This window comes from Pelobates fuscus, chromosome 2, assembly GCF_036172605.1.
Source record: "Pelobates fuscus isolate aPelFus1 chromosome 2, aPelFus1.pri, whole genome shotgun sequence".
NCBI lineage: Eukaryota > Metazoa > Chordata > Amphibia > Anura > Pelobatidae > Pelobates > Pelobates fuscus.
In genome coordinates this window covers 359634888-359706976 of record NC_086318.1, presented here as the reverse complement: position 1 = coordinate 359706976, position 72089 = coordinate 359634888, and the positions used below count along the sequence as shown (strand labels likewise).

At 40.3% G+C, this 72089-nt stretch overlaps 1 protein-coding gene across 1 annotated transcript; it reads left to right on the top strand.

Moving 5' to 3' along the window:
* The first annotated feature begins 12360 nt into the window (after positions 1 to 12360).
* LOC134585890 (MAL-like protein) lies at positions 12361 to 43613 on the top strand. The gene is made up of 4 exons (XM_063441372.1): positions 12361 to 12567; positions 36474 to 36644; positions 42317 to 42466; positions 43005 to 43613. Exons 1-4 carry the CDS (start codon positions 12460 to 12462, stop codon positions 43065 to 43067), a joined length of 492 nt encoding a protein of 163 aa, XP_063297442.1. The 5' UTR covers positions 12361 to 12459; the 3' UTR covers positions 43068 to 43613.
* The last annotated feature ends 28476 nt before the right edge of the window (positions 43614 to 72089 follow it).

The window sequence follows — 72089 nt, the reverse complement described above, 5'->3', positions numbered from 1 at the left end:
AGTGGGTGTGCATGTCCTATCAAGGCCCCTGCCCACCGCTTCCAGCTAGTAAGCAAGAAGTTGGTGTTGGGAAGGCCAGGCGAAGCTGATTTCTTTGGTGCATTTGAGGACCACAGGTTTTTGCATATCGTGTCAGGGTTAATGCATGCATCTTCCAAAGAAAGCCATACTGGAGATTTTGGGCGTGTCAGAACCTCCAGACCTTGAGCTAATACGGATGCTTTATAATAAGTTTTAATGTCTGGGATTCCCAGTCCCCCCTTTGTCGGTGGAAGCCATGTGAGTCTGCGTGGGATTCTGGGAGGTTTTTGCTTCCAGATGTATGAGTTGAACACGGATTGGAATTTTTTGAGAAGGGTATCTGGTAGGGCAATAGAGATTGTTCAAAACAGGTATAGGACGTGTGGGAGGGCCATCATTTTAACTGTCTGAACCCGTCCCAACCATGAAATTTCTAGAGGCTGCCACTTCTCCAATTGAGTCTGCAATTTGTGCATTAGGGGTAGGTGATTATCCTTAGTTAATTTAGAATAGGAAGCTGTCAGATTGACCCCCAGGTATTTTAGTGATGTTTTCCTCCAGTCAAAGGGGTAGCTAACCTTCAATTTTTGTACTGTCGTGTTATGTAGGTTGATTGGAAGCACCTGTGTTTTGTTGACGTTGTTCTTATAATAGGATACCTGGCCATATTGACTTAGTAAATTTATCAGAGACGGGATTGATTTGTCTGGGTGTGTGAGGAATAATATGACATCGTCCGCGAATAGGGCTAGTTTTTGCGTGCCAGCCGGTGTATTTAGACCTATTATTCCTGTATGGTCGTTGATGCTGTGAATCAATGGCTCTAGGCAAAGGATGAAAAGTATAGGGGACAGTGGGCACCCCTGCCTTGTTCCATTGCTTATTTTGAAAGGTTCCGAGAGGAATCCTGTATTAAATATTTTGGCAGTAGGAGCTTGGTACAGTGCCATGATTGCCCCCAAAAATGAATGTGAAAATCCCATCTTCAGCAGGGTAGCCTCTAGGTAGTCCCAGTTTAGACGATCGAACGCCTTTTCGGCATCAAGCCCCAGAAGCACACCCCGCTGGAGTGAGGAATTTGCCCAGCTGACCCAGTTCATGCAGTGTCTGGTATTATCTCCCGCTTGTCTTCCTGGGACAAACCCGTCTTGTTCAGCCGAGATTAAGTGTGTGAGGAGGGGTTTTATATGGGATGCTAGGAGTTTGGCGAATAACTTGACATCAGCATTAAGCAGTGATATAGGCCTTAAATTTTCAAATTTTGAAGGTGGTTTGCCCGGTTTGGGGAGCGTTATCACATGGGCTTCTAGCATTTCTTTCGGCATAATCCCAGTTGCTTTGATGGTGTTAAACAATTTAGTGAGGAAGGGGGTCAGGATGCTTATTAGTTTTAAGTAGTAGTAATTTGAGAATCCGTCTGGCCCAGGGGCCTTATGTTTCGGAAGGGAAAGTATGGCCTTGGATACTTCTTCTTCTGTGAATGGGCTATCTAATGATTCTTTCTGTGTGTGTGAGAGATGCGGAAGTACTATATTGTCAAGAAATTGTTTTATAGAGTCATGCGATGGTTGGGGCGTCGAGGGATCGTCTTTTAAGTTGTATCATTTTGTATAGTAGGTGGCTAGCGTATTTACTATGTCTGTAGGGTTATAGATTTTTATGTTTTGTGGAGAGTCTATATATGGGATTTTAGACTGCAGTCTTTGGGCCTTCAGTCTACCTGCCAGTAGCTTGCCAGCCTTATTGCCCTGTGTGTAGTATGTCAGCCGCAAGGCCCTCATTCTTCTCTCTACAACCTGTAGCGAGAGTGCGTTCAGGTCTTTTTGTGTGCGGGCAATGAGTTTTGTTATTTTAGTGGATGGGTTAGCTTTATTTCGCTCCTCTAGGACAGTGAGTTCACGGGTTAGGCGAGCTTTTTCTTCGTTGTGTTTCTTTTTTTGCGGGACCCTAATTGGATTAGTACCCCCCTGATTACCGACTTATGTGCGGCCCATTGGGATTGTATTGTAACGTCTTCCGTTGCGTTTTCTTTAAAGTAATCAGTCGCAGACTGAAGGATTTTTTGGAATGTCACCTCGTCATCTAGTAGTTCCTCATTTAGTCTCCATTTCCCCCTCCCTCTCGCTGGGTATAAGCTGTTGAAAGTAGCCGTGATTGGTGCGTGGTCTGACCAAGTCCATAGACCTATTTCAGCTTCAGCTAAGTTCGTAAGGGTGAGTTTGTCTACCATGATCATGTCGATGCGAGAGTACGTGGAGTGTGTCGGTGAGAAGTACGTATAGTCTCTACCCGATGGGAATTTATTTCGCCAAGTGTCATATAAATCTAGTTCAAATGCTAAAGAGGTCAGTGAATTACTATGCCCACACGCGACAGCAGTGGGATTTTTGTGCGTTTCGCGTTTGATATCCAAACTGGGGTCTAGACTGCAGTTAAAGTCCCCCCCAATGAGAATGTGGCCTTGTTTTAACGTGTCTATTTTCCTGAGCGCTTTCCGGAGAAAGCGTGTTTGCCCATCATTCGGAGCGTAAAGTGATGCTATGGTCATAATGATGCCATTTAGTTTGCCCACCAGAATGAGAAGTCGCCCTGCAGTGTCGGCATATTGCGAGTCAAGCTGAAATATCCAATCCGAGTGGAAAAGTATTGAGACCCCTTTTGTTTTGGTTTGGGAGTAGGCGTGATATGCTTGGGGATATTTCTTGGAGGTTATCTTTGGGGGATTTTGGGTGCACAGGTGGGTCTCCTTTAAACAGACTACTGCCGCTCGGGATTTGTGCATGTCTCTAATAGCTAGACTCCGTTTATGTGGACTATTCAGTCCTTTGACGTTCAGGGATAAGACTTTAAATGTAGATTGTTCCATAATTAGTTTTGTATTTGTGACTGTGTGAAGGCGATCTGTGGTTTCCTCTTTTGACGGGATCCTGTGTCATTACTGTTATGGTACATGGATCAGGTCTATGTGTCTGATGTCTAGGTTTAATGTGCATCCAGCGTTTGGGAGTCAGTGACGTGAAATGTCGTGGGTGGAGTAAGGGGAGAGGGAAGGGGGATAACTGGGGATCCCACAAAACTTGGGATGTTAACGAACTTTCTCTGCGTCGAGCAGAGTGTACTGCTGAGACAATAGTGAGGCTCATTCTCACTCTAGCTCGGGACGTGAGGTGTGGAGTAGTCCCCACCCGTATATGGCCCTTTTCTACGTTTTATTTCCCTATCAGCCTGATAGGCGGGTAAGTGCTTCCCCTATATCTCGTGCCAGAGATAATAGCGTGATTTACCAAGTGCTAGGGCATAGACTGTGAATATTTCCTGTTTCAATACTCCTCTCGGATACTTGTCGTGCCTCTCGGGCACCTTGGCCTTGTCTTAATGCTGTGGAATTAGGGGGGATGCTTCTCCTCGGTGATTCGCCTTGGGAGGCGTCAACCGACTGAGTGTTCCTTACATACGTGATACCTAAAATACATCTAAGATATATATATATATTTTTTTTATTATTATTATTATTATTTTTTATTTTTTTTATGGTTTTTTTTTTTTTGCTATCTGCTCATCTGTAGGTAAAGCTGTCACATGGTATTTGGGGACTAAGTGGGAGGTGGGTCTGCTTATGACCGTGGTAACAGGTTGGGGAATGAGAGGGATCGTGGTGCAGCCTGTCTTTTCTGGCCTGTTCCCAGGATCTCTACTTTTCACCTCTTATGCAAATTGGTTTGTGGGTGTCGCTCTAGTCTCGCGTCAGTTCTGGGGACTAGTATACTAGCGGAGGACCCTCCCAAGGTCCCCTTTCTAAGGCTGGTCGCCCCACCTCACATCCCCAACAGATTTTCCCCCCTGTAGGAGCAATCTCACTCTAAGTAACCCCTATTCCAGCTCTTACCTACACAATAAAATAAACAATAAACATGTAACATAAATTTAGCTAACAGTATATAGTTTACGCCGGATCGGACTGTGTGAGGACCCCGGCCCGCGGCCCAGCGAGGCCCCTGTAATATCAGTCGGACATTCCGAGCACAGTTCGATTTAGCCCCTCCAGTGATCTAGGCGCTGCGTGGTGCGTGGGATATCCCCTTTTGAAAGCGGCCATGCGCTAATAACTTATTAGGGCTGATAGGGCCTGTCTCCGGCAGCCCATCCATGCTGACCTCATAGCCCGAAGACACCCCACACAGTCCCCCCAGCATTACTCTTATGGTATCATTACTTCAACTACATAGTCTTAACATTCCCAACTTACTAGCATCCCTACTCCTCTTTGTAATACGTAAAACATTAATAATACAGAGATTGTAATGTTATTATATTATGATACTCATGTGATTTGTCATTAGGCGTTCCCGGGTATGCCACAGACTAGTCCCGTGAGGTGGGCTCTTTGGTGGCCCCTGCCATCCTCCACTCCGGTTGCAGTTTCATCGGGGATGAGCGAGCAGGAAAGGCCTGGCCTTGAGCGTGATGTAGGCCCCATTCCTTCAGTTTCGCCAACCCCACCTCTGGTTCCAAAATCTGCACCGTCTTCCCCCGGTGCCAAATCAGCAGCTTTGTTGGGTAACCCCATCGATATGAGATGTTGTTATTTCTCAGGGTTTTGGTGACATCCACGAATTCCCTCCTTCTAGCCATCGTAGCTGCGGATAGATCCGCGTAGATCTGGATGTGTCGGTAGGTATCTGGGAGACTGGTGAGTTTCCTCGCCGCCGTGAGCAATTGTTCCTTGGAGCTGTAGTAATGAAATCGGGCTATGGTGTCCTTGGGCGTATCAGCAGTAAAACGTGCCGGCCGCGGTAGCCTGTGAATCCGATCCAGTTCCCATGCGGAGTCTTCTAAGTTCGGGACCAGAGTCTTACAGAGAGACTTAATGTATGTAGGGAGTTCTTCCGTGCTAATGGAGTCGCTGATTCCTCTGAAGCGGAGATTGTTGCGGCGCGAACGATCTTCTATATCCGCCAGCTTATGTTTTTGTGCTGTTTGGTCCTCTTCAAGCCTCTGCAGCTTGTGAACCACATCATTATGAGCCATACATAATTCTTCCGTCTTGGTTTCCAGGTGGCTGGTACGACCGCCTAGCTCCCCTATTTCCTTTTTCAGTTCGTTAGTGAGCTGACGAAAATCTGATCGTAGGGACGTTTTCAGGTCTTGGAGCATAGTGTGTAGACTTTTATTTGTGACCGGAACATCTTCTGGTACCTGTGGTTCACTGTCCGGGTCGCATTCCGGTGAAGGAGGCATATCCACATGGCCGTCGCCATCTTGGAATGGTTTTACACGGTCCTTTTTACTCTGGCGGACCGGGTCGGTAAGTTTAGTTTGCTTAGATGGTGCCATGGAAAGGTTATGAGATCTTCCTCCCGATTTCTGCCGTGATTTACGGGAAAAATACAGCTCAATTGTCGCTATTGGGCCTGGTGGGTTGCGGAGCTCTTACAGCATGCGACTGTTCCCTTCGGCGGTTGGCCACGCCCCCTATATATTTGTTTTAATTAATATTATTTTATTATTTATTTTTTTTTTATTATTATTATTAATATTTATTTTTTTTTGTCCTCCCTCCCTGCTTGATACATGGCAGGGAGGGGGGCTCTCACTCCCTGGTGGTCCAGTGGCATTGGCAGTTCAGTGGGGGGGGGGGCTGTCAGAGAGCACTTACCTCAGCTGCAGCTCCTGTCAGCTCCCTTCTCCTCCGCGCCGGTCCGTGCAGCTCCTCTGTCAGCTCACAGTGTAAGTCTCGCGAGAGCCGCACTATGACCCCGCGGCTCTCACGAGACTTACACTGGGAGCTGACCGAGGTGCTGAACGGACCGGCGCGGAGGAGAAGGGAGCTGACAGGAGCTGCAGGAGAGGTAAGCGCTCGCTGCCAGCCCCCAGTCTGTATTATGGCAATGTAAATTGCCATAATACAGACACTGACTCGAGTATAAGCCGAGTTGGGGTTTTTCAGCACAAAAAATGTGCTGAAAAACTTGGCTTATACTCGAGTATATACGGTATTTACTTTTGATAAGTTGCACATGTATTGTGCTGTGAAGTGTGTATACTTTGTTATCAATAAATTCTTACTATTTTTTACCCTTGTTTCTATATTCCTTTTTTACCCCTATTTTATATTGCCAATATAGTGATTGTGGCGCCCTGTGCTTTCTGTTTTTTGGTACTTTTAAATGTTAAGGGAAAGAGGAGAAATTTGGAGACAGAGACACTGTCGCTCCATACAATGACTGATAGATGTTGACATGTTCAGGAGGGTATGTTATTCTATTTAAAATGAAATTTGCAAGCATATATTTTAATCTTATAAACTCTGCTATTAATTATTGTGGGTATAATGGACTAGGCAAAGCCAGGTATAGCATTGCTAATGTAGAGGAGAAAGCGAAACAGTGTTTCATCAATCCACTTCTGTGTATGTTCAGTCTATGCTGAATGCCAGGAGGAAAGGATTCAATTTCGGAAGGGAGCATTGATGGAGGTACCTGGTTACCCCTGGTGGAACAAGCTGGACAAGAAACATAGTACACAATGCCTGCTAGGTATGCTTTGGGAAGTCAGGTTAGTAAAACGCTTTAGAATTGAATGTTGATGAGACATGAAGTAAGTAATACATGCTGGACTCTGGATATAAATTCTCAGGCATCAAAAGTATCTACAAGAAACATACCACAGTGCAAAAATGAAAAACTGAGCTCAATCACTAAAAATATAGACATAAGAAATAAAATAAAATGTTGCTAGGTTATATGTACAAAAAGATAAATCTGGTGCCGTGCAGCAGGTCCTCGTTCAGGACTAAAACTTCTCCCAGCTCTGTCCCAAGCAGGCTGCAGCAGAATCCTCGGGCTCTCAATGGAGTAGACACCTGAGTGAGGTAGATGCTCAAATGTTTCACGTCTGTCCAGCTTGAAGGTGAGGCTTTGCATCGCGCATAAATGCATTCTTCCTAACTTTCAGGCTTCACTTCACACATTAAGATCCAAGCAATACTAAGTCTCTCACTTTTTCATCTCCCTGCAACTTTCAGGTACTGTCTTCAGCTTGGAAGATACGCTACCTCATTTATTCTTACTTTGTTATCATAAATATTATTTATTACTACAGCATTGTTACTCCTTATATGTGGTTTAGCACTGTAATTTTCTGTTCGTGCAGTTTTTAAAAATTATTTTAATATGTTTTATTCCACCAATAGTTCATTCTCTTTAAAACCAGTAGCTGTAACTCTGCCTTAACTTATTTTAATCATCACTTCCAAATTGTTCCTGCTATTTCTTTAAAATCCCCATTATATCATTTAGATTGTAAGCTCATGGGCTATCTTACTAAGCACTTTGTATAAAACAGCTTTAATGCATTTTACTCCTACATAGAGCCAGCTGCAAAGGACTCATTTTTACAGATGTGAAATATAGAGGACCGAGGATAAGCAATTATCGATTTTAGGAAGGGAGGAACCATTATGTGGCTATTACATAGAGGTATTCCCACAGGATCTGTTCTTCATGTTTAGACTGACCGTTCTGCTACATTATTACTCTCACTTAGTGATACATTGTTCTTCTTATTGCTATTAACATTGTATATGTCCATGTCTCCTTGTGTATCACTTTATTTTGGACTACCTTTATTATTCTAAAAGGGGGATCGAGGTTATATAATTAACAGCTCTATCGGGCTCCTACTTTTATTAATTGTCTTGGAAGTGGAAGTGCTGCTTTACAATAAACAGTACGTCACTCGAGATTACATTCTTAAAAGAGAAGAACACTATGGCTAACAATCTGCAGGCTAAAACCTCCCCAGTATAGATTTATTTTATTCCTTGGGTAGAGTTGGTTGCTTTATGGATCTATGCTACAATTGACCCATATCCTCAAGAAGACTACACTCTATGTCCGCACTGTGATATACAAGACTACATGTATTACAGGGATTTTCTGAAATTATGCAGAATTATGTTTTCTCTCCCTTTCCTCCTCATTAGCCCTTTAACCATTTCATTTTTTTAATAGGTGTTTCACACTTATGTTGTCCCTATTTCTGTTTTTTGTTTTTGCAATAAAGTCGTGCTATTTATAATTTATTACGTTAAAAGGGACCTCTTTGTGTTCTATGTACCTTTGTGTACTTAGAGACACCTCTAAACTTTATTTGTATTTAGGTTGTGGGTTACCCCCCATTCGAGGTCCTTTAAGCACACCACTCGGTACATCTGTGAATGTACTTAGGATTCTATTGTATGTTCTGCCCTAATTCCACAGTGTGTGGAATTGTTGTCACTTTTAAATTCCTGTTATAAATTAAAGACAGACATTGAAAGAGATACATATTTTAGATCTCTCTGAGAGTGACAATCAACACGTATTAACATTAGCATTAGTTGAACATGAGTCTATTCCCTCAATTACTTCATTGAAACCTAATGAAGGTTGGCTACCTCGGGCATGCCGAGAGGCGGAATAGCGCAAAAACAAACGGAGGCCTACCTACAATGGCGGACGAGACATGTGCCGACGACTCGACCGACGAGAAGCAAGATGTCCTAACACGACTCAACCATCACTTCAAGGCATTCTGGAGGAAGCTGGAGGGTAGGCTGGGTAAAACCTGCCCAACCTGGGCCCCCCACTTCCTCGAAGCAACCATCACCTAGCGACTCCCTTCAAGCGCCCTGGCACTTACACCAGTACCCAGCACCCAAGACCATCCAAGCAGGGCACCAACACAAACAAGCCTGCCCAAACCACCCCTACTGCACTGCACAACGATCTGGCAGAGTCCGACCCCACGTAGCCCAAACCACCCAGGCAGAAGGCTCACACATCACAACGCCACCCACAGGCACGAAGAAGACCCAAGGGATCTGCTCCAGTCTGTGGACCGAGCTGTGGGCACAGTTCAGAGCACACATCACCACTCCTGTTTACAGGGCCATCACGCTGGAGAGGGCAAGAGGAAGAGCCCCACACGGAGATGCAGGGTGCAGCTAATCAACTCCAACCACACTCATGGGCTCACCGCATCATATCGAGGCTCCAACACACGAACCCCCAACTGAGCCTATCGGGACGCATAGACTCCCTAAGCCTCACCTCGCTTCTGAGACCAGGGCCGGCCCACTGCAGCCTGCAGGGGCATCGGCTGATGGCGGCTGAATGCCTCACTGCAGCTCTGCCATCCACACTGCAAGTCCCCTAACACTAGAGGTCACCGACATGCCATTGCCGAACTTACTCAGCCTTATCTCGGTACTGCTCCTGTTTGACTGTTTAATTTTGTCCTTTACTTTATTCCTTTAGCATGCCTTCTACTAGCTGACTTTCTTGCCCAATATGTTGGACACAATTACCTTGACCTGTTACAGTGTGACATTCAAACAAAAATGTTAAGCAGTTGATCACCTTGTACTCACCTTGCATGCTCAAGATAATATAGCCTCACAAGTAGCACACTAAGGCTTGAGTTAACCTGTACTAACCTGTCTACAACTCTTTAATGTAAAGTTTACTCTTGCTAAAATGCGTCCACTAAACGGCAGCAACTTAGAGCACAGCAGTAACACATCACTAAAATTCAGCCTGTCATGGCTCAGCTTGTATTACTCTAAAACAGGGAAATGATAAGCCAGGACGTACTTATGTGAATGCTGATGTTTACCAATATTCAGATTGATAACAGTATATTACCATCAATATGATCTAGCAACTTATTTTCAAGCTTACTAGCATTGATCTTCTGACATATATTCAACATTCGCTTATGTTATACCGTTGTTATGTTGAACCACTAACTACTTATAATGTGCAAGTCTTACTCAAGCCACACTCTTGTTATACTATGTTTCCATAAATCGCGTTTGAGAATGCTGTTGTGGCAATTCAAGCACTGCTGTATCTATCTGCACAACAAAAATAAAGAATATAAAAAAACAAAAACAAACAAACAAAAAAAAAACATTATGTCCAAGTGAACATGGATCATCTTAAAAATACATAGGGTTACAGATGTATCACAGAATCCTTTTTGAAATTCTTAAATGAACGTTTGAAAAAGGGTCTGGATCAAAATGTTATCTTTTTGGGAGAGTACAAATGTATACTGACTTATAAACCAAACCAAAGTCATGTTCATTGCCTTCAAAAAATTCAAAAGCACGGCCATAAAATCCTCGCTTTCATATTGGGCAATGACTCTCAGACTGAGAATTGCAGTATCCTCACTGATAAGATACTGCGAACATAGTCCTTTCTAGTCCTATATATATATCCTAGACACAGGCAGTGCAATTAAAATGTTTTCTCAAATTATATGCACTCCCACATTTCATCTTGCCAGTATAGATGTTGTGATGGCCCAGTACATCAATATACCCCATCAGGCAAGTTTGAATTCCATATAACAAGTTAATCAATATTCACCTGAACACAGCGAATTTATCATTTTACTTTTGGAATGTGTGTTAGAACATAATAACTTTTTTTGTTTGATGGTAGAGTTTATTCACAAATTAAGGGCAATGCTATGGGAACATGCTGTGCCCCTAGCTATGCTAGTCATTTTTGACTTGGTGGGAAATTCATTCCATTTATTGCTCTTCAATTTTTTTCAGCTTTTTCAGTTAGTTTCTGGAACAGGTATATAGATGATGTGTTTCACTTTGGGACAATGACCAACAAACTATTTTTGATTGGGTCGGGCAACTTAATCTGAATGACATTGGCCTTAAACTAACCTGTGTTATTGATGCAAAGGAACTTGTATTTTTAGATCTGGTGATAACCACAGATGAAAGCCTTACACTCTTAACCAAGCTGTTTCGTGAAATGTGATCGATCTCATGGCCAATCACTAAAGAAGGCGGGCTGTTTAGAGCTTTGTTTGAGGAAACATAAGTCAGCACTTCTGATGATTTCAGTGTAAGTGCATGTGTTTTTTGCATTTTCATATATTGTCCCAGAGGGCATATATTGTCCCAGAGGGCTAATAATTAAGTAGGAATACTATATACTTGTTTAAACAAGTATATAGTATTCCTACTAGAATACTCTATATTGGCCAGGGCTAGTGCAGTAAACAGAATATTTGGAACACTGCTTTATAGCCCCTGATTGTCTAGGGCCGTTTTGGTGCTTTATACCCCTCACAGTTATTATCAAATCTGAGCTTGACCCCCTATTGGTGAAGTGTGGGTATTACATAATGTGCACTCTATTTTGGGCAACTTATCAACTAGACTGCAGCATATTAGGTGCTTTGCTGCAGTCTTATAATGCCCTTCCTCACATCTCTCATTACTATCTAATTTGAGTATCACTCCCTAGTGGTGAAGTGAGGGTTTACACCTGTGCATATACTTTGGGCTCAACATATTTGTTTTTTGCTGTAGTCCTGTAACGAGTAGGACCCTTAGTGACTCAAATGGGGAGTTACACATAGGGATAAGTATTCACACATATATAAATTAAATATTTTCTGATACTTTCAATGAGGAGTCTTCCGCACAATTGAATAATATTGGATATTACTCAGGTGGCTACTATTGCGCTTTTCAGAAAATTGAATTAAAGTAATTACTTTTCATTCATCTTTTTGGTATTTCTACTTTTTTCGTAATATATTGTTAGGTAGGATATGTGTTAGCTGCATGTGTAGGCTTTGTATTAATTTGAAGCTATCATAATATTTGTTTAGCTTCTCATTGTTACTGAGAACATCACATAAAGGTAAATGTTCCTTTGTTTCCATCTCAAAAGAACAAAGAGAATTGAGAATCATTCAGGTATCTTCCCTTTTTGCCTATAATACATGTTCACTTTTAAGAATCAATGGCACCATGGGCCTTCATATCAATTTGTTCTTAAAGAACCATATTCCAAAACTAAATTGGCCACTAATTTAATGGTGTTAGGGCTGTAGAGAGCTTATAAAATTCAATTATCAAGGCATTTTATGTTGCATAAGATCTTTAATGAATTCAAATTATGGCAAATTGCAACATTGGTACATAAAGTGTTAAAAACTTGCCAACATGTTAAAAAAAACAAAAAACGTAATTAAACAGTGAGTATCATCACTTTGTAAATAAAAAAGCTACCTAATACAAACATTTGGGATATGAAGCAGCCTTTTCTCAAAGGATCAGTTCATGAATATTTGCGTAAGGGAATAGTCAGTCACTAGAATATCATTTCAAAGTGCGTGTGTTTCATAATCATCAATAGCCTGACACATTGGGCATAAATCAACTTCTCCCCTGTATCTAGAGGCATTGCCAAAGAACAAACAGGTTTTTCGTGCACGTCTCTGTAGTCTGTAGGTGTGTCTATAAGCAGAATAAGATTTTAAACTTTACAGATTAGAGAAGTCACACAGATATAACCAGAGCAGGTGTTACACAGCGGCTGACTGGACTGGAAGAAATATTTGCTCCAAGGAAACATGGCATCCCATGGTATTCAGATACCTGCCAGCACTGAAGTGTCTGATATTCCTTATGGACTTTCTGTCTTTAGAACATTCCCATACGCTTTTATTTTACCAGAACTGGTAAGTTTCTGATTTGTTTCTTCGTTGGTCTATCTACGATGTTCTTTTCCAAGAATGGAAAAAGTATGTCGAAAAGGAAGTTTCAAATGACAGATACCTTTAATTTATTTTTATTTAACAGACATTTATGATAGACGTGCAAAATCTTGGTTTGTGCATAAATGAACCAAATTATCTGATCTAAAATCATTTTAATTTGCGCCTGAAAGAATTGATTCATCTGGAAAAATAAAGGCAAATTGATTAATATGGGTGAGGATTAAAGTTCGACATATTTTTTATTTACACGCCTAGTTAGGTAAATCCCTTATATGATTTTCTTAAATTAGCTGCACTTTGTTCACTATGAGCAAAGTTTTTGTGAATTGTAAACCAAATTTACAAATTTCATAAAAGGTTGGAAAATTCTCTACCTTAGCTATAGTCACAATCTGGCTATTTTAGGCTTAATCTTTCATTCTGATATTCAATTACTACCACTCGGTATTTGAGTGATTATATTTTAAGGAGGTATCCACTTAAGTGTGTATTCAAATTCAAATTAATTAAAGGTTTATATAAATTGTTAGATCATAATAGCTGAATTGAAAATATTGCTGGAATTTGGGGGGGGATTTTTCCAATTCAGCTAATTTAGCCTATAATCCTCTCTATCAACCACATATCTCTGTAATTTCTTTTATTTTAGAATATGATATGATGTAGAATTGACTGGTATAAACCTAAATGCAGTAGGTTTGTAGTGGATACATTTATCTGATATATATCAGATAGCTTTTCAAATATCTTTGACCCCATTGATGGTTCAGATAGGCTATGCAATACTATCTGAAATGTATAGCTTAGTTTTTGTAAAATTATTTCTGTATATTTTTTGATGATTTTCTTTGATGGTTTTATGAACTGTAGGTTTTTGTGTGAAACCACATGTTGGCATACATTTAACCCACACAGGCTGTGAGATATTTATGTTTAATGCTTTCTTCTGAAAAATCTTAAAGACTTCGCTATTAAGTCCAACAAAACAACAAAAACAAAACTCCCTTCATTCCTACTATACACAAACACAAAACAAGCTATAGCAGTGCTACACTAGCACTAAGATTGCTTCTTACAACTTTTCCCCCAATGATGAACCATTTTGCTTATAAAAAAACATGTGATCTAAGGTTCACGCTCTGAGTGTGTACCACATTTTCTTAATGAAAGCTCTTCTTCCCCCCCCTCCATTTTTGTGGCTACTACACAGTTAAACCTTGGAAGTTGACCACAGAATTACAAATATTAGGCCAAACCTCATGGCCAATACCATATTTTTTTCATATGAAAACATCCCACACTAGCCTAATTCCCCTAATCCTAAATACTAATCAATCTCCATCCCCAAGAGGACCTCATGTCTTATATTCCTAAGACCATGCCCTACACACTCATTAAACATACAACTAATTATGACTGATTGTCTCTTCCCTCACCTCTGGCCCTTTACCTTCCTTTGATGGTTTATAGAAAAAATGGTTTTCTATAGAGAAAAAGTAGAAGCTTTGTTATGCCCCAACAGCACTTGAAAGAAAATAAAAAAATATTATTTATTGTTTCTGTATGTCTATGCTATACTAGGGTCGAAGAGAAGGTGTGTATTATGTTACAGGAGTAGCGGGAGCTGCTTCAGAACACAGGAGGACAACCACTAGAGTTGCATTTAATCCTGCAATGTAAACATTGCTGTTTCTACAAAATGACAATGTTTTAGAGTGAAGGGTTAAAACTACAGGACCACTGCACCCAGACAAGTTGGTTGAGATGAAGTGGTCTGGATTCCGTTAGTGGTCCTTTAACAAGAATATAATCTGAAGAGACATCAATTAGAAGCTAAATTAAATAATTCTATTACTATTTAGATAAGTATTCAATAAAATATATTCAATTAATTAAATAGCATTATAAATGGTACTTACATGTTATAATGTGAAATTATTACTTAAACTATAAGTATTGCTGCACTTTTGGGTGTAAGTAATACATTATCATTCATTGTGGTGTCTACTAACTGAGTCTGGGTGTAACTTTAATACTATGAATGTTAATTCCTTAGCTATATGAGTATGACAATTGTCAAGCTAGGGACATTTTTTTTTTTAAAATTTAAACTGAACTTGAAATCCACAAAAAAAGAATATGTAGCAAGATCATCTTTAGATTAAAATAATATTTTACCTATGCACATTTTAGTAATTTGTCTGTCATAATGTATCATTGAAATGTTATTATCTAGGAGTACTAATTTTTTTATGGCGGGTATATTTTACCTGCATTGAACTGATCACAGAGAATTATCCATTGAACTGTTTGAAGTCTTAAACATTAGGAGATGTCAAGTGAAGTCAAGTTCTGGTGATTAATCCATTAACCCCTTAAGGACACAGGACATGTGTGACATGTCATGATCCCCTTTTATTCCAGAAGTTTGGTCTTTAAGGGGTTAAAGGAGCACTATAGGATCAGGAACACAAACATGTATTCCTCACCCTATAGGGTCAAAACCACCATCTAGCCATCCTGGTCCCCTCATGCCTCCTTAAATATAGTACATCTTACTTGTATTCAAGTCTGAAGCTGCTGGCTTTGTGCCTGTTTCCTTTAGACCTGCCCACTGCCTGCTGACATCAGCAGAAGTGGTAGCCTGATCCAATCACAATGCTTCCCCATAGGATTGGCTGAGACTGACAAAGAGGCAGATCAGGGGCAGAGCCAGCACAATTCAAACACAGCCCTGGAAAATCAACATCTCCTCATAGAGATGAATTTAATCAATGAATCTCTATGAGGAAAGTTCAGTGTCTGCATGCAGAGGGAGGAGATACTGAATGTTTTGATGCATTTTAGGCAAAAATGACCCAGGAAGGATCTCTAACAGCTATCTGAGGAGTGGCCAGTGAAGTTATCACTAGGCTATAGTGTAAACAGTGCATTTTCTCTGAAAAGACAGTGCTTACAGCAAAAAGCTTGAAGGTAATGATTTTACTCACCAGAACAAATACAATTAGCTGTAGTTGTTCTGGTGACTATAGTGTCCCTTTAATGTTTATATCTTGTCCTAATTATAGGAATACCATAAACAGTAAAACTGTAACGAAAATATACCCCAACATGCAGAATTCAACTCAACAAAAGACAACACAGAGGGGAGATACGTCTACCGGACCTTAGAATGGCCGGACTCGACGTATATGAGAGGAGTACAGAGTCAGGAGCGATCCAAGGTCTAGGGCACAAAGAGACAGCGTAAACTAGGACTAGCCGGGGTCTGGTACACAGTAAACAGCAAACCGGCAAACAGAATAGATACGAGATAACGTAGTCAGAAACAAAGCCAAGGTCAATACGAAGGAACACAACTGAACACAACAAGCGCTAAAGGGAACTGAAACAGAAACCACGCTAGGGCAAGGAACTAAGGAAAAAAGGTGAGTATAAATACCTAAACATCTATTTTGATTGGTCCTTGTCACATCCACGCCCCCAAAAGGTAAGTGTCTGGGGAGTGTGGCATGACAGGGACCAATGGGAGGCCTTTTCCAATTTAGGCTCCCACTGTCCCTTTAAGAGCGCGCCCGAGACCCGCGGCGCGCTCTTAGAGTCAGGCGGGACACGTGACCGCTTCTCGCGGTCACTGCCCGCCTTCCTGTTCCAGCCGTCGGATGAGCCGCGCACGGCTCGTGCAGCAGCACGACTGCGCGCGGCTCGAACAGAGGGCCCCGGCCGGCCCCTGGAAAGGGTAAGTACCGCTACAAAAACAACTTTAGCTTAATGGAGTTATTTTGTTGTACAAATCATGCCCCTGCAGTGTCACTTCTCAGTTCTCTGCCATTTAGGAGTTAAATCACTTTATTTAAAACGGTGGTTGTCAACCTGGTCCCTACATCCACTAGTGGACGATTAAAGCTTTCATGATGGGCGGCAGTTGGTTTTATCCATGATCCTCGGTTTTCCGGCACAACCACATGCTCCATGCAGGCACGTACCTCCCTCCAGCCATTGTGAAAGACCTCACAATAATGCCCAACACAGATTGCGTTATCGCCTCTGTTTGCTAACTCTCTCAGGATGGCTAAAAGGAATCGTGCCCGCAACTGCACTCTGGTCGGTACTAACTGTGGCGTGATGATGTAACACACCAGAAGAGGAGGGGAGCTGATGCATTCGATGTAAAAGCAGGAACAGTTAGAAGAATGATATTGAACTTTGGCAAGCTAAGTTCTGTTATTTTCTTTGTTAAGCTAAGTTCTGTTATTTTCTTTGTTAAGCTAAGTTCTTTTATTTTCCTTTGGCAAGCTAAGTTCTGTTTGTTTCTGTTTACTTGGTTTACTTAAAATAAAATAAAAGAAAAAATGAAATTGTGGAGAGTTGGAGGAGCGAATAAAGAAAAAGGAAAAAGAGACCCCTGATATATAGATATTCTTTTTTTCTGTTTTATTTTTGGCTGATAATAAAGTGGGATACATAGTTCAGCCTTCTACAATTGAAAAGAGAAGAAGAAAGGAAAAGGAAAATAAAAGGAAAAATGTTTTTAATATTATTGTTTTTATTTATTATTCTCAAATTTAAAGGATCACTATAGTGTCAGGAAAACTAAGCGGTTTTCCTGACACTATAGTGCCCTGAGGGTGCCCCAACCCTCAGGGTCCCCCTCCCGTGGCGCTGAAGGGGCTAAAACCCCTTCAGCAGCTTACCTTATTCCAGCGCCGGGCTCCCTCGGCGCTGGTGACCTCTCCTCCCCCGCCGACGTCAGCTCTCTCTGCCGAGGTCAGCGGAGCTGAATGCACATGCGCGGCAAGTGCCGCGCACACATTCAAGCTGTCAATAGGAAAGCATTTTTCAATGCTTTCCTATGGACGCTCTGGGCGATGGAGGCATAATATGCCTCCAGCGTCGCAGATGCGCCTCTAGTGGCTGTCCGGAAGACAGCCACTAGAGGCTGGCTTAACCCTGCAATGTAAACAGAGCAGTTTCTCTGAAACTGCTATGTTTGCATTTGCAGGGTTAAAACCTGAAGGACATTGCATCCAGACCACTTCATTGAGCTGAAGTGGTGTGGGTGACTAAAGTGTCCCTTTTCTTTTTCTTCAATTTAAGCAGCTCCCTCGCTAGTTGGTGCTGCATCAATGGAGATACGGATATTCGTTAAATTCAATTATATATTATATATGTATAAACATGCATTAAGTGGAAATAATAAGATATATTTAAGTGCCTATTTTTTTTTTTTTTTAAACATCCTTTCTAAAGAAAAAATTTCATTTGCGCTAAAAAATAGAGTTTATGCGGCACCGGTGGGCGGTAAGGACATTTTACTATCAAAAAAGATACATAAGTGGGCAGTAGGTATTATAAGGTTTACTACCCCTGATTTGGAGCTATAGCTCAAGTCATAAAGCCTTCCTTAACTCTTCCTGTAAAGAGCAAGCTAATGTTTAACCCCTTAAGGACCAAACTTCTGGAATAAAAGGGAATCATGACATGTCACATATGTGATGTGTCCTTAAGGGGTTAAACTTCCTTTAGTGCACATTGTGTTTAATTTAGAATTTCTCCTGCTAATAACTTGCTAGACTTCACAGGAGCCTCCTCTGTATAATTAAGTTAAATTTACTGATCATGATAAACCAAGATCCGATTAAACCAATGTTTCTTGCAGGCTGAGTGAGTCACAGCCAGGGGAGGTGTGGCTAGGGCTGCATGGACAGAAACAAAATTTATTTAACTCTTAAATAACAGAACTGAGCAGTGAGACAGCAGGGGCACGATCTATACACTAAAACTGCTTCATAAGGCTAAAGTTGTTTTCCTAAATATTCTTTTAAAGGGATAGTATCCCTTTATGAGAATATTTAAAGTGATTTTATTCCCTATTGCCTACAATGTTAACCAGTAATGAAATCGGACCAGTATAGGATATAATCACAATTGTCCCTGGTTAATTTTCTTGATTTACATTTCATACCATCTTTTAGTGTTTGCATACACTTGCACTTGTTCATGTACAGAAGGCCAAGGTACAAACCATTCTCCTATTGTAATCTTATCTAAGTGACAAAAATGTGTTAGCATAAGTGGTCATATTTTTAAGCAAATGGCAAAGGGTCAGTTATAAAAAGAAACAAACCCTCCTCCTAAACAAATAGGTTTGGCAACTCATTGTAGCTATATGGAAACACTACATTTATTTTAAGATACTTAAAAAAAAAAATAAAGAAAATTCTGTTAACAAGTTTTGTTTCTGATATATCTATTTTTATCTTACTTTTATACAATGTTATCTTTTCTTGAAAATGGCCTGTTGTCCTGCAATATGTAAGCAGGAATTACAGATGTGAATGAAAAGACAACATGAAAAAGAAATTGAAATACTATTATTAATTACAGTAAAATGCACACTCCAGAATCACTAGAATGGTGTAATTGGACGAAAAAGAAATATCCAGGCACACTCGAGGTGTCTTCTAAAAGGCAGTCTTTTTTATTTGAAACAAGGAAGTGGAGACAACGTTTTGACTCCTTTCTGAGCCTTTATCAAGTCTGAGCCTTTATCAAGAGACAGTGTTAAATTCAAAGATAAAGAATACCACACTCTCACAGTGAAAACCAGGTGCCAGATTGGCTAAACCCAATTTAGTAGATATTGGTACAAAGTAGGTCCAGGCACTGAAGGTTTCTTCAAAGAGACTGCTTGACAAAAGGCTCTGTGAAGGCCGAAACATTGCACATTCAGTTTTCAATAAATCTGCCTTTTTGAAGAAACCTTGAGTGTCTGGACCTACTTGATACCACTTCCTTGTTTCAAATAAAAAAACGACTGCCTTTTAGAAGAAACCTAAGATGTGCATGGATATTTCTTCGTCTTCCATTTGATGTCTGCAGGGATTGGCCCTCCCTTTCTGGAGCACCCTGCAGGAAGTATTCCTCCTTTTTTAGTGTGTGCATTACATTTTTTATTTTGTTTTGCATAGAATGGTGTAATTCCCAAATGTAATCACACAGTAACACATGGCTGAACTTTATAGAATAAAAAGAGAATTTTTAAGAATTAACAAGTTTGGTTCAACTTCAGGCCACGAAATGGTGGGAAAACGCCAAATTAACCTTTTATTCCAAACTTTTGGCTAAAATGTAATTATTCCCATATATTTTACCATACATCGGTGGCTAGCCAATGCATGCCGACATACATCATCTTACAATAAAAACAATAATACTACCACCACTATTATTGCTAAAGCTCATTGGTAAAATAACCTTGTTCTAAATAGTCCGGACAGTCATGTCAGTTTTATTTCTCTTCACTTTGTTGTTTTAATTATCGCCTATCCTAGCTTTGACACCCAGTGTTATTGTTTGACAGCTGCTTTCACAACTTTAATAATAAAAACATCAGTTCCCCAGGACACACGTGAAACCACAGCAATCAAAATGAATCCTTCAAAAGTACTTTGACATCATCCTTATTGTTTACTGATTACATCTGTTTCCTGTCACAGTATTCTAAACCCCCTGTCACTTCCAGCGTTCGCATACTCTGAGTTGCATTAATAATATTTGATGTGACGTTTGTATTTATTCTGTAGATGGGTGTACAGAGCAGGATTTGCTAGTAAACGCTGCCTTTAGGCACCTATGTGTTCTCCATTGAAACTAGAGATGTGGATTTTTATTTTATATAGATTAAAATGATCGTTTTCCTTAGACACGCTCGCTATTAAAAGTTTAAGTTTTGTTTTGTTTTTTTAAATAGAGGGTCTAGAAAGAACTGGATTATTGCTCCAGTTTTCATGTTTGTGGGGCAAATTACATATAACTGCATTTTATTTATATGTTCATTTTTTTGGGGGGGGGGGGGGGGATATGGGTGTCCGAGACATGAGACCTTCATGAGATGGTCACTATTCTAGTGAGCTATTTAAGTTCCATAATTATATCCGAAACTACATCAAATTAGTTAATGGTTTACCACTTTTATTGTAGCATGTGATTAACTCGGTGACTTGTACACTTGCTCACTTTTTTGTCAGTATAAATATATTCTCCTCCCTTCGCTAAATCTGTCAAAATATTTACGCACATGTTCAGCATCGACTTGCTCCCTGACAGAGATTTGTTGTTGAACTCAGCTTATCTGAGCTCTTTTTTTGCAGACACACCTTGAGTCACACACCCAAATGACAACACAAGAATTCCGCCAGTAGTTTTTATTTAAATGTATTAAACAGTGCTAAAGTTTAACTACAGGGCAGTTAGACAGATACCTGGTTCCTCTGACATTATCCACTGACGTGCCGTGAGCAGAAAATATTTTTTTTTCTGTCTTCGGACGCCATCCTTCTTTGAGAACTGCCCCAGGGTTGCATATGCTTCCAAAATAATAATCTGAGAATCCTGTCAGTCTTGCATTCCTTTTGTACGGCAATTTTTTTTTTTATCAGTAATGGATTATACAATGCATTTTATTTATTTATTAGAAAGTGTTTCTTATATCGTTCATTTTTCATGAATTTTCAGTATTTGTTAAGTAAATATATTGTAGTGAATGCTATTTGTGGTCCTTTATATATATATATATATATATATATATATATATATATATATATATATATATATATATATATATTTATGTGAGTTTTGCTACTTTGTTGTATCAGTGTATTGTGTTATACCAAAATAAAAAGAAACAAGTGAAAATATAGGCGCCAGTACTATTTGTCTTTAAGATACTACAAACACGAAAATCTTAAAAAAAAACTTTAAAAAGAAGCAGCACCTTAGATAGTGTTATAGCTCAAACCAACACACAGAAAATACAAAACATCTAAAAATAGGTGTGCTGTGCCTTTAAGACATAATTATTTAAAGTGCCACAAGTGCTATATTGTGCAACATGTGATATATATATAAAGTGCATAAATTCTTTTTACACATATATTGTGCACTTATGTGTACAACTGTGATGAAATATACACAGCACTCACTTATACATGTATATGTAGATCCTCTCCATGTATCATAAAAAGGAGAGAAAAAACCCAAAAAACAATAATAGTGTTAATCTATAACACAGAAAGCAAAATAGTATTATATAAAGTGTACACTCACAAGTGTAGAGCAGAAAAAGCCTGCTCTAACTATGACAGCTCCCAATAACAATCCCTCCTGGGATAAAAACGGCAGAGACAAAACGATCCTCAGATTTATTGCACAAATGATTATAGTAACTTTCTCCACATTTCCCCTCATACATGCAGTGTGCCAGTTCAAATCCTTCACAGTGAAAATGTGAGCAGCAAAAAGCGCTGCAAGCAAATACTTCTGGGGGCGGAGTTACCAAACTGCAAGCTTCCCAATGTGCGTTCGTACGTGGTCGATCGTGATGATGCGTTTCGCCATGTTAACGGCTTCTTCAGATCTGCCCACTTCTGCCTGTCATAGTCTTTTATACACACCCTAATGGGCATGTATAGCAGCATCCTTCCGTTGGAGTCATAATGCAATTTAACAAATCGTCCATATGGAAAAAATCATTATAGTTTAATTCAAGTATAAACATTTCAATTTTAACAACCTAACCTTTAAAAAAAATATATATGCATACAGGTTTGTGCCTATACACATAATATCCTATTACAATTATTTCTTAAAGAAACAGTAAAAAAAATGATATACACTCTATAAAATCATAATACAAATTTTATTTATCATATATGCATGTATATATGTCACAATGTACTTGTGAATATATTTCTTTCATATAATGGGCAGGATATACAAAACAATTGCGTGAGTCCATTCGTGGAGTGGGAGATGAATACATAACTTCTAAAATTTCTGCTCAAACCTTCACAGATTTTTTAATATTATGTTTACTCATCCCTACATTTAATAAATATGTATTTGCGGGCTGTGAAAAATAAATGTCATAGTAGAAATCCTGTATCCTGCAACTGGGTGCCTCCATTTTAGCTCCCTGTCAATCGCCATCTTAAGCTCTGTCCTTTGCACCAGGCAGTCAGCAAAGACTGAACATACAGAGAACAGGAGACATGAAACTGTGTTTCTGTATCTCCTCTACATTAGCAGTTTTTGCCTTTGTTTGAACTAAATCTTTAATGTATATAATTTTTTAATCTTTGCTTAAATCTGCCTATTACCACTGAGATGTGAAATGCACACAGCTGTTTGTCTCTCCTTTATTGTATCTCCCTCTATAATATTAAAGTTAATTCGTACATTTGAATTAATAAAATTGCAGGAACTATAATTGTTTTTTATGCCTTCATTGAGGAATCTGAGTTCAGGTTTTACTTGAACCACCAGTACACCCACTTTTGTGCAAGGTCACACCTACATACTAGCAATCCCTGGATCCTATGGGATTACAAGTCTATACTTGCCTACTAACAATGACTGATTAGAAACATAGAAACATAGAGTGTGACGGCAGATAAGAACCATTCGGTCCATCTAGTCTGCCCAATTTTCTAAATACCTTCATTAATCCCTGGCCTTATCTTATAGTAGATAGCCTTATGCCTATCCTACACATGCTTATAGGCATACGGCTATGGTATTACAAGCCTATACTTGCCTACTAACAATGATTTCTGATATTATTTTAAACCCTTTCCCCTTTAATTTAAAACTATGTCCTATTGTTGTGGTAGTTTTTCTTCTTTTAAATATAGTCTCCTCCTTTACTGTGTTGATTCCCTTTATGTATTTAAATGTTTCTATCATATCCCGCCGTCTCGTCTTTCCTCCAAGTTATACATGTTAAGATCCTTTAACCTTTCCTGGTAAGTTTTATCCTGCAATCCATGAACCAGTTTAGTAGCCCTTCTCTGAACTCTCTCTCTAATGTATCAATATCCTTCTGAAGATACGGTCTCCAGTACTGTGTACAGTACTCCAAGTGAGGTCTCACCAGTGTTCTGTACAATGGCATGAGCACTTCCCTCTTTCTACTGCTAATACCTCTCCCTATACAACCAAGCATTCTGCTAGCATTTCCTGCTGCTCTATTAGATTGTCTGCCTACCTTTAATTCATCAAAAATAAACAATAGTAATGTGAATGTCAATACACCTTTGTCATAGAGTCACTTAGTTTAAAGGGACACTCCAGGCACCCAGACCACTTCGGCCTATTGGATTTTCTGTGCTATAGCGTCGTTGGACGTCCTCACGCTATGTGAGGACCTCCAGCGTCGCTGAAATCCCCATAGGAAAGCATTGAAAGCATTGCTGCGCATGCGCATTAGGTCCTCCCCGCCGGATGATGTAGGCGGGGGAGGTGCGTGGGCGGACCCTGAACAAGCGCCGAGGGACATCGGTGCTGGATAAAGGTAAGTCACTGAACCTGGGATGGGGGGTGGGAGGGAGAGGGGACCTGCAGTGCCAGGAAAACAGATTGTTTTCCTGGCACTGCAGAGTCACTTTAAGTTTTCAAGCTTGTGAGTAGGTGATCTTTTCCTATTTTAGTTTGCTGGTTGGAAACTTTCAGTTAATGGACCTGTGAAGAAAATCAAAGAGAAGTTGCTCAGGAAAGATCTCAGGAATTGCACAGCCTTTTTGGTTCAATTTAGACAAATAGTTGCAGCAAATATCATTTGCAGTTTTTTTCTGAATTTGAAACGGGTTGAGTAGAATACGAGTAATGAAAATTTTCCAAGAGATCAATAATATTTGGGATGGTTAAAACCATCAGTGTCATTTGAGGACACCATGTACCAGGAGTGGGGTTTGAACCCACGCGGACATTTCTCCATTGGATCTTGAGTCACATTTTTACACTAGATTACACATGTACAACAATAAAAACTCAATCCTGTTATTTTACAGGAAAGCACTTCAAATGACTGATTCTATTGCTATATAGAGGTCTATCACTAAATATTAGAATGACTGATTCTCATTGTTACAAAGGGCTATCCTTTTTACTTTAGTTAATTGTTAAAGGAAGCTTCATGCCTCATATACATGTTTACTATAATTTATATTTGATATCTAGATTTTGACGCACGTGTCCATACGTGTCTATATTTTCGTGTGTTAATAATATAATTAAAACAGGACTAAACTGAGCTTGCATACTTTATCTAGACAGCTACTTATTCAAGAAAGCTACTCATATGAACCTTAGTTCAGATATTGTGTTATTTTGGCCTACAACTTGAAATTCCCTTTGAATACACTCTGAATTCCCAACAATTCTAACTTTGGCGAATAACCCTGTTAAAGGACCACTATAGTGCCAGGAAAACAAACTCGTTTCCCTGGCACTATAGTATTAATAGGTCCCCTCCCACCCTTATGGCCCCCCTCCCGCTGGGCTGTAGGGGGAGGAAGGGGTTAAATCATTTACCTTTTTCCAGCGCCGGGCTACCTCGGCGCTGGGGACTATCCTCCTCCTTCGGACGTCATCAGCAGAATGCGCGCGCATACAGTCAGTCCATAGGAAAGCATTCTCAATGCTTTCCTATGGACGCTGGCGTCTTCTCACTGTGAAAATCAATGAGACAGCCACTAGAGGCTGGATTAACCTATATGTAAACATAGCAGTTTCTCTGAAACTGCAATGTTTACAGCAGAACGGGTTAATCCTAGATGGACCTGGCACCCAGACCACTTCATTGAGCTGAAGTGGTCTGGGTGGCTATAGTGGTCCTTTAAGTGTTTTTAAAACGAGCCAAGTTACCATTTTAACTAATTTCTTTTAATGAATGGAGAATGTTAAAGAGATCTGAGTTATCTGGAAAATAGAATCCTGTCTTGTTTGAGCAGCAAAATGATCAGTGCTCTATGTTCATGTATGAACAGTTGAGGAATGCTTCTGTGTTGCTTTGTAAACTTCATTTCACCTACATATGAATTAAAAGAAAAGAAATGAACAAGATGAACTGGCAATGTAACAAGGTCATCACCAGGATGAATACACAAGGCGTTGAATTATTAATATTAGAAAAACAGGTTAAATGTGTTGAAATCAAGGTATTCAACGCCCAATAATGTTCTTGAATGTTTTTTTTTTTACCTTGTAGAGGATCTATTAACTTAGAAATGTTGGGCACACCTTTCAAGAGAATGAAATGTTAAATGCCATCCATGTAATGTGATGCTAAATCACATACTCTTCTGAAATTGAATGTGTTTTCAGAGGTTGCTAATATTTGATGGGTTTGATGTTTTCACACACTTGGTATCTCTATGAAGCTGGCAAGAGATATACAATATTAATGAATTGCCAATAAAAAGGACACTATCAGGACTGCATTGCAAATGGATGGCATCAATATGTGACATCATCCAACCCCTCCCCCCACCAACCAAACCCAAACTGCCCATCTCTAATGAAGGGTAAGTTACTCAAATTATTTTTGTGCTAAGCATGGCAATCTAATGGCACCAGCTGGCCGTTAGCTTCACCCCTATTAGTGGACCAAAAAATATTATAAAACTTCATTATTGATGCTATCTAAAAAGGAAAAAGGGAAATAAATATCCCAAAATTACAGTGTGTCTCCAAGCAGATAACAACAGGTCATATGAATATTGTTTTAAAGTTATGTAGAATTCTGCAACTTAAATCTACCTCTCTGTCCCTCCCATTTCTCCTTGTTAAAATGTTACACCTGCCTTTCTGTGCCTCGCAACTTGTTGTGTTTCTCTAATAACACAGTTGTTCATATAATTATAAAACACAGTAAAGTTTTTATATTGTTCTTTTTCAGTAGTAATTCAGCGTCAAAAGTAAAAAGCTTATACCTGAACTAGCAATACCAAAAACTCCCCCTCTGCCTAAGTCCTGATCACTTTGTTGACTTTGGGTCCAGTCTCCTAAAGTGTCTTAAGACTGGGCCCAAGAGATGCCAATTTCCTAAACAGCCCCATTATTGGGGTCCAAGAGATACCCAATTTGAGGTCAGCAGACATAAAGATACTTACTTGATTCTGACCAATGTTTGAACCTGGGTTTCCAAGTTCCAGGGTAGTGACAGCTCACTGTTTACTGACCTTCACCCCTGTGCTCATAGAGTGAAGAATGGGACAACGGCCACTTTTTGTGCCCCTATCTAGTAATACTGGGCATTTATTGGGTATTTATGCTCTCTGTGTGAGATAGATCTATAGGCTGTAGTAGGAACTTTGCAGTTGTTGATTTAAAAATGTGTCTTTACACCAGGCAGAGGCAAACATAACATTTTGTGGGATAGCAGCGACAAGTCTGGAAACAAGTTGGTAATTGTACTCTATGGAAACCATTAACAATAATGTTAACCCCTTAATTCCCAGTCGATAACGGTCATTTTGCAGTTGGGAAGCAGTCGCTTGGTAACAGCGACAGACAACAATGAAACCAAGCCTGTTGTTGGGGATTAATCCTTATTAATTGGCCTCCTTAGGTGTAGTTTGCAACTTGCTCTGAAAACTTTGTATTTTTTTCTCTGATATCTCAATTGGTCCTCGAGTCTCTTACCGCCAATGTACGCTATACTTTTTCCCTCACATAACCGTTATTTAGGTTGACCATCTCTCTTATATTTTGCTTCCTATTCACTGTATTTTTTATTTTTTTTTCTTGTGATATTAAGGCTGGTTGAGAAAAATATAATTAAGAAAGATATGGGAGGCTACGACAGGCTTAAATATCCTTCCTTTTTACCCTTTGTGATATTGATTTCAATTCCCATTGGTAAATGAAAAGCTTTGTAGCAGCACATAAACACAAAAACTGCCTATGATCACACAAGTGGTAAAGACAACAATTAAATAGTTTATCTTGAGTCAATTTAACTTGCATTTCTGTTAGCAGATTGCATATGTTGTGTTTTATATATTAACCAGAGATTGAGAAGGAAATTGCTAATGTTGAGAAAAAATAGTTGAAAGAGTTGGAAGATTTGGAAGATTTGGCATGTCTAGTTTGACCTGCAACTAGAATTTTGTATGTCAGTTTTACAGATTTAAAGGCATATTATAGTGCTATGAATAGAAATCTGTATTCCTAGCACTTTACTTCCCTCACCCTCCTCCCCTGGCAATGTAAGGGTTAATAAACCATTAATTAATGTACTTACCCAATTCCAGCACCGATCTCCTTTGGTGCTGGGTTGACACCCCGTCTCCTCCGATGTCACCCAATGAGGGGTGCTAAGGCGCATTCGTGGCGAGCACCGTCTATTTGAGATTTTTACTGATGCTGGATGTCCTCATGCAGAGCTTGAGGACATCCAGCATCAATTAGGCGACCAAAAGGCGCTTAGCAGGCAGGAAGTGCCTCTTAGTCCTGCAATGTAATTATTGCAGTTTCTTGAAAACAGCAATGATATACATTGCAGGACTTAGTGGGACAGAGACACTACACAATAAGTTGTCTGGGTGACGATACTGTTCCTTTAATTAATTAACTTCATTATGTGGATGACAAGTATTGTTTAAAATAATATTACTTAATTTATTACACTAATTATTACTTTATAATTAGTGTAAGCACTTTTTTTATATACGGCTTTGTAATCTTAGATTAAGTGCCATGCAGCACAAAACGCTTTAGGATATCTCTCTGACATTTGCATTTTGCTGCTATGTCCTCATGTTTTTTTGTTTTTACATTATTTTAATGAAATATAAATTTTATTTAACTTTAGACTGTATTTCTGGATACTGTTAGTTTTAGCTGGCATCTTCATCAATTTTTCTCCAGGGTCATAACTATGACTACCGCTACAGTCTGCTTTGGTCTCCCATAGCCAACTGGAACAAATACATAGCACACCCAATGGTTCCTTATTAACTCCTTAAGACCGCAGCCAAATGTACAAGTTGTGATCCAAAAAAACGTAAACAAAACCTGGCATTTGCGCTATATGTCTGTCCAACCATAATTCATCTCTTTCATATTAAATGCACCCCCCATTATTATATATCATTTTATTCAGGGGAAACGGGGCTTTCGTTTAACATCAAATATTTAGGTATGGAACATAATTTAATATGAAAAAAATATTAAAAAAATGGGAGAAAATAAGAAATTTTTAATTTTTTTTAGTTCTACGTGACATTCTAACTGTGATGTCATAATACTGTTTGCTTTTACTGCAATACAATACACATATTTGTATTCAGCGATGTCTCGCGTGTAAAACAGTACCCCCTATGTACAGGTTTTATGGTGTTTTGGGAAGTTACAGGGTCAAATATAGCGTGTTACATATTTCAGTTTTTTTACATTGAAATTCGCCAGATTGGTTACGTTGCCTTTGAGACCATATGGTAGCCCAGAAATAAGAATAACCCCCATGATGGCATACCATTTGCAAAAGTAGACAACCTAAGGTATTGCAAATTGAGTATGTCCAGTCTTTTTTAGTAGCCACTTGGTCACAAACACTGGCCAAAGTTAGTGTTAATATTTGAAAATGCAAAAAACTAATTTGAACGCAAATTTTGGCCAGTGTTTGTGACTAAGTGGCTACTAAAAAAACTGAACATACCCTATTTGCAATACCCTGGGTTGTCTACTATTGCAAATGGTATGCCATCATGGGGATAATTTTCATTCCTGGGCTACCATACGGTCTCAAAGGCAACCTGGCGAATTTTAATGTGAAAAAACTGAAACGCAAACCTTATATTTGACTCTGTAACTTTTGAAAACACCATAAAACCTGTACATGAGGGGTACTGTTATACTCAGGAGACTTCGCTGAACACAAATATTAGTGTTTAAAAACAGTAAAACGTATCACAACAATTATATCGTCAGTGTAAGTGCCATTTGTGTGTGAAAAATGCAAAAAATGTCACTGTCACTGACGATATCGTCGTTGTAATATATTTTACTGTTTTGAAACACTAATATTTGTGTTCAGCGAAGTCTTCCGAGTAAAACAGTACCCCCCATGTACAGGTTTCATGGTGTCTTGGAAAGTTACAGAGTTAAATATAGTGCTAGACAATGTAATTCCCTGAACTTTTGGCCTGGGTTGGCAGGCAGGTCCTGCAAATTGTAATTAATAAAATGACCTAATTATGTAAAATTATTACATAAATATATGCGTAGAATTATTATATATATATATATGTGTGTATATATATATGTGTGCATATATATGTATATAATTTTTTAAAATTATTTTTATTTATATATAGGTATATACATAGTGATATATACGTATATACTTATGTATATAGATATATATATTATTTCGTTCTACATGTATTTTGATATCAATATATATATATTAATTTTAAAATACAGTTAGAACGAAATTACGCATGTTTATATATTTTTTATCTATTTTTGTAAATTATTTTTTAATTATTTTTTAATTTATTTTTTTAACGTATTTATATATTTATTTATTTTTTATTATATATAAATATATATATAATTAAAATTATATATATATTTAATCAATATCATTGTACGTGTATTTTGATATTAATATATATATATAATTATGTATATATTAATACTAAAATACACGTAGACAGTTTATGCATATTTATGTGTATGTGTGTATATGTGTGTATATATATACTTAGATCATATATATAATAAATATATATATGATCTAAGTATATATAATTGATTTTTACACTGTTTTAACATTTTTTTTTTTTTGTTCAGACAGCAGGGGGAGTACCTGTCATTACAGGCACTCCCCCTGCTGGCAATGCCTTGGACGGCTATGCCGTCCATGTGATCGCGGGGTCCTCGCAAGGACCTCGCGATCACATGGCCCTGGGCGGCTGAAGAGGACGCAGGGGGACTCCCTGGGCTCCCAGGTAAGTCCCCCATACCGCGATCGCCGGCGTGGGATCGCCGGCGACCGGGTAAGTACATAAGATCGCAGGACGTACTATGCCGTCCTGCGGCTTTTAGAGCCACCAAAATAAGGACGGCATAGTACGTCCTGCGGTCTTAAGGGGTTAACAGGCAGTCTTTTATTTGGAGTTCAGAGGGAAAGACAACCTTTTAACACTATCCTGTGCGTTTGTCCCATATTCATCACAATTTCTACCCTAGAAACATAGAAACATAGAATGTGACGGCAGATAAGAACCATTCGGCCCATCTAGTCTGCCCAGTTTTAGCTCTAATGCATGATAAAGAATTTAACCAATAGTATGGTTTAGTTTTCTTACCTTATTCTATGTCCTAGTGGTAGACCAGTAGAATAAACAGATGGTAAAGATCAACCTTGTAAATGGATCATGGATGAGTCCATGCGTTAAAGCTGTATACAGCAACGCAAAGCTGATTATCTAGAACTGACCACAGCTCACAAACAGATCTTCTGGTAGATTTGTGAACCTCTCACAATAAGAGTCTGCTCAGTAATTGACAATTATTGTTGTGTAGTGTATTGAGATGTTGAGTATGTCCCACCATCTAAATACTTCATCAGTCCCCCCTGAAATAGTTTTATTCTTGTAGGAAGATGGTTTGCGTGAGCTTTTTATGTGGCCACACACCTTTAAATTTGCCTTTTCATGGTGCTGACCTCTGAAAACATGTGACCATTGTAACAGGCAGCCTTTGTACACTAAATCTAGGAGTGATACATGCTTTTATGTAACCAAGGGTGCATGCCAGGAGTTGTAGAATGCCATCACATCATAGCTGGGTAGGGATGCAATATTTGCTGAAACCACAGCAATGAAATATAAATATCTATCAATTGTAAGCAATGTTCTAGATTAACTTGGTTTCCTATAAAAGGACACCAAGTCATGTTGGGCACGATGGGTGTATTTTTGTTCCTCTTATCATGGAATGACGTCTACTCCCTTTGCAGAATCTGGCAATAAAAGTACACACCTGTTTAACTTTGTCATAACGTGTGTCCCAAAGAGAGATTTGAAGTTGAACACACCCAATGAAAGCTATTTAAAGTTTTTGCCTCTCACATTCATCATCCAAGAATGCAAGAATTACAAAGATGTTTTTGAAGTACGGATTCATGTTAACATATTTCCTATAGGTTTGCATTTTCATGAGACAGAAAATCCAATTGTTTGCGGTATATTAGTCAGATTATCCCATCTGAATGCTTAAACACACAATTATCGGACATCTCCTTTAAAGGATCACTCTATACACCAATACAGCTTCAGATCATTGTTAAAATGATGATACTGACAACAATGCAAAAAGTAATAAATAGACGCTCCAACTGAAAATATGTACAAAACACTAAGCAGCAAAACACTCCAAAGTTGACACTTCCCCCTTCCAGTCAAAAGGATATAAAAACCAACAAGAAAAAAAAAGAGGAGGTGTGCTAGTGATACTTATGGTGATACTTATCAAGTCTGTATCCAGATCTCAAAAGTGTAATAGCATACGTGTAAAAGAAAAATTGTGAAAATCTAGAATAATATGTTTCTAATGAGGTGACTACTTTGTTCATATATAAAGCGTGCTTTTACTGTGCCTTGCCAATTAGTACGAATTATGTAAACCAGGCATTGGAACAGCCAACAAGAAGATCTCCAGGCCAATTAAGAACCAGTATGCAAATTAAATATCAGAAGGGCGAGCAATTGGAAGATCTCCTTGCCCTATACATTCAGACCAGGAATAGAGGGAATTTGAGGAAGCACAACTAGTGCGAAACGCGTCATTGAGTGACGTGCCTGAGGAAGGAAGGCCCTATGCTAAGTAGCCTTGAGGGGGTTTTCCAGAACAAGCTACAATTAAAATATCTGCTAAAAGACACTGCAGACACTAGTTGTTTTTATTGTTTTTAATAATCAGTGTATATTTTCTTTATTCATTTTAACTTGCTAAATTAGTAGAATAAACTTTTTTTCTCTGTGGTACCCGTTCCTTCAGTCTTTATGTTGCAGAATCTTCGCTCTTCATTCATTACAGGGCGCTTTCAGTGGCTGGCACCTTCCACACTCATATTCTGCCTCATCTACTCTTTATCTAGTAAATGGACTCTTTATCTAGTAAATGGTCTGCGCTACACAAATTGGAGAGAGACTAACTCCAACCATGAATACTTTATTTATTTTATTATCTTTACTCACATCCTTAATCTGTCTGTTATAAATTCAAACGCATATATGACTTGTATACTGCACGTTTTAATTGATTTTTACACATCATACTTTCACTAATGTTATGTAAGTTAATTTATAATAAAGTGTGAAATATATGTAATTTTGATATTCTACAGACAAATTGCACTATTATGGTTTTGCTTTTTCTATTATATGTATGCTATTACACTTTTGAGACCTGGATACAGACTTGATAAGTATTATTCACTAGCGCACCTCCCCTTAATTTCTTGTTGTGAAAATTATGATGCGTAGACACATGGTTCCTGTCTTAATGCCAAGTGTGGCTTATAACTGCAATAATTCAAAATGTATTTACATATAATCAGGCCCCTTGGATCAATGACCTCAAGAGTATTTTATCTTTCTCTATTTCTATCCAAGATCCCTCCATCTTGTGTGTACAGCAAGCTCACGCCACATGCACAACCTTGGCGGACATCCTCCCCCACTCTCTGCAGCTATGTTGAGTTGACATAGGTGCACTCAGCGCAGTTTCCATAACTGTGAATATGACTGTGATTTAGCTAATATCAGTCACTTGGTTATTAAGTGGGACTGTGACAGGGAACTGAAATACATATCTCATAAACTCCTACTTCTTTGTGCTGCTTCTGCTTGCAACGTTATAGCGGACACAGCAGAAATGGTATGGCAAGTATCTTTTTTATTTTAAGGTATTTTTGTTTATGAATATGTAAGGCAGGTGCATTTTCCAGCATATAGAATCTCTATAATTGGGGATATGTGCGGAAATTGCTGACGCGCAGTTAGCATTGTTCAAAGGCAACCCCCTACCAACACTAGCCAAGCGGTCCGGTCACGTCATTAAGATAGCATGCAGACCAAATGATATGTAACAATCCATGAATTAACCAAACTTTTTTTGTCCTAACGAATTCATAAAAAATATTATGGAAAACTTTTATGTCTATGACCTGTTGGAGGTTGACAGTAAAATATGGCAATCTATATTTTGAATAATTGAAAAGTGGGGTTTATTTTCTAACAATAAAATGATTTGGTAGAAAATGTATGCATCCACCCCCTGTCTGGATTTAGCACTCGTTCATTGTTAACCGTGAGTCCCTAACAATTTTGTACCAGAGGTGTTTTTCTCTGTATTACAATTGTTAACATTGACAGACAAATAACAACTCCAATAGCAGATTTTCCAGTAATCCCTTCTATTGTTCCTCTCATTTATGTGATTACAAATTATTGAATTATGTAATGATTTAATGTACAAGAGGCAGTGTTTTGAGCACCAAAAATATAGATTGGAAGGGACTATACAATTTCTACTTGGGCTGAAGTCTCTGGCCTTTTTTGTCACTTAGCAACGCTCCCGATAATGCAAAATAAATGCACAAAATATCAGCTATATCGCTTGTTCTTAAAGTAAACTCAGAGCTTCTCATTTACTAAAAGAAAAAAAGATCAATGGACTTTCTAGCATGCCATTTTGTCAGACGTAGTTTTACAGATTTTGTAAATGAAATTCTGTTTTTGTTGTGAACAATGTATATGTAAAAAACAAGTGCGTGTTCGCTTGCATGTAAAATTGTGTGTATATTATAACATGACTCACCCTCCCATGTGTTTGGTTACTATGGAAAAATCCAATAAGCGTTAAAGCAAAACTACATACTTTTAAAAAATATATATAATTACTTTAAATATCAATATCATTATTTTTATTCTTTATTTCATGTATCATGATATATATACACACACACACATTTACCATGGGTCCGGCACTCACTGTCAGAAATGGAAAGTGGTATAGGTAGATTTCTATCGCTCTATTTTAATATACATGCATTTAAAGAAATCCTTAATATAGTGACATCTGACAATTTTTCCCAAAGTGAAGCTAAAACAGACTAGCCTGGTCTAAGGAAACTTTTGCAGTTTTTAAAAACATTTATTGTATGAAATAACATGGCAATGTGTATCTCCATTTGCCTATTCTGTTAAAGGGACACTATAGTCACCTGAACAACTTTAGCTTAATGAAGCAGTTTTGGTGTATAGAACATGCCCCTGCAGCCTCACTGCTAAATCCTCTGCCATTTAGGAGTTAAATCCCTTTGTTTATGAACCCTAGTCACACCTCCCTGCATGTGACTTGCACGGCCTTCAATAAACACTTCCTGTAAAGAGAGCCCTATTTAGGCTTTCTTTATTGCAAGTTCTGTTTAATTAAGATTTTCTTATCCCCTGCTATGTTAATAGCTTGCTAGACCCTGCAAGAGCCTCCTGTGTGTAATTAAAGTTCAATTTAGAGATTGAGCTACAATTATATAAGGTAAATTACATCTGTTTGAAAGTGAAACCAGTAGTTTTTTTCCATGCAGGCTCTGTCAATCATAGCCAGGGGAGGTGTGGCTAGGGCTGCATAAACAGAAACAAAGTGATTTAACTCCTAAATGGCAGTGAATTGAGCAGTGAAATTGCAGGGGAATGATCGATACACTATAACTGCTTTATTTAGCTGAAGTAATTTAGGTGACTATAGTGTTTCTTTAAGTGGCTTGTACGGATGCTATATCAGTCATTGGTTGGTTTAAAAACATGCAAATATATTTTTGAAAGTTGCATTAAATTGCATGACAGGTAATAATTTTGCCTTTTAGATAATGGATCACATTAAATCTCTCACCACATTAAATCCCCCCACCCCAAAATAAATTGTGTTATGAATCTTGTGTTTCTCAAAACTCATCATCTTTAAACGATGTATAGAAACAGACTTTTACTTGCACAACGTACTGTTTTTGGAAGCACTTTTTGAAGATTTTGCATATAATAGCATAATGGAAAGATATAAAGATTATATGTGTATTGTATAGGTTAATCAGTACTGTATGGTATAATGTGTGCACAAAGCCTCCGTTTAATAGTTACATTGATACATCTCCATCACATTCACATACATTTCTACAAATTAGTGAGCGCACTGTAGTAAATGCTCAGTTATAACAGTGTGAGCTACACTGTGCTTTAACCCTGTGACATGTCATGATTCCCTTTTATTCCAGAAGTTTGGTCCTTAAGGGGTTAAAGGGACACTATAAGACACCAAAGCAACTTTAGCTTAATGAAACAGTTTTGGTGTATAGATCATGCCCATGCAGTGTTACTACTCAATTCTCTGCCATTTTGAAAATAAATCGCTTTATTCATACAGCCCTAGTAACCCCTTCCTGCTTGTGATTTGCACAGCCTTCCGAAACACTTCCTGTAAAGACACATCTAATGTTTAAGCCTCTTTTATTGAACATTATGTCTAATTTAGAATTTCTTATCTCCTACTCAGAATAACCTTCCAGACCCTTCCAAAGCTTCCTGTATATGATTACAGTTCAATTTATTGGGTAGGGGATAAAAACTTCTAACGCAAGTTAACGTCTGATTAAAAGTGATATTTTTTTCATGCAGGCTGTGTCAGTTACTGGCAAGGGAGGTGTGGCTAAGGCTGCATAAACAGAAACAAATGTGATTTAACTCCCAATGGCAGTGAATTGAGCCATGAAACTGCAGGGGCATGAATTATTAAGCTAATGTTGTTTGGATGCCTAAGGCATCCATTTGAGTAGAACAATCACTATTTATCTTATTCTCTGAGATTTTCTGTATTTTAGTATTCTCTATTCTAGATTATGTAATCCCAAAATTGCATATTATTTATAAAAACATTTATTTTCATGAATTACATACAAAATACATCAATTTTAATTGATCCAGAGTTTTAATTTTACTATTTTGTTCATTCTACAGATATTCGGTTCATGGGTTTGGATCTTGGTTGCTGCTGTCAGAGTAAGTCAAGTCTTGAGCCAAGGATGGGTTATGTATGTTGCAGTGTCTTCATTTTTCTTCTCGTTGATTCTTCTCATGGTCTACGTGTTTGGATTTCACAGAAACAACTGTGGCACCTGGAAAATAGTGGTAAGGAACTAATTTGATTTTAACTTGGACATTTAGAGGCATTACATGCAGAATACATCACACTCATACACTAAGCACTAGCATTAAAGCTCACAGAATGTATTTGAATTTTAAAAAAACCCTGACTTAGGCAACGGGGGTTTAGTTACAGTATATCATCATACATTGCAGAAGCCTGCCACAGCATCAATATACCCTTTTCTTGGCAGGTCCTACTCTAGCATCCTAATGCCTGCTCTTTTGAGATTAACCCACTTACTTGGGAAATGCTTCCTCCTTAGACTGTCTGCAGGGCAATGTTAAATAGAATGAGGCACCTGTAAAAGGAAAGGGAACAAAATCAAGTTTGGTCTGAATTCCCAAATATATTTACTTCTGAAACCAGTAAGGCTGCCCTCATCTAAAACATGCATACATTATCTGGAGTCATTATTCTAGGCAACATTTGTATTTCTGCTCTGGTACAAGAGTAATCAGTTTAACAAAAACAAACACTTCTTGAGTGGAATCAATAGATTCTGGAATATTAACAACACATTGTCATAGATTCCATTTGTGTGATTATAACAAACAAAATGAAAATAAAAGTAGTAATTAGACATGTGCAATTATTTTCAGAAAAATCCAATTTCATCCTAAATTCACCCAAATTTCAGAATTCGGAAGCTTTAGATTTCCGAATTCAACAGCACATGAAATTAGCGCAAACAGATGTTTTCTGAACAAATTGAGCTGAAAAGTTTCAGTTCCTTTAGTTTTCAGAAGGATAGCAATTAGGAACTAATTATATTAAGCAACTAAAACAGAAATTTTAAAAATATACATATTTTGTCTTAATTTTTACGTTTCAACTGTTAAGTCGATAGCTCCCTAATTGTTGTCTTAATTAGTTCAGTAAACGTTTGTTTTTAGTAATTTCATGTCCTGTGGAATTCGGAAATCTGAAGTTTTTGAATTTCCAAAATTCTGAAATACAATTAATTTGATAACGAATGCACATCTATTTATTATTTTTGGGATATTGCGTGGTTATTACATGAGATTGCTATAATTAAGGGTATCAAAATAGGGAATTATCTACCTAGCAACTGAAAGAGCAAATTTCTTATATTCGTATCCGTGTTTAGTGGATTGCTCCCTAGCTTGGCATCGTATGCTTATGTTTGATTGTCATAATTAAGACTATCAATTCAGGGATTTATCTATCTAGCAACTTAAAGAGGAAATGGAAGAAAATGGGCCTTGCCATTTTTCCTCTTTTTGTTTTTTAGTTGTATGGTAGAGAGCTCCCCTGATTTGGTACCTGATGTGGGGTTCCCCTACTTAGGATCGCAAATCTGGGAGCTGCTTAATAAATGACTCCCCTGATTAGATAACTTGATGTGTTGTTCCCAGGGCCGTCTATAATATGATTAGGACCTGGGCAATGCATTTTCTTGGGCCCCCTGGGCCCTGCCCCTCCCATCCCTCCACCCAATTATGCCCAATGCGCAATCACACTGACAGACGTACTGGCACATACAGACAGAGACAGACATTAAAACATTCACAGATACATACTGACACACAAATATATACTGACAGACATACTGACACACACACAGACATACATACACACACAGACACATATACTGACAGATATACTGACACACACACAAACACATACACTGACAGATATACTGACACACACAGACACATACACTGACAGACGTATTGACACACACACACAGGCATACTCACATACACACAGACACACTGACACACACATGCATACTGACATACACATAGACAGACGTACTGGCACATACACACAGACAGACATTAAAACATTCACAGATACATACTGACACACACATACACTGACACACAAATATATACTGGCAGACATACTGACACACACACAGACATACATACATACATACACACACAGGCACATACACTGCCAGATATACTGACACACACACAAACACATACACTGACAGATATACTGACACACACAGACACATACACTGATAGACGTATTGACACACACACACAGACATACATACACACAGACACATACACTGACAGATATACTGACACACACACAAACACATACACTGACAGATATACTGACACAGACACATACACTGACAGACGTATTGACACACACACACAGGCATACTGACATACACACAGACACACTGACACACACACAGGCATACTGACATACACATCGACAGATGTACTGGCACATACACACAGACAGACATTAAAACATTCACAGATACATACTGACACACACAAATACTGACACACAAATATACTGGCAGACATACTGACACACACACAGACATACATACATACACACACATAGGCACATACACTGACAGATATACTGACACACACACAAACACACACACTGACAGATATACAGACACATACACTGACAGACGTATTTACAAACACACACAAGCATGCTGACACACACACACACACAGGCATACTGACATACACATAGACAGACATACTGACACACACAGGCCTACTGACATACACACACACATAAATACACAGACAAGCCTACTGACACACACATACTGACACACACAGACATACTTACACACAAGCATACATTTAGCCACCCTCCAGGTTCTTACCTTTTTCTGGAGGGTGGTTTCCCTGCTCCACTGGCAGGCTGAGGCAGATGGGAGTTCTCCTCTGGAACTCCCCTCTTCCTGCCATTCTCCTCCCGCGCAGCTGTGATCTCCGTCGGGAGGAAGTGACGTCACTTCCTCCCAGCCGGTACAGGAAGGGGCCCGGTCGCGCTGTTTAAGCGTCACAGTGCCAGACAGGGCCCCTGCTCACACATGCTCCCCGGGTGGCCCTTAGTGCATGAGCCACCCGGGGGGGCCTCCTTAGTGTGCGGGCTGGTGCGGCTCTGTGCAGCCCCACCGCCCGGTCCATGGGAGCAGCGCAAATCGCGGGGCCCATGGGGCAGCTGCTCTGGGCCCCCCAGGAGCAACTGGGCCCAGGGCAGCTGCCCCGTTTGCCCCGTGTTAAAGACGGCCCTGGTTGTTCCCCTACTTAGGATACCAAATTAGGGCGCTGTCTAGTAGATAGCTCCCTAATTTCATATACATATGTGGGATTGCCATAACTAACAGTACACTTTAGGGACTTATTTACTAAGCAACTAAAAGAGCAATTTTAAGAAAAGGGGCTTTTCTTATTGTTTCTCTTTCAGCTGATTAATAGATGGCTCCCCTATTATAGTACCCTGATGTGTGGGTTCCCCTACTTAGACTCAATCTACTAAACAGTGCCCTATAGGTAATAATGGGCATCTGAATTTGTAAATCTGTAAATTTTGGGTCTTTCAAATGGATAATTACTAAATTTCAACAATGGAAAATTCAGAATTGCTGAAATTAGACCAAAAACAAACCAATTTTTTTCCCCCTTGCTCATTTCTAATAATATGCATAAAAATGTCTCCCAGACACTAAGTGAAGTGCACAATGAAAAGGCAATGGAGAAAAGATTAAGTTTGTCTACAAGTTATTAAAGGTGAGTGGGCTGGCATTTTCATATTTTTCCTCCTTGCGATTATGGTACAGTATTAGTAAATTAATCTTGCCCAGCAAAGAGAGATACGGCAGTGCTCAGTCCTCCAGATTTTTGTAGAATTTATCCAACATAGCTTGGAAATTAGCTTTGTATAAGTGATCCATGTTCTTTATATCCATACCCCAAGGTATTTGAAAGTTCTGTTGGACCACTGCAAGGTAAAGCTCTGACCGACATGTTTAGGATAGTGGATTGTAACAAATTTGTCTGTGGGTTCATGAGAGAACCACAGGTTTAAAATTCCTGCATTGGTAGGGTCACTTATGGGTTGGTTAATTAAAACAGCCGACCATCAGCCCATCTTGCCTGTCTGAAGCCTATGTCGGCTTCTAGTCAATAGGCATTTAGGAAGGGTTCGAGGGCAAGGACAAAGAGCAGTTGCAAAACTAGGCATTCTTATCGGGTACCATTGTGTATCTGAAAAGGTTCTGTAAAAGCCATGTTGATGCAGACCCTAGTAGAGGGCGATTCGTAGATGTATCAGATCCATGTCATCTATTTCGGGCCAAAGCCCATGTGTGTCAGAGCCTCAAATAGGAAGTTCCAGTCCACTCTATCGAGGGCCTTCTCTGCATCGGTGGATAAGAAAAGAAGACCTTGGAAGTCACAAGTGGGAGTAGTGGATGAGAAACAGGCTTGTCTGCCTTGACGTTGGCAGGTGGGCTTACCTTCTCATGGCCATTGGAGGTAACTAAAAACCTCCATTTGTTTAAAAATACATATTGATTAAGGAGAGAGCACAGGTAACTTGTTTTTCTTTGGTTTTTACTATATATTGGGGCTTATGTGTACTGTAGTCATTGCTGCCGCCCAGTAGTGATGGGAGTGAGCGCAGGACTTATCCTTTTGCATTTGAGAAACAGGCTTGTGCCTCACTTTCTGGTATGAAACCCACCTTATCGCCATGGATTAACTCATTTAGGTCAGGCTGTCACCTATGGGATAGAGCCTTTGCAAATAATTTCAGGTCACAGTTCAGCAGGGATATCTCTGGAAGAGGTGTTCAGTGTTGAGTCCCAAGAAGCCTAGTAGACTCCAGTCTGATCCATCTGTGTCTCTGTAAGATACCTATCATTGGCCCCTTTGGCAGTCTCTGCCAATAGAAATCCAAGGGATCAGGCCAATTCGTGTTGAGAGGAAATAGTTGTAAGGTTATACTGGCTTCCATGAAATTCACATGGGTGCATATCTGGCGTGGTCCTTCTGGGGTGAAGATTAGTAGGCTTGTCCATATGTCCTAGTAGAGACCAAAATGTATACAATATACAGCTCACACATAAAAATAGTTTTACATTTTTATGGACCGGTTTTCTGATTGATATTCAGGGGGTGTAACAAGAATAATGTATATGATTCCAGTGCCTATCTCCCTTGGCGCTGGGTCGGTACTCCGTCTCCTCTGATGGTGGGGGCTAATGCACATGCACAGCGAGTGCTGAAAGTGCATTAGGCCCTCCACAAACGAAATCAGTGCTTCAATGCTTTCCTATGGGGATTTAACTTATGCGACATCCAGCATCAGTTAGGTGATCAAAAATCTCATTAGGAAGCGCCTCTCGTGGCTGTCTAATTGAGAGCCACTAGAGACATTGTTAGTCCTGCAATGTAATCATTGCAGTTTCTCAAAAATTGCAATGATTTACATTGCAGGACTAAAGGGGACACTGCATTCAGACCACTTGAATGAGATGAAGTAGTCTAGGTGCCTATAGTGTTTCTTTAATATAATAAGGTACAGTACCTGCTCACATGTTCAAAGTCTGTGAGCAGACTCTGTGAGATGCTCAGTCTGCGATTAGGCTGTATCTTTTTTGCTCAAGGAACTAACAAAGAACAAAAATTATTTGATATAGTATAAATGATAATTTGCCATTTACATGTACAATTTCCATAAATGATCCATACTGTATATAAAATCTGGTAGGCAGAAGTCCAGCTCTTTCAAACACATTATGTTTCGACAGATAGTTGTATCTCCTTTAAGGCACATATAAAAGTCCAGTCTTTTCTTAACTCATTAAGTTTATCCAATAAATATATCTGTGTTTTATTTCTTGTATTAGGATGTTATTTACCATGGAATTACAGCCATTTTCTACCTAAGTGCCGCTGTCCTGCAAGCTAATGCAACAATATGGTGCAATATCAATATCCCTGCTGGTTCTACACCTCAATGCAGCGTAGTCAACTATCATCTGAATGCTGCTGCTACGGTAAGTTCATTATACATGGTTTGTTGTGAGTGTTTGAATACTGGCAACCAAACTGAAAAATGTATACTAAAATTTCTGAATGTAATAATAATTTTCTTAGTGAATAGATTCCATAATGTAGAGTTTTGTTGTATTGAAACATTTCAGAATTGGCATGCTTTAAGTGGTAAAGTAGTAGATAACTGGGTGTCTTAATGTAGTGGTTTTGGTGTAAAGACCCTGCCCCTGCACACTGACAAACGTAAGCATTGCTGTTTGTGAGAAATGACAAAGTTTACATTCATCACTAAGGATTCACTAGTGCCAATTTCAGCTTTTTTGAAATTTGTTAAAGCGTGTTAATAATGTGGATAATTTCATGGATAGTATATAGCATATTGTTGCATAAATGTTTCAAATGTCCTAGTTTTATTTTGTTTGAAGGTGTGTACTATGATTAACATAATGAGTGCTCAAGCCACAGCATCAGAGTTTTGAAAGGGTCAGTGAAAAGGAAATTTAATTAAAATAGATTAACACCTAATTTATTTTGTTCCAGATCTTTGCTTTTATAACAACGCTACTTTACGTTCTGCACAACTTCCAAAATTTTATTCGATGAGCATAACAGGACAACACAAAAGAAGAATAAATCTATCGATTGGATGGAATATGAAATTTATCTTACAGAGCACTTCTGGAAACCATTGCTTACTGTGACAAGCTTTAAAGTTATTTCCATCGTTATTAATGATTCCTATAAATTAAGTTATTATTTATGTTGCTGAAACTTGTAAAATGCTAACAGTCACCCAGAACATACTAGATGATGCAAAGTAAATGGATTTATATTTTCTGATAAGGGATCCTGGACGGTTTTTGTCACAAATTCTAACAGAAGTATGATTATATCTGCGTTGTAACAAAATTAAAACAAGGATTTTACTGTCTGTTTTCTCTTCTCCAAGACCAGAGGAAACCAGTCAACAATGAAATCCAGCCCATAGACACTATGCATATATTATATTAACGATACAAGAGAAGTATTATTAAAAACACTATTTTCTTTCTTTGAGCACTTTTCACTGTATTTTATTCTGTGCTAATATTATATTTATATTTTTTTCATACTTAAATTGACTTTAACTATACACTCTTCAGCTTGTAAAATAAAATACTTTTGCTCAGGGTTTGCCAAGTGGTACTTTCTTGTGTGTTGTACTCTGTTCCACTAGAAACCTGTCATTAATAATATGTTTTTCATTCCAGTCTCTTTTTACAATTATCGTATTAATGTGCCAATATAATATGTGAAGATGTTTAGGGAGGCATGTCTTTTAGGATGAGGAATTTAATAGATACTATAGTCACCAAAACAACTTTAGCTTAATGAAGCAGTTTGTGAGTATAGATCATGCCCTTGCAGTCTCACTGCTCAATTCTTAAGAGTTAAACCACTTTTGTTTCTGTTTATGCAGCCCTAGCCACTCCTACCCTGGCTATGACTGATACAGCCTACATGAAAACAAATTGGTTTAATTTTCAGTCAGATGTTTTTATCTCTTGCTCTGTAAATTGAACTTTAAATCACATACAAGAGACGTCTGCAAGGTTTAGCAAGCTATTAACAGTGCAGATGATAAGCAATTCTAAATTAAACAGAATTTGCGAAAAAGGAAGTGTAAACATTATTTCTCACATTACAGGAAGTATTTAGAAAAGCTGTGCACGTTACTTGCAAGGAGGTGTGACTAGGGCTGCATAAACAAAGTAATTTAACTCCTATATGGCGGAGAATTGAGCAGTGAGACGTCAGGGGGCATGATCTATACACCAAAACTGCTTCATTAAGCTAACATTGATTTAGTGACTATAGTGTCCTTTCAACCCCTTAAGGACCATACTTCTGGAATAAAAGGGAATCATGACATGTCACACATGTCATGTGTCCTTAAGGGGTTAAATCAACATCATGGTTCAGTTTAACAGGTAGAGGAAAAATTTACATAGCATAGAAATTTATTAGGCTCAGAACCGAGTAAAAAAAAACAAAAAATATTTTGCACTATTTACTAGCACAGTTTCTGGTGTGATGGAATTAACCCCTTAAGGACCGCTGACGGTTCAGGACCGTCAGCGGTAAAACGTGCGTTTGGACCGCTGACGGTCCTGAACCGTCATAACGGTTTTGGGCAACTTACCTGATCGCCGTCGGTCCCACGGCGGCGATCAGCTCTCCTCCCGGTCCAGGGGGACTGCCTGTCTGCCCGGGCAGTCCCCCCTCGGCAGATCAGGACCCCACGGCCATGTGATCACTCGATCACATGACCGCAATAGGGGTCTGTGTATCTGCCTGCAGGGGGACTGTCTGTGCTGACAGGCAGTCTCCCTGCAAGTAAAAAATCATAAAATAAAGTGTAAAAAAAAAGAAATCAGTGTAAAAAAAAAAAATAATATGTGTATATATATATGATATATATACATGTATTATATCTATATATACCTATATATAATATATGTATATATATAATATATATAATGTCACACTAAGTGTATTTTTATATTTATATATACGTATATTAATATAAAAATACACTTATATTTAAATTACACACGAATATATACAATATATATAATAACTATATATATGGTATATATATATTATTATAAAATACAAATAATATGTTAATAAAAATAAATAACAAAAAATAAAAATAATTTTTAATAATTAAAAAAAAATTATATATATATATTCAATTTTATTCTAACAGTATTTTGATATTGATATATATATATATTTATATCAAAATACACTTAGAATGTAATGATATATATATATCTATGTATAAATAAATAAATAAAAATAATACAAAATATACATATGTCCACATACATAATTACATAAATAATTTCATAAATATACACGTAGACGTCAAATACATAAATATGTATATATATTAAAATTCTACGTGCATATTTATGTAATATTTTTACCTAATTAAGTAATTTTAATGATTGCAATTTGAGGGACCTGCCTGCCAACCTAGGCCAAAAGTCCAGATAATTTAATTTGCTAGCACTGTGTTTAACCCTGTAACTTTCTATGACACCCTAAATCCTGTACATGGGGGTACTGTTTTACTCGGGAGACTTCGCTGAACACAAATATTAGTTTTCAAAACAGTAAAACATATCACAGCGATGATATTGTCAGTGAAAGTGAAGTTTTTTGCATTTTTCACACACAAACAGCTCTTTCACTGAGGATATTATTGCTGTGATATATTTTACTGTTCTGATACACTAATATTTGTGTTCAGCGAAGTCTCCTGAGTATAACAGTACCCCACATGTAGAGGTTTTATAGTGTTTGTGAAAGTTACAGGGTCAAATATAAGGCTTGATTTTACTTTTTTTTTTTTTTATTGAAATTTGTCAGATTGGTTAGGTTGCCTTTGAGAGCGTATGGTAGCCAAGGAATGAGAATTAGCCCCATGATGGCATACCATTTGCAAAAGAAGACAACCCTAGGTATTGCAAATGGGGTATGTTCAGCCTTTTTAAGTAGCCACTTAGTCACAAACACCGGCCAAAGTTAGCGTTTTTTGCATTTTTAACACACAAACAAATATAAATGCTAACTTTGGCCAGTGTTTGTGACTAGGTGGCTACTAAAAAAGACTGGACATACCCCATTTTGAATACCCTGGGTTGTCTACTTTAAAAAATATGTACATGTTAGGTGTGTTTCGGGGATTTATGACAGATAACGGTGTAACAATGTCACTATTGATACATTTAAAATATATATATATTGAAACAGCAATTTCCTACTTGTATTTATAGGCCTATAACTTGCAAAAAAAAGCAATAAAGCATGTAAACACTGGGTGTTTTTAAACTCGGGACAAAATTTTGAATCTATTTAGCAGTTTTTTTCATTAGCTTTTGTAGATAAGTAAAAGATTTTTCAAGTAAAAGTCCAAAAACATGTTTTGTTTTTTTTTCACCATATTTTATTATTTTTTTTAAATACAATATATGACATAATATAAATACTGGTATGTAAAGAAAGCCCTTCTTGTCGTGAAAAAAACAATATATAACTTGTATGGGAACCGTAAATGAGAGAGCGGAAAATTACAGCTAAACACAAACACCACAAAAGTGTTAAAACTGCTCTGGTCCTTAACGTACAAACATCGCAAAAACAGGCCGGTCCTTAAGGGGTTAAACGCCCACCCCCCAAACAGGAATGGGACCCTAAATGGCATAAATACCACGTTTGATCAGACACATCTCAAAGGTGAAAGTTTACACACATCAACAGTTAAAATCCCCAACAGAAAAATAAAATGATAGTTTCATTTATTTATTTTTATTACAACAAAAATTGGTGGGACACTGCCCCCGCTGCGCCACAGACGAGTCTCCACTGGTCACTTGTGGTTGGTTTGCCCTCATTGGGTTGTAAGACAAATAACTCAAAGATGGGATGGAGTTTCCAGTCTTAAGCTTTCGCTTGAAGAAGTGAGGTCCTATTGCAATTTGCAGGTGGGGGCTTAGCGTGTCAGATGCCTGCATTTCAGATTTTAGTAGGAATGGAAAGCTTGTGCTTTACAGATTCAGATAGTCTTTAATTAAGTACAGGAGTGACAAGTCTATATAGGAGACAGAAACAAAAATACTTGCATAGTGAAATATAGTTTGAGAGATATATAGAATGGCCAGATCCGCTCAAAACTACTTACATTTACCAGATCCATTTATAGCAAGCTCCGACTGTATAAGCGTGTAGGTAAGGTGTATCCAGCGTGTTCAGCTGCCCCACAAACCAGGTAAGGAATTTCCAGGAAGCAGTGGATAAATAGACAGGATACTTTATTTTTCAGAATAATTAAAAGCACAACGCGTTTCGACGTTGATCGTCTTTTTCAAGTGCATCATAAAATCACAATACAAACTCTGACATTTATACACAACATATAATTAAATTTGGCACCAAAATCCGGCATCTAACCGGCACGTCACAGTTCCGGAATCAAGGGTGATGACTTATGCGTTCCAAACTTTGCTTCTGGTACGAGGATCTTGCGTTCCACATAACACTTCCGGTTATGCGTACTTACGGTTTTGTGTAGCTTGTGTAAATTTAAACAAAAAACCCTCTTTACAGAGGTGATGGGTGAAACTGTTCAGTGCCTAAAATACAAAGCAGCTCAAACACATAAAGTGGAATACCCTTATTTCCACAATAAATTAACAATATATAGAAATGTGGTGTAAAATACACCACCTAGTGGAGCGCTAATACATATAAAAGTGATAGAGGGGTTCACTTACCCAACCAATTTTGTGTTGTCTTAAATTCAGGAATATGCTTTTAAACATACAGTGACGGGAACAAAGAGATAAAAAAAACATATAGTGTAGATGGTTTTGGTGAAAATTAGTGATGAAAGTAAAAAACTGAAACCACTCACATGGTCTGGAGCCTATATAAAATTGGCTCCGTACGTAAGCCTATGTGCTCTTTGGGCAGCAACACACCCCTTCTTCTGAGATGTACCTCCACAAAGACAAGGAAACAAAAGGAAAAAGGGACCCAATGGGTGGTAAATGTGCAAACAGGCAGATAATATATAGGTGGTAAATGTTATGCTCACCTAGTTGAGAGCCTTAAATTTCTGGCTCTGAGGGTGGTCAGCGATGTGCCAGTATGAAGGGATGGCACTTCCCTGTAAAGATTCCAAGAGGCTCCAAGGACTTCAATAGATAAAGAAAATGTATTGATTCCAAATAAAAAGTAAATATAAAACCAGAAATTTGGAGTATAAAAATTGTAAATAAAAGTCCATATAAAAGTCCAAATAAGCCGAAACACATTTCACTTGTCTGTGAGCTTCCTCAGTCAGCTGTGATCATCATACTGGCACATCACTGACCACCCTCAGAGCCAGGAGTTTAAGGCTCTCAACTAGGTGAGCATAACATTTACCACCTATATATTATCTGCCTGTTTGCACATATAGGCATACGTCCGGAGCCAATATTATATAGGCTCCAGACCATGAGTGGTTTCAGTTTTTTACTTTCATCACTAATTTTCACCAAAACCATCTACACTATATGTTTTCTTATCTCTTTGTTCCCTTCATTGTATGTTTAAAAGCATATTCCTGAATTTAAGACAACACAAAATTGTAAGTGAACCCCTCTATCACTTTTATTTGTATTAGCGCTCCACTAGGTGGTGTATTTTACACCACATTTATATATATAATGTAGCTTGTGGGCTGAATTTAAAACGACTATTCATTGGATTGTCCATTCGTTTAGACGAAAGTCCCATACATATAAAGTGTGCCCATAAATCAGATGTATCATATGGCATAATAAATAAAACACTGTTGTTAGTTTACTTCATACAATAAAAAAGGATTCATATAATAATATATATATAACTTGATTGGAAACTCAGGAAGAAAGATAGCCCTTTTTGAGTTTAAAGTTATTAGTGATAATTTGGAAGAGATGTGTTTACAATTAGAAAAATTCCTGACACTAATTACAAAATTAATATGAAAAAAACTCAAATTCTATCACATATGTTAAGCGATGTTGAAAAAGAATTAATAGCTAAACAGTTCCATTTAGTCTGGGCTAAAGATGAGATAGATTACTTGGGGATAAAGATTTCTTTTGACATTACTGGTGTAATTCAATCGAATTATGGAAACTTATTTAGAAACTTACAACATCAAATTATAAGATGGAAACGACTAGAACCCTCTTGGATTGGTAGAATAAATATGGTTAAAGCATTTTTGATTCCGAAACTTTTATATCTTGTTAGGGCAATTCCATTTAGAATTAACATAGAAACACTTAATCGGTTTTAAAGTTTATTCTCCAATTATATATGGGCTAATAAACCCCCTAGGATTGCATTTGAAATACTACGCAGAAGCTATTCGAAAGGGGGTATAGCTTTCCCGGATGTATTTAGGATCCATGAAGCCTGTAAAGCATCCCAGTTATTAATGTGGATGAATACGGATCAAGACATTTCACCATGGTTTAGTATAGAACAAGAAAATAGTTCCAGGTATAAACTGCCTATTCTTGTTTGGATAGGCCTATTAAACTTAGTTGCACTGGAGAAAAATATTTTTTCTAATAATATTTTAAATGATATGGTCATAACCTCAAAAATACTTTATAGGAAACTAAATTTGAAAGATAGACTATTCTATGATACTCCAGTTGAAGTTTTACGATATATATTGACAGATCTAGATATTATACCCTGGCTCCAACTAGGGATAAATAAGATTTCAGATCTATGTGAAGGATATAAATTGACTACATTCAATCAATTGCAATTAAAATATAACATACCTGGGGGGCGTGGCTTTCCGCCGAGCAAGATGGACGTCTGAAAATCTGCTCCGGCACGAGGGCTCCACCAACCTACAATAATCACTGAGCCGAAACCCCTAAACTGACTAAAAGCACAATGGCGACAACCAAGGCAAGGAAAGCTACAAACAAGGCAGAAAAAATGAACTTTTTCTGCCACAAATCCTCCTCTACGGCGGAGACAATGCGGACGGCGGAGCACGAGGGCGCGGACGGTATGACACCCAGCCCGCCGACGACAACGCCGGACGACCCCCAGTCCCTAGACTGTTTAACACGGAGCAACTTCGAGCAAGCAATGGATGCGATGGCATCAAAACTGATTTCCACGTGGCAGATGACGGCAGATCAAATCAAGAAAGAGATGAAGGACCTGTCAGCCAGGACCTCTGCGGTGGAAAAACAATACCAGGAGCTAGCCTCCACGCAATCTTCAGTCTCGGAGCACCTATAGGCGCTTCACTGTAAAATGGAAAGTATGGAAATGCGTATGGCGGACCACGAAGACCGGGCACGCAGAAATAACCTACGGCTCCGAGGAGTGCCAGAAACAGTCCTTCCTGACGATCTGCAAGCCTACGCACGAGGCCTCATGAGGGCGTATGCCCCAGATATACCTGCGGACATGCTCCTAATAGACAGAATCCACAGAGTGGCGAAGCCAAAGAATTTGCCTGACTCCATACCGCGTGACGTTCTACTTAGGGCTCACTATTTCCACATCAAGGAGCTGGTCATCCGCTCCCACCGCAGCAGGGGAGATCCACACGAAGATTTTCCATCAGTACGCATCATGGCGGATATCTCATCGGCCACTCTACGCCGCAGGAAAGATTACTCCCAGACCACTACAACACTCCGCAAACATGGCATACGCTACAGGTGGGGCTTCCCCACGAAGCTGATTCTCTCCAGACAAGGGAAGACGACAGTCATCTCGACGCCAGAGGAGGGCCAGTGCTTCTTGGAAAAATGGGACCTACTGAAAGAATCTCCAGAGAAGACCCGTCCCATCGACTGCAGCATGAGCCGCACCACAAACATGAACTGACATATCTGTCTAGTACTGATAGACAGGCTTGACGCAAGTATCACTGTTTAATCATATATGTTCCTTTGCAAATAAGTTAACACATGTTTATGTATGTATATTGACTAAATGCCACCTCTATAGGATGTCTCCCTTGTTGATGTGTCCTTCCCGGCAAACCTCCACCCTCCTGGGCACATGAAAACTCACCCCGGGGTAATACTCTGAGAGGGGACAAATGCTGCACGGGTAATGCCCAAGCATAAACAATTCATCCCACGTTGCCCGCTCCGGCTTATCTCCCCATCTCCCTAGGCCCAATACTGCAGCATTAGATACACCCGCATTATATACGTTCAATGGTGCTAGATAGCAAAAGGGGAACCAAGTCTGGGCAACCTGAGACAGACACAATTCGGCTATAACGGCACGGAGAGGTACACACTCCCCCAACCGAAATGCCCACTTCAATAATAATGACAAGAGGGTTTGTGTGGAAGGTCAAGTGACCCAAATGCCGACTACTCAAGCTTCGCCTTAACGAAGCCACCCTACTAGCAGGCATATGCCCTGACCCATACTGCTACGCTAGACTTTCGGTAGCTGGAAGTTTAGCGGGACCCAGTCTCGTCCCAAGGCGCCGACAAGCCAGCGCATGGACACCCCGCAATGACCGCAATCTTCTGAGGTTCCCCTACATTCAGCCCCTGATACGGCAGGTACTCCTACATACGTACCCCAAGCTTAGGGCGACATAACAGGTGGCTGGGACGACCCTGGGGGGATGGGGAAGAGCCCCCTCCCAAACTGATGATACGAACGTGGGCAAACTCGGGGAGGCTGGGAATAGACACGTTAATCACTGGAGTGAGACATACAAGATTCAACTTGGTCTATAGCGTCAATTGTTACATTGTTACTTGCATGCCTCTTTGACAATGATACCCACTGTTAGATTCTACTGTTATTATGTTACATTGTTTGCCACCCCACCACACATGGTTTTAGCTCCACCTCAATATTCCAATTGGAGCCCACGAGCCACGTACTTGGAAGCTCCAGCTCCTCAACCCCGCGGCGCGACTAGCGTGCCAGACCATACGGTCCTTGTACATAACCACCGTTCCTTGGTTAAATCCTACCCCACCACACAAGCCTACCTCCCCCCCGACACAGCTGACACACAGAAGAGCCGGTTCCCGACGCTAAATTATACGGCAACATCTTCACTCACTGCAACAAATACGAATTGTCATGATCATCTACTCACATAATACCAAAGGTCTCAACACGCCACACAAACGACGTATGCTACTAGACGACATAAAACGCACCAAAGCAGATATAGTCTGCATACAAAAAACACACTTTGTGACCAATAGGGTCCCTCACTTTGCCTACAGAGAATACCCAACACAATACCACGCAACTCACACCTCCAAATCTAGAGGAGTCTCTATACTACTCCACAACTCTCTAACCATAGAAACCCTACGGGTCAAAACAGACACTGAAGGAAGATACATCATCTTGCAATGCAAGATGATACATCATAGTATGCCTTTACAGCCCTAACGACCACCAACGCAACTTCCTACATAAAGTCCTCAATAAACTGTCAGACGACATGAACTACCCCAAAATCCTATGTGGTGATTACAATCACGCAATGGACACCCGTATAGACTCGACGACCCCAAGCACCTCAGCCAAACATCTCAAATTAGGTTCTGAAACCAAAGCATTCACGAAACGTATCCATGAACATAGCCTATACGACGTCTGGAGGACAAAACATCCCTCAGACAGGGAATACACATTCTTCTCACAGGTACACAAAACTTATTCAAGAATAGATCATATATTAGCGTCCGGTACTCTGCTCCCACGAGTAGAAGACTGCTCTATAGGCAACATAGTGTGGTCTGACCATGCCCCACTGATGATGACATTAAACTCCAACTACCTACATAGAGGCAAACCGCCATGGCGCCTCAACGACTCCCTCCTCTACGACAAGACATTCACGGCATCACTGGCGTCACACCTGGAAAACTACTTTGAGAGGCAGGCCCATAAAACGGTCATAAGGGGTCACCTCATTAGCCGCGCAACACATCTTAAACGCAAGCGAGAAAGAGAACACACAGACCTCCTACGAAAGTTGAGAGACGCTACTTCTGCTCACCTCCTGAACCCAACAGATACTCAAGCTAAAGAGATAAAAGACATTACCAATCAAATTAATGCGTTAACCTTTCAAAGAACAACCCACATCCTAACAAGACTGAACCTGAGAACGTACACCCAAGACAACAAAGCAGGGAAACTTCAGGCAGCCATGCTTAAAAAACAACAGACCAACTCCAAAATCCCACATCTGATTACAGCCACAGGTGAAAAGATACATAACCCACAAGACATTAATGACAGTATGGCCGACTATTATCACTCCCTCTATATCCTTAGCACAGACCCTACCCTGCACCAACTGACCAATGCGGAAATAGAAGACTTTCTCGGAACGGTGGAACTCCCAACACTTTCCACTACCCAAAGGGACGCTGTCCAACACCAGATTACTGTGCAAGAAATCATGGATACCATCAAATCCCTACCACCTGGGAAATCACCTGGCCCAGACGGAATGACAAATGCCTACTACAAACAATTCGCACCAATCTTAGCACCCTACCTACAAAGGGTATACCACCACGCCATACAAACAGGACATTTGCCACAAAAGATGCTGATGGCCCACGTGGCCACTCTTCCCAAGCCAGGGAAACCACCGAATAGGTGCCAATACCTCCGCCCCATCTCCCTACTAAATACGGATGTAAAAATTATTGCAAAAGTTTTCTCTAATAGGCTGACGCAAATAATACCCTCCCTAATACAGGAGGACCAGGTGGGATTTGTCGGGGGTAGACAGGGGGCAGATGGCACTAGGAAAACCCTAGACTTTCTCTATGAGCTGCAAGAGAGCAAAACCCCTAGTGTCCTCTTATCCCTAGACGCTGAGAAGGCCTTCGATAGGCTCCACTGGCCCTTCCTAAGGGCGGTACTCCAGAAATTCAAATTCCCCCCACAGTTCCTAGCACTTGTTCAAGCACTATACTCATCACCGACAGCCAGGGTGGTTAATGGGGGATTCATCTCAAAACCGTTCCACATATCCAACGGCTCCAGACAAGGCTGCCCACTCTCCCCACTGCTCTACATACTAGCGCTCGAACCCCTCACCCAATTAATACGAAATGACCCGAACATACACGGGATTAAGACCAATGGCTGTCACTATTTGCGGATGACATCCTGCTTACGTTGGAACAGCCATACATATCCCTACCCAACTTTCACAAAATCCTATCCCACTTTAGTGCATGCTCCTACTATAAACTAAACGTTACCAAAACCCTAGCCCTGGGCATCCATATCCCGAAACAAGAGATGACTAATCTTAAGGCAAATTTTAGGTATGACTGGAGACATGATCATAAATATATTTCTGAAATGTTCTCTCCTCCCTTCAAAATCGGCCAGAATTTGAATTTAAATTTGTATTTGTATTTGTATTTTGTAAACATGTTTGTTTTTTTAAGTTTTGTTTCATTTTATTTTGATGTTTATATGTAATTTAATTATTTGAATTTTAGATATCAAAATTAAAGAGATCCAAGCAAAACTGGACCCATTTATAGGAACCAAAGATTTTGATACCTTGGCTAATCATATTACAGAGAAATTAGAGAAACTAGAAACTTCCATACTTAATGTTAATAAGAGGAAGTTCCAAAGAGACATCCATGATTATGCCACCAATAATATAAGAAAGATACCAAATCCCAATCAAAATAATGTCATTTATAATATGACCCCAAACCCAAGATACCAAAATAAATCAAGATTTAGACGTAGACAACCTCCCTCTAGGAAAACAACAAAAGATAAAAGGAATGAAACATCGTATCCCTCTAGAAACTCCCAATCAGAATGGCAGGTTGTTGAGAGGAGACCTAGGTATAAACCTCAGTATATGGGAAGGGGTGATATGACTAACTTTCCAGGGAGAATGAAGAATATAGGGAGAGGAGATAGGACTCTGCCGCAACATCCTAAACCCATTCCTACATCTAACCGGTATCAACCACTTAATTAAGACGGTGATTTAGAATCCCCTTTTTTAGAGAGAGGAGAGAACAAAGGGGGTTTTAAAAGAATCCCATTTGCCCAGAAAAGGAGACGAGGAGAACCAGAAGAAGGAGAAATAGAGGAAGAAAGAAATTGGAGGCCACAAAAAGAGAGGATAATGAGGAGATAAGAATTTTTAATTTATCTGAAAATTAATTAATTTATTTTTTACAAATTTAAGTTTTGCAGTGCATATGAAAAAAAAAAAACAAGTGTGCATGGGGTGCCCCAACGGCAATCTTCATGCTTGTCAAACATTTGTTACAACGGGGTATACGTTAGTACTTTCTTTGATATTAAGTAATCCAGAATATTGATTACAGGTACAGCGTGAAAAGAGTTGAAGCAGATAAACAAAAGTTGTATACAATAACTTTAAACATGAGAAACTCCTAAGCGAGTCAGCCACTTTGTCAAGAAAACGCTCATTATTCAAGCAAGGTGTGCCTGAGCAGTACATGTTTAATCACAAGTTATCATGCTGGGTGTCCTTGGGTGTGCGACAAAGCTGGTACAGGCTATGAACTGAGTATTGCAGGCTAGGTGCGTGTGGGTGCGTGCGGGTGCGTGCTGCTATATATATGTCATGGTAAGGCGATAAGCTTAAAAAAACCACGGTCTCCACCCCCCAATATAGACTAGTGTAGATCACGGGCCGGGCCCTGTGCCCCCAATATCGTCATGGCAGTGGGTGCATCAGGTGTGTATGTGTCCAGCTGGGCTGGTATATGTCTATGCTAGGTGTATGCCTCATGTGTGCATTTGCACTGTGACGCTGCGTCTCTGCTAACATACAAATCATGCATCGGCTTGCTGTCAATTTGGTGCCCCTCCTTATGCAAACATTTAAACATATACGCTATATTGTGCGGGCATGGAGGATACTTAAGTCCACGTCACAGGTATCAACGCTCTCCGTGTGGCAACACACAAAGGAGTGGAAAGACAGACAGGTGTGCCGTTGCCAGGTAAGTATTCCAGCTTGTGAGCAGTCTCGCCAGCTGTCTGCGCATTTGGGGTTTAAAGTCCCGGCTCAGCCTATGCCCCGGCTCGGTTTCAGGCTCGGGGGGTAGTGTGGTGACAAGAGGCAGGTTCTAGGCAAGTTCTCCCCGTAGCCCCAGGCTGTCATGAAGGCCTGCACCTCTTTGCTGCGAACCTGGTTGGTCACGTGGGAGGTCGAGTTCTTCCCCTGCAGGGTATCACTTTGGATCCCAGTGGATAATCACCTGCGGCGTTGGATCCTCAGCGTCAGTGGCCGATGCTCCAGGAGTGCTCCCCCGGTGGTCTTCGGCCCGGGTGGGTCCATCGTGTGGGGTTGTAGTGCTATGAAAGGAGCGCCCAGGGACGTCCCGCTCGTCTCCCGCCCCATCCTCTTCACCACATATTCTCCACAGCCGGTGCTTTAGGCGTTGTTAGGTGGGCGGATAGCTTGTCACAGAAGCCGTTGTACGACTTTGCTGTGTAGTATTGCCCAAGCTCACACGTGCTCTGCTCGGTTTCCACATCGTACTGTGCACGAGGCAGTTGGTAGTCGGCCATCTTGGGGTACACCACCCAGTCCATGATCCTCGGCAGGACGGGTGTTGAAGCGCTGCTGTATGCAGTGGTGGTCGCCCGTGGGGACCGTGATCACCCCCGCCGGTCCAGAGGGGGGGGGGGGGCAGCAAAGCGCCGGTCAGAGAACTGGGAGAGCACCTGTCTCGTCCCAGCTCAAGCTTGTGTAGGCTTCAGGCCTCAATCGGGTTACTTTGATGCCGTTTGGGATCCTATTTGGTATCGCCTGGTTTGCCGTCGCCTGGTAAGTACTATGATCACTAATTCAGGTCGGTATCTGCTTGTGGCCGGCAGTTAGCTCCGATATTCCGGCTCAGATGCGGAAGCTCAGACAAAGCATGTCTGATCCGATGGGTGGTCAGGCTCCGCCCCCTTATCTGAATTTTTTTTTTAAAAAAGATCATAAAAAAGAGTTTTGTCCAAAGGGTTTAAATTTGCACCTAGTTGCCTAGCAAATATATATATATATTTTTTAATTATATCTTTATTGAAAAAGTTTTTCATTATTATTTGACATAGACAACGAATATGCTGAAACTAATACAGATCAACAAGTATGCACAAGTATCAAACAAATACATAATTTTATCGTAATTTATGATACATAGTACATAATCAAACACAATGATCACATATTCACTTATAGACCAGCATAGCAGCATAGATTAACCACGACAAAAAAAAAAAAAAAAAAAAAAACCCGTAGAGCATCTTATCAAACAAATAAATCCCTTTCCCTGGACTGAGGTTATTGGCTTCTGTTTTAATTTTATCCCATCTTTCTCTATCTATGCAGATATCTAATATAGATTAAATTACAAAAAAAAAAAAAAAAAAATTTCTGTCCATAGGAGAACTATCCAAATAATATACTATATTTGTCTAACCATTCGCAATACCATTTCTTTTTCCTATAAGTAAAAGTCGCATTGTTGATCATCTCATATTCCATTGATAATTGGAACCTAATTTGATCTATCAATAGTCGTTTGTCAAACGGCTTAGATACTTTCCAGTGTCTTGCGATAATGATTTTAACCGCAGCTAAAGAGTGAATGGCAAAACAGAAATCTCTTTGTGAATCGAAAGACAAATTCAAATGTAAGATAGCCGAAGCAGCATTCTCCGGAATTCTGTTTGTAGTCATAGATGAAAAAATATTAAAAGCCCAAGACCAGAGAGACTTAACAGCTGGACATGTCCACCAAATATGTATGTAAGTACCTAAATGGCTACTACATCTCCAGCAGGTTGGATCAGAAGAGTGAAACATTTTAACTAGTCTAGCAGGTGTATAATACCATCTATAGAGAACTTTGAAGTGGCATTCCGACAAGTTCAAACAATGGATATATTTATTCACCCAGCTCAAAGAGGAGTTCCAGTCGTCTAAAGAAATTTGCAGTTCTAAATCTTGTTCCCACTTCTTAATCAAACTATAGGGGGCCTCTTTAAGAACTTCCAGCATTGATAAGGCAACAGACATGCTCTTTTTAATGGATTGAGACTTAAATATAACTTCCAACTTTTTCGCATACATAGAAGACGATTTGAGCACATTTTTATGAATATAGTTTTTTATCCGCAGATAAGTAAAAATTTCCCTGCATGGAATGTGGAAAATATCAATAATGCTCTGAAATGGCAAAATATTATCTCCTTGCATAATTTGTGAAAACTTTATTCTATCAGCGTTAGCCCAGTTCTTTAAAGAAAGATCTTCTATAAGGATTTGCAGTATGTCTATTGTACATGACTTGGGTATCATATTTCCTAGGGCTAATTTTTTCTTAATTACTAACCACTCTTCTAAAATTTGGAATAGTATCGTTGAGTTCTTAAACAAATTCATTAGAGAGTTCTTTGTAACTATCCACATCGAGTGTTGCAGTCTGTCTGTTTGGACCATTTCAGATTCAATAGTATACCATGGTTCTAAGACCTGCTCAGGGTCCTGAAGGAGGTAGATATGTCTAATAATATTAGCATGATAACTGTAGGTAATACTTGGAAAATTTAAACCTCCGTTAGACAGTTTTTTAGTTAATATCTTTTGAGCAATTCTAGGTTTTTTATTATTCCAGATAAAATTATTGAAACTGGATTGAATCATAGCCAACCAAGGCCCAGGGACTTTGAGTGGAATCATAGAGAATAAGTATAGCCATTTAGGCAATATATACACATTAATAATATTTATTTTGCTTTTCCAGGAAGTTTCTAAATTTTTCCATCTTTTTAGTTTGAGATTCATATTTCTCATAAAGAACAGTATATTTAACGCCTATATAGATATTAACAGGTTCATGCGGAAATTATGCCTTAAAAGGTTCATTATGAACAAAGACCTAGATAAACAAATAATGTGTGAGAATGAAGATGATTTTAAACACACTTCTTTAAAAAAAAATCATCTACATTTTATCTGATCTATCTCAAAACAGACAGAATGAAAGTCTTCGAAAGAGCCTGTTTAGAGGACATAAAAAAGATAGAAAACCCACCTCAAGATAGAGGAAATCTAACACATAGAAAGGAATGCTTTAAAAGACCTCAAAAAAGATAAAAATATCATAATTAAACCCGCAGATAAGGGGGGCGGGATTGTGATAACTAAAAAAGAAGATTATATAAAAGAGAGCTATCGCCAATTGGAGGATAAAGAAACGTGTAAAAAACTTAACTCCAATCCTTCTAATGACTATATTAAATTCCTTGATAAAGGCTTAGAGCAAGAAATTTTGTCTATTCAGGAGCATAAATTCCTCATTCTAGATTCACCAAGAATACCACTGTTATATACACTGCCAAAAATCCATAAAGATACATCCCGATACATCCACCGGGGAGACCTATAGTCTCCGGTGTTCAATCACTACTATCCCCCCTATCTAAATATATAGATATTCAGTTGCAAAACCAGGTTAAAAAATGTCCTTCATATTTGAAGGATACAATAAGTTTGCTAAATATTTTGGAATCTTTCTGCTGGGAGGAAGGGCTATTGCTTATAACATATGATGTCTATATACCAGCATTATACATGAAAAAGGAATAGAAGCAGTCCACTTCTTCCTAACTAAATCTAACATTTCTTCAAATGACCAAGTCCTTTTTATCTTGGAAGGCATTCAAATTATACTCTCTAATTATTATTTTTTTATTTGAGGGGGATAATTTCCTCCAATGCAGAGGCACGGCCATGGGAGCCAAGTTCGCCCCCAGCTATGCCAATTTGTTCTTTCCCATTGGAAAGAATCTTTAATCTACTCAGGACATGACTGGGGGGAGAACCTGGTTCTCTACAAAAGATATATTGATGACAGCTTTATAATTTGGAGCGGAGACTGTGCCTCTGCAGCAGAGTTTATTAATTTATTGAATTCCAATGAATGGAACATCAAACTTACGCATTAATTTAATAACACTAGTATCAATTTTTTGGATTGGAATATTTTCATATCAGAAGGACAAATTAAAACAAAAACATTTTTTAAACAAGTTGATGTAAAACATCCATAGGAGTGGCTGCCATTTTAAGGATTGGCTGGATAATATCCCCAAGGGACATTTTTTAAGACTTCGGTGGAAACTGTACCGACATAATAGACTTTAAGGAACAAGCCGACGTTTTAAGCAAACAATTCTTTAACATGGGGTATAATAAAAAAGCTCTGATGTATGAAATCCTTAAAATTAGGAATTGTGACAGATCTGCCCTTCTTAACTAGAAGACTAAACCAGAATTAATAATGAATGAGGAAGTTCCAATTATTCTTGACTGTAATACTAATGCAGGAGGTTTAAGGAATTTTTTTGATAAAAACTGGCATATCTTACAGCAGGATAATGATCTAAAAAAGTGTTGGGAAAAAAAAAAAACCTTAAACAAATGCTCACTACAAGTTTTATAGAAAAAGAACAAGGGAGTTTCCTATCCGAAATTAGGAACACACAAAAAGGTTTATTTTACTGTGGTGATTGTATGGGGTGCAAAGTGAGAAGGGACAAAGAAAGAAAGATTGACAATTTTTATTCTTTTACTAACAAGAAAACGTTTTTTATTAACTCATTTATCACTTGCAACACCAATAATGTTGTGCATGTTCTCGTATGTCCATGCGGCCTCCAGTACGTGGGAAAAACATCAAGGCCCCTTAAGGTCAGGATACGAAAACATATATATAATATAAGAAGGGGATATGCCAATCATGGCATGTCACAACATTTTTTGGAACATTATAACAAAAATCCAGATGTTCTTTCATTTTTTTGTAAAAATTCTTTATTTTTATTGTGCAGGTAGGTACATAACTTTGTCAAGACGCCACAACAGCGTATTTATACCGTTACATGCAGGCTAGGTAATGGCATGACTTTTTGCAAAAAATTTTTTATATAACAAGCTTAACTTAATCAGTAGCCTGTTAAGGTTTAAACAGCCTATATAGTATGCTTATGGCGCAGGAAGACAATATTGGTTAAGTTAGTGTCAGTACAGGCTGAGATATATACTAAGCATAAACAAACTAAATAATAACCCGTGGAACATAAATGATAAACTGCTGCGTTACTATAAGTTACTGCTGTTTATCATTGCACATTTTTTTTTTTATAAATTCTTTATTTTGAAAGATTTTGTTGTTTGGGGTTGGGGTACAGAAAAGAAAACTTGGGGATGCATAATTAGTACCTGTTTCACAGAGCAGGTATGTTTTAACATGACAATTTATCAAGCTTAACAGTTTTACATGTCTGTAACAGTTTGTTTCATACATTATTTGCAGTGGTCGTTCTTGTTGATCAAAATACAATACAATTGTTTATAGAGTTAGTTTTTGGGCGTTTGTTCATTGGCCCAGTGTTACAGATGTGTTTCGTATCGTCTTTTCCTTGTCTAATGGTTGGGGTGGGGTACAAAAAGAAAAGAAGAAGGGGGGGGGGATTGGATATCCTAATATTTTGTCCTTTTGTCTTTGCTCTGATGTCGTATCCTCTTATTGATTTGTGGGTCGGGTTTGTCTGGCATCTGGTGTGTGTGTGAGTTTGTGGGGGATTAGCTTAGGCAATTCGGTTGTAGCACTTCTCTGTAGTGTCTGTGGGTTTTGGAGGGATTGGGTTGGGGGGTGTGAGTCTGATGTTTGCTTGTCGTTGCGTCTGTGGTGGGTTTTTGTAGCCTTTTGGAAGGTTGTGCGTGTAGTCGTATGTGGTGACGGTTGATCGTGTGTGTGGGTGTTGGTTCTTGTTGGAGTTTCGTTTCGAGGTGTTTTGAGGTGTCATTGTGTGTCCTGTGGGATGGGTCTTTTTGTGTTGATCTCCCCTGGTTAGTGGGAGGGTGTTTGTTGTGTAGTGGTTCTCCTCGTGAGTCCACTTTCTCTTCCTTTCTTATGTGTGGGCTCGGTGTGAGTGCGCCCTTGGTTAATGTCTTTGCGGTTTCGGGTGTAGGTCTTTATCAATTAAGCGCTCTCCGTAGAGGGGTTTTGTGGGTTTTGTGAGTGGTGGGTTGGGTTGTGTTTTGAAGGTGGTGGTGGGTGTGTGTGTTTCGCCAGCGGGTGGGGATTGTTCCCTTCTTATTTCTTATGGCAGGGTTGGGAATTCATAGAACCAGGGGTCCCAGATCTTGTTGTGGTGTTTTGTAGTGTCATGGATTAAAGCGGACATTTCGTCCATTTTTATAGTGTCTTTGATTTTCCGCTTAATTGTGTCCATTGTTGGGGTATCTGGGCTACCCCATTTTTCTGCGATTGCTCTTCTGGTGGCCAGAGCTATTTTGGCGATGAGTTTGTTTTGGGCCCGTGGTGTGTCTGCCAGGGGTTTGGACAGGAGCCATATCCATGGGTCCAGCGGGATGTTAGTGTGCAAGATCTGTGAAACCATAGTAGCAATTTGGTGCCATAGTTGCGCTGTGTGGGGGCATTCCCACCACATGTGAAGGTATGTTCCCTTCTGTCCGCAGCCCTTCCAGCATGAGTCGTTGTCTGACCTGCCCATCTGCTTGAGTCTTAAGGGGGTGAGGTACCACCTCATGAGGGTCTTGTAAGCCTGCTCTTTATGGTTGACGCAAATTGAGATGGTAGCTATAGCTTCCCAAATGTCGGCCCAGTCTGATGGGTCTTCTGCCGGGCCTAAGTCCCTCTCCCAAGCCGACACGTACGTGAGTGCTCCGTCTTTGGTGTGTTGTATTATGTGTGAGTATATCTCTGAGATTTGGCCTTGACGTGCTGGGGTTTGTAGGCATTGTTTTTCAAAGAGTGTCTGCTTTCTGGTCCCTCCCTGAGTTATTGTCGGGGTTTCTAGAAAGCTTTTTATTTGTATGTGTCGAAACATGTCGAAGGTGCGAAAAGGAGTGTTTTGTGGAAGTTCTGCGAATGGAATCGGGCGGCCGTCTTTGTAAAAGTGTTGTAGTCTCGTGAGGTCATTATCTTCGAAGCGGGTAAAGTCTTTGGGCGTCATGCCCGGTGGGAATTGAGTGTTCCGGAGTATGGGGGTTAGCGGGGAAATTTGGGTTGTCAGGCCATGTTTGTGTACGATTTTATCCCATACCTTAATAGTGTTTAGGATTGCGGGTGATGTTTGAGGGAGGGGGGGTCTCGCTGGTTTGGGCAGCCATATATACATTGAGGGGAAATCCCTGCCAAAAATATTGTGTTCCAGGTCGACCCATCTCTTTGCCCCTGGTGGAACGTGCCAGTTCTGTGCTTGTGCCAGCTGTGCAGCCTGATAATAATGAGTGAGGTGCGGGAGGCCCAGACCTCCTTGTTTGTTGGGTACATATAGGGTCTGTCTTTTTATTCTAGCGCGTCTGTTGGCCCATATAAATTTATCGATCTTTGACTGCAGCTGTTTGAAGTCTGTGGGGCGTATTGGGATCGGAAGAGTTTGGAATAGGTATAAAAGTCGCGGTAGGGCGTTCATCTTGACAGACGCCAACCGTCCTAGCCAGGATATCGGCATGTCTTGCCATCTATCTATGTCGCGGGTGATGTTTTGAATTGTAGGTGTGTAGTTCAGGTCATAGCAAAGGGAAAGGTCTGCCGGGATGGTTATACCCAGGTATTTAATGTGATTGAGAGTAAGGTCGAATGGATATATGTTGTGTATAGCTGTTTTAGTGGTGGGGTCTATGTGTATTGGTAGTACCTCCGTTTTGTTAATGTTGAGTTTATATCCCGAGACCTTGGCGTAGGCATGCAGGGCGTCTAAGAGTGGTGGTAGGGATGTGACTGGTTCTGTAATTGTTAGGAGCAGGTCGTCTGCGTACGCCGCCGTTTTGTATTCTTCCCCTCGTATCGTCATTCCTTTTATGTCCCTATGAAGTCTGAGGATTTGTAGGAGTGGTTCTAGGGACAGAGCGAAAAGTACTGGGGAAAGTGGGCATCCCTGGCGAGTACCGTTATGGATTGTGAAGGCTGGAGGGCGTGTGAGTGGGAGGAGGAGGTGTGCTTGTGGTGAGGCATAAAGCACGTGCAGGGCATTCATGAATTTTTGTGGGAGTCCAAATTTTTCTAGTGTGGCGAATAGGAAGGGCCATAGGAGCCTATCAAATGCCTTTTCGGCGTCTAGTGATAGGAAGAGGGCTGGGGTGTGTGTCTTGTGGGCTGACCAGATGAGGTTGTATGTTCGTCTCGTGTTGTCACTTGCCTGTCGTGTCGGTATGAAGCCCACTTGATCTGGGTTTATTAGTGTGGTTAGGTTGGGGCTTAGGCGGTCTGCTAGGATTTTGGTGAATATCTTAATATCCACATTTAGGAGTGAGATTGGTCGGTAATGTCCAGGGTCGAGATTAGTTTTGTTGGGTTTAGGTAGGAGGCATATATTCGCCTGTAGCATTTCATTCGGTAGATGGTCTCCCTGTAGTATGGTGTTATATAATGTGCACAGGTGTGGTATCAGATTGGGTGCGAATGTCTTGTAATATAGCCCAGTGAACCCATCTGGACCTGGGCTTTTGTTGGGCTTTAGCTCTTTTATCGTTCTTGCGAGTTCTTCTGGTGTTATGGGGTTGGCTAGGGTCTGTGCCGGTTCTGTTGTTAGGGAGGGTAGTGGTATTTGGGCTAGGTATTGGTCTATTAGTGTTTTGGTCAGCGTTGGGTGATGTCGTGTTTCAGGGGTGTGGTCATATAGGGTTCTGAAGTATTCTTGAAAGACTCTGGCGATTCTGTCTGGGTCCTCTGTGGTGTCCCCATTTGAAGTTGTTATTTTATGTATTTGTTTGTGTTCGTTTCTTTTTTTGAGTCTGCGGGCGAGTAGTGTGTCGGCTTTGTTAGCTTTGTCGTAGTATAATTGTTTTGTCCAGAGTATCGCTTTGGCCGAGTCTTTCGCCATGTGTTCTTTTATCTCTGTCTGGCATTTTTTAATTTGTTCGTTGAGTTCTTGTGTTGGGTCTATTTTGTGTTTGGCCTCCAGGGTTCGTAGGGTCTGTAATGTTTGTTCGAGATGGGTTACCTGCTTTTTTTTGTGTATTGTTGCTTGGTTAATTAAGGCTCCTCTGATTACGGCTTTGTGTGCCGCCCATAGATTACCTTCGGAGCTTGCTGTGCCTTTGTTGATTTGGAAGTATTCCGTTATGGCTTTGTCAATAGTTTGTCTGATTTGTGGATTGTGTAGGAGGAGTGGGTTTAGGCGCCACGTCCAGGGTCTCGCCGTTCCGGGTAGGTTGAGCGTTAGTGTTATGTCTGCATGATCAGACCATGTGATGGGGCCTATTGCTGTGTTTTTGATCATGGGTGCTAGTGATGGAGATGCGAGAAAGAGGTCTATGCGGGAGTGTGATTGGTGTGGGTGCGAAAAAAAGGTGTAGTCTAGAGCTGTGGGGTGTTGAGCTCTCCATGTGTCTATGAGGCGTGTGCGTGAAATGAATGCTGAGAGTAGTTTATCTGCGTTCGCTGTTGGTGGTCTATTTTGTCTGCAGGTTTGTGAGCGGCGTCGGTCTACTTTTGGTGATGGGGTGGCGTTGAAGTCGCCACCGATTATGGAGTGGTGAGAGGGAAAGAGGGCTAGGTGAGCCTGTATTGTGTGCCAGAATGCGTTGGTTGGGGCGTTTGGCGCGTATAGGGTGGTGAACGCATAGGATTGTGTGCCTATCTTCCCTGCAACTGTGAGGTATCGGCCTTGAGGGTCCGCTACAGTCTTCTGTATAGAGAGGGGGCAGGATTTTCTTAGCACTATGGCTACCCCGTTATGTTTCTCTTGCGGAGAGCTGGCAAAGTGGTTAACTTTGTAGTGTCGGCTCAGGAGGGGGAACTGTTTGGCTCGAGTGTAGTGCGTTTCCTGCAGTAGGAGTACGTCGGCTTTGGTTCTATTTGCCCATCTCATAAGTTGGTGTCTCTTAGAGGGGTTGTTTAGACCTTTGCAGTTGATTGATAGGCAGGTCAGAGTGGCTGGCATGCTGGTTGGTGCTGCAGTAGACCTTAGCGTGTGGGTTATCTGTCCGCGGGGGGTTGTTTTGGGTTGTGGTGTGTGGGTTGTGGATGGGGGGGGTTAGGGTGGGGTGTGGGTGAGAAGCGCTGTTTTGGGGGAGTGTTTGTGTGGGGTTAGGAAGGATGAACCAATGGGGTGGGTGGGGGAAGGTGTTGGGTGGGGCCTGGTCTTACCAGTCAGTTGCCAGGCGTCGAGTGGGCGGTGTGGGTCGGTGTTGTTGGTGTTTGAGTTTTGTGTATGTGGATTTGTTGTTGCCTGTATGTTTTGGTGTGTGTCAAGTGTAGATAGTTGTGTTTGGTTGTTAGAGTTTGTGGGGAGGAAGGTAGTGTGACCGTGTGTCTCCTTCCCCTCTTCCCCGGGCACGAGGTGTCATCTCCACGGGTACGGTGTGTTTGTGGCGGGTTGTATGATTATGTGCTGTGTTGGTGCCGGGTAGTCTTCCGGGTTGTTTGTATGGTAGGGTTCTGGAGTTATGCTTTTTGTGTGTGTGTTTTTGTCCTGTCTGGGGTGGGGTCTTTGTTGAGTCGGCGTATAAGTTCTGGGATTTACGTTTGTGGTGGTTATAAACGTTTGTTGCTATCCTCATGGTGGTGGAACTCTCGTGTGGGTGGTCGTGCTATGGCTGTCGGGTGTGTGTGCAGTCGGGTGCGATTTGGTGTGTTCGTAGTTATGGCCTGTAGGCTTTGCTGACTAACCTGTCTGTGACTATTTTTCATTGTAAGTCCCAGTTTGCATGCTGGTGTGCTGTCTTCAGGGTGTCAGGTTTTCATGAAGTAATGGTGTAGCATTGGTAACATAACTTTAACGAGAGTAAACATAAACATAAACAACATGTCATCGAAACTTTTAAACATCACATATATAGTAGGTTCTTAGCATCCTAGCATCATGTGTTCAGGGTGGGTGTTTAGGTCCTGTGTAGGCTGTGGCGGGGTGGACGGTCCCTACTGCCCGGTTCCCGGGTTCCCCTTTTTTTGTGGGGGTCATCAACCTGTTACAGTTTGGGTGTTTGTCGTGCAGCTGCACTTTAGAAATGCATGTTACCCCTTAGAAATCTAGCAAGTGGGTGCTTCGTGTCAGGTGTCGGGGGTTAACCCCCTGTTGGTTCGTGGGGTTTGTATGCTGCCCTGCGTTTCTCCGGGGTGGTGCCCTTCTCCCCCCGGCACCCCCTTGCTATAGAGCTCCCTGTAGTGTCTTACGTATTGGTTTGAGTGTGATCATTATGAGCAGTAATATAGACCTTTGTGTATAGTGGTCTCACATTGGGGTATGACAGTATTTCTCTGGTGTGTTGTCCTGCGTTTTGCCGGGGTGGTGTCCACCCTTTTTCGGCACCCCTTGCCTTAAGTGTACCTGGTAGTGGCAACTGTATGGGTTTGATTGCGTCAGTTGCAATTATTAACCCGAGCATTGATAAATATTAGCCCGGTATTGGGGTATAGCTGTATATTAACTGGTAAGCCATCTAGTGTGTTGTCTGGGTATCATTGCACATTTTTATGGGTAAAGGAGAAAAAATTGAAGTAAGGTGTTAGGTCATGTACAAAAGAGGTTAGCTGAGCTTGGTAACTGACTATGCTGTAAGAGATTTATGCGTAACCTATGTTTGTCTTAACAGTAACTGAATGTCCCTGGGGAAACAATTACACAATATGAGCGATTAAAACAATTAAACCTAATCTATGCTTGGGTTTGTGACTATAAATGATTAGGAAACATAGCGCCAACAGACCAGGCAAGGGTTGATGCATGTCAGTCAGTGAAAGTGAAGCAAGGCAGCAATTAAAATGTACACCACAGGTAGTGCATTGTTAGGGGTTTACCCTATCTCCTGACTTGGCTTCCGACCTCCTTGGTTAGTGAAAGTCTCGATGACCCAGAACTTTTCGCTCCGTCTGCCCCAGGCTTGAGTTGAGATCCGGTTCCTGCCAGTCTGGCTGCGTGCAGCTCCATTACTGGTGTCCTGGTGAGGTTCAGTGGTAGCTTGGTCCCGCAGTGTCTCCCTCCGGAGGTGCAAGATGTACACTGGGGAGTTCCCCCACTACGGCTCTCTGCCTGGAATTGCAGTGATGAGCTTTGGCCGCCTTGTGGCTCCGGTAAGTGCCAGGGCGTCGATCGGGTCGCCTCCACTGGTGCAAGTATTGTGGTGTGGAGATTATATGCCTAGTGAGGTTAGGCGTGGGTCGATACTTAGGAGGTAAGCCTTGTAATGAGGTGTCCCCCTGCTCCCTCTTCTCCCATTGCTTGTGCCTGTCAGCAAGTTTGGGCCAAAAGTCGGCAGAGATTTCATCTAGGCGCCTCTTGGGTTTCTTCAGGTTGCCATCACATGGCACGATTAGTGGCTCGTTTGTGCTTTTTGGAGCTGGTTTGTCTGCAGGTGAGGTGGTGGGCTGTTGAGAGACCCTTTGGGCTGCTTGGGTCTGTGCCAGTTTGGCCCACAGTTGGGTCCAAAAGCAGTCAAAGGCTGCTGCTATGCGTTCCTCCTGGGGGATCACACTTGCAATTCGTGCATTTAGAGGCCGGGTGGGAGCAGGCCCAGGAGCATGGTCGGTAGACGCCATCTTGGTTACTGGGTGCGGGTTTTCTGCAGTCTCAGAAGCTTGTAGGGGCTTGTGACCCTGTGTGGTGTGGACTGGGATGACCCTTGCCGGTCCATAGGGGGGGAACTTGGGCTCTGTAGTAAGACAGCTGGGTATAAGAGCAGCGGGAGTGCGTCCGTCCCGCCGTGCCGCTCGTGCGAGTAGGCCGCATGTTGGTGCCAAGCAGTGCATCAACGTTTGAGGTTTCTTTGTGTAGGTCTTGGTTTCCTCTGCCCATTGCCAGCCTCCACATGCCCGACGTAGGTGTTTGTGTTGGCAGTTGCAGCTTAGAGTTCCGGTTGGTACAGGAGCTGTTGCTGCCTGCGTCCGCTCGGCTCAGCGGTCAGGCCCTGCCCCCTTTTCTTTCATTTTTTGGTGTTCAACATATTTAAGGTCATTGGAGGGGCAACAATATCCCATCCAGCTTAAATAAAAATGAAATGAAATGGATCTTTAATTTAGACACAATGACAAATGGTCTTTATATTGATTGGGAGTTTGTTACACTAATTTAATGTGTCTAATTATAATTTGTAACCCTTATTATACAGTCTATTGCCTTAATATTAAGGTTTTTATACATTTTGAATATACATTTTTTATAGCTTTTTATTTTTTAATGTATCCAAACTTTGGAGAATATGATATATTTATCCATTTTTTATCTCCTTTTTATCCTCAATTAAGATTTGAACTCAAAAAGGGCTATCTTTCTTCCTGAGTTTCCAATCAAGTTATATATACAGGAATACCTCGCTTAATGCTGTAGATAGGTTCCAAGTTTAACATGGGGAAGATAGGCATAGGGAATCAACTTTGAAAAAAAAGACACACCACCAATAGAATTTTAAAACTTTTAAAACTTTTTTTACTTGCTGTGAACTGCACACAGCAGCATAAATAAAAAGCTAAATAAACTAAGGGTTTTGCACCCAATAAATTAAAGAAACAGTACCAAATTAAAGTAACAGTCCAAAAAAAAAAAAAGGTGGATGTGGAGGCTCCAGGGTCCTCCTCCTGCCTCGTTTTTATGGCCACAAATTGGTCAAGGGTCATTTGTCTATGCTTCTTGCGGCTATCCAGCAGATGGCGGTAGCAAGACACCCCTCCCAGCACAATGCGCCTTGCATTCCTGCTCCTAGTTGCATCAGGATCATTGGCCACCAGCTCATCCATTATGTCATTGACCTGATGCAATGCCCTGTTTAGGAGCTCAGATGAAAGCTCTTTTGGAGGCTCAGTGTCCGAGTCGCTGGTGTCCTGAGGTTTCTGTGTGCCCTGTTCAGCCAGTTCTTCAAGGTCCTCATTGTTGAGGCTCTCACCTGAAGCCTGGACTAACTGCTCAATGTCCTGAGCATCTGTGTCTCCTAGTCCAGCCGTGGTCACAAGGTCAACTATCTCTGCTATGATGGGCTCTGGTAGTTGCACATCCTCACACAGCTCTGGCCAGATATTTTTCCACACAGCCTTGAGGCACTGCTGTGTCACCTCCTTCCAGGAAAGATCAATGTTGTTGACAGCCTTCATGATGTGGTACTGCTTCCAGAAGTCCAACATTGACTGCTTGTCCTTGCGGTCCATGTGTTCAATCAGCTGATGGACTGTGCGGCGGAGATAGTAGGCCTTGAAGGTGGCAATCACCCCCTGGTCCATAGGCTGGATAAGCGATGTTGTGTTGGGCGGTAGGAACCGGACCTCCACAGGAATGCAGGTGGGCAGTTCAGCCAAGTTAGTCGGGTGGCTCGGCGCATTGTCCATGATGAGCAGCGCTTTCTCCTCCAGTCCCTTGCGCTGACAATAACGCTGCATGGAAGGGCAGAAATGGTCAGTGAACCACTCTGTAAAAGTATCCCTGGTGATCCATGCCTTCCGGTTTGCCTTCCAAATGACTGGCAAGTTGGACTTGCTAATGCCCCTCATTGCCCTTAGAGTCTGGGAGTTGTACACCAGCAATGGCTTTATACCGAAGTGTGCCTATAAATCAGATGTATTTTGAACAGTTTGCTTCGTTTTTGGAGTGGGTAAGGGCGCGTGCGTCGGGCTTGGGGTCCTTGACTCATTACTTGTAAGATTTCCTTTTCCTCTGACCTGCTGGTTCGCAGGATTGTGTTTCCTTGTTGCAGACTTTCCGGTGCATGGTGTCCGATTTTAGGGTACAGGTTGCGGAACACAAAACGGTCAGTCCAGTGTCGGTCTTGTCGTTCTTAGGTATCGAAATCGACTCTATTCGGATGATTTTCGTCTCCCAGACAAAAAAAAACTGTTTTGTTACGCCTGGTTGATGTGATCAGGGGGTCTAAGGTCCAACTGCGCTAGATGCAGTGGTTGCTGGGTCACCTGGTCTTCGCGTGTCGGTTACTGCCTATGGGGATGGCGTTCTGTCGCCAGTTGTTGTTGTCGACGGTTGGGGTGAGGGAGTCCTATCATTACATCTGGGTAACGCGGCGTTTGCGGGCGGAATTGTTGGTATGGAGTTCCTTCCTCAGCTGCTACAACGGGCATTCCTGCTGGTTGAGGGAAGCTACCCCCAACTCAGCATTGGGCCTCTTCATGGATGCATCCAGGTCCGTTGGGTCTGGGGCGTACTTTCGGGGTCAGTGGTGTGCGGAAGCCCAACAAATGGTGGTCCTCGGGCAACGTTTTTGGAGTTATTTCCCATAGTTGTCTTCCTGGAACTATGGGGTGAGAACCTAAAAAATCGCATGGTGTTCTTTCACACAGACAACACAAGTGTTGTTCATGTGATCACCTGGTCGTCGTCACCCTCTCCTCCAGTTTTGGCGCGGCTGTGATGTCTGGTCCTGCTCAGCTTGCAATTTAATGTGTGGGCTAAGGCTTGTCATGTTCCAGAGGTGGAGAATGTGGTAGCTGATTCCTTGTCTTGGTTGCAGTGGGACCGTTTTCGGGAGTCGGCACCAGAAGCTCAGCTGTTCAGTCGGAGTTGCCCAGAGTCCTTATGGAATCTCGATTTACACCCTGTTCCAAATTATTATGCAAATTCTATTTAAGTGTCACAAAGATTAAATATTTTGTTTTTCAGTTTAACTCATGGATGGCATTGTGTCTCAGGGCTCTTTTGATCACTGAAAACAATCTCGGACACCTGTGATAATTAGATTGCCAGGTGAGCCCGATTTAAGGAAAAACTACTAAAGGCAGGTTTTCCACATTATTAAGCACAGCACCATTTTCATGCAATATGGGGAAGAAAAGGGATCTCTCTGCTGCCGAAAGGAGTGAAATAGTTCAATGCCTTGGACGAGGTATGAAAACATTAGATATTTCATGAAAACTGAAGCGTGATCATCGCACTATTAAGAGATTTGTGGCTGATTGAGAGCACAGACGGGTTCGTGCAGATAAAGGCACATTGAGGAAGATTTCTGTCAGATCCATGCATCTGATCAAGAGAGCAGCTGCTAAAATACCATTACATAGCAGCAAA

Excerpts from the sequence above, each read along its gene's own strand:
- LOC134585890 (XM_063441372.1), top strand. The coding sequence starts at position 12,460 with ATGGCATCCCATGGTATTCAGATACCTGCCAGCACTGAAGTGTCTGAT. Across the intron at positions 36,645-42,316 it reads GTGGCACCTGGAAAATAGTG|GATGTTATTTACCATGGAAT; the intron begins GTAAGGAACTAA and ends TTCTTGTATTAG. Across the intron at positions 42,467-43,004 it reads ATCTGAATGCTGCTGCTACG|ATCTTTGCTTTTATAACAAC; the intron begins GTAAGTTCATTA and ends ATTTTGTTCCAG.